The sequence below is a fragment of the Geotrypetes seraphini genome, chromosome 5 (genome assembly GCF_902459505.1).
Source record: "Geotrypetes seraphini chromosome 5, aGeoSer1.1, whole genome shotgun sequence".
In the NCBI taxonomy this organism is placed as follows: Eukaryota; Metazoa; Chordata; class Amphibia; order Gymnophiona; family Dermophiidae; genus Geotrypetes; species Geotrypetes seraphini.
Window position 1 is genome coordinate 92,763,603 of NC_047088.1, and position 72,089 is coordinate 92,835,691.

At 45.6% G+C, this 72,089-nt stretch overlaps 1 protein-coding gene across 1 annotated transcript; it reads right to left on the minus strand.

Annotated features, from left to right (window-relative positions):
- Window positions 1–221: 221 nt before the first annotated feature.
- LOC117361343 (cysteine-rich venom protein 6-like) lies at window positions 222–34,178 on the minus strand. Its single transcript, XM_033946530.1, has 4 exons — window positions 34,156–34,178; window positions 28,775–28,825; window positions 10,945–10,977; window positions 222–765 (listed from the first exon to the last, which is right to left on the minus strand). The coding sequence occupies exons 2-4, from the start codon at window positions 28,809–28,811 to the stop codon at window positions 578–580; spliced, it is 258 nt and encodes an 85-aa protein (XP_033802421.1). The 5' UTR covers window positions 28,812–28,825; window positions 34,156–34,178; the 3' UTR covers window positions 222–577.
- Between the last annotated feature and the right edge of the window lie 37,911 nt (window positions 34,179–72,089).

Below are 72,089 nucleotides of genomic sequence, written 5' to 3' on the forward strand. Positions count from 1 at the left end.
AGAACTCTATGAGCATCGGAGCAGCGTAGAGCATTTAATACACAGGCTGGAGCTAAAAAACACTTGTGTAGTTTTGTAAAAGGAGGGGTAAGTTATTTGCATGTGATAGTCTGAGGGCTGTACGTGATTGAATTTTTTTCTTTATTTGCTGGCTGTGTTTTGTTGCAAGTTGTACTTTTATTGATGTTCTTTCAATCAAAATAAAAGGAAAAATACACTACTAGGTTTAAAATGTTTATTTGTAATGCCTTAGGCCCATAAAATTGCATAAAATCATCTTTCTGCTTTGAGCGGGGAAATGCAGGGAAGAAAATTAAAACAGCAGGGACAGGGATGAAAATGCAGGGATGGTGAGGAGACGGAGATGAATCTTTGTCCCCATGTCACTCTGATGGGAACCATAAAGCAGCCAGGTAGACAGGCAGCAGCTACACAGAATAGTAATAGGACAGCAGCCCAAGAAAGCCACTGCCAGCAACAGTACAAGCAACAAAAACAATTAGCTGTTGGGAGGCAAATATGCAGCTGGACACATTTGCCCAACAGGGCAAGGCTAGCAAAGAGGTCATGGCTATTGCTATGGACAATTTATGTTAGTACACTCGCTCTGAAGTACACACTGGTCAGATGCATTACATCTCCGCACATAATCCTTGTCGCAGACACAGCCCTGATTACACATCATGTTGCAGATTACCGTTTCATTCTTACAAGTCATGGGGCAGCTCTTGGCACATGTATCATAATGCATGTTCGGTGGGCAATCTGAGGGAGAGAAGAGCAAGTGAAAATGAAAGGGAATGCCAGAAATTAAAAACTGCTTTAAACAGGATTGATAATGAACCTGGAGAAAGTTAGAGCTTTAGCAGGACACCAGTGGAAGTTTCTTTACCTGATCTGAGGAAAGGTAGGTTAATTCTGGAAAGCTACTGAAGGAGGTGATTGTAGAAGGTTTGCATGTTTAAAAGGCACTATTGGCACACATATTTAAGTATCGTATTTTTCAGACTATAAGACGCACTTTTTCCACCCCCAAAAAGGGGGTGCGCCTTATGGACCGAATACACTGCGCCCCCCGCCCCGGTACCTTTTTTAGTGTTGGACCAGTACGGTCTCTGGGATGGCCATCTGTGTCTTTAGAAGAGTGACGCAGCCCGCAGCCACCCAAAACCTGAAGCCGCCCGCAGTCACCCGAAGCCTGAAGCCGCCCGCAGCCCAAAGCACCTGAAGCTGCCCGCAGCCACATGAAGCCTGAAATCGCCCGCAGATGCCCGAAGTGCATTTCCTGCCTGGTCCTGTGCCGCTCTGTGATTGGTTGCAGTCAGGGACCAGGCAAGAAGCGAACAGGTCATGCTGCTGCGTCGCTCTTCTAAAGACACAGGTGGCTGTCCTGGGGACCACGCTGGACCAACACTAAAAAAAAGGTACAAGGGGGCTTCTGGCATTTCGGGCGGTCGCGGGTGGTTTCAGGCTTTGGGTGGTTGCGAGCGGCTGTGGGTGGCTTAGGACTTCTGGTAGCTTCTGGCAGCTGTGGGCAGCTTTGGGCGGCGTGCTGCGGGCTTCCCAGATGCACCAGGCCACCAAACGCACCAGACCACCAGAGGCACCTACATTTAGAGGTGTAAAAACCAAGAAGAAAATTTTTTTTCTTGGTTCTTCCTCCTCTACAGGCGGGTGTGTCTTATGGTCCAGTGCATCTAATGGTCCGAAAAATACAGTAATAATGTTAGAAAATGTGCTACTTATACATGTGTACAACATGAACACACAGATTTTAAGGGTTGTATATTTTCAATTTTTTAAGAGAAAATACTTAAACCAACAACAACAACAACAATCACTATTGGTGTTTATAGCTGCCCTGGGGCATCCATAGCTATCAATTGCTCATTTGGACCTGGGATATGGAAGAGTTGTTATGTTCGTCTGTCCATTGTTCAAAACCACCTCAAAATAGTGGCAAAGGGGGAAAACATGCATAATCCCTGGCCTCTTATGGTACCTTATGGCTGGTTAAGTGCACAGGAGACAGGCCAGAAGAACATTATAAGGTAAAAAGAGGTTGAATAGGACAAATAGAAATTCCCCCTTTACTAGTATATTCAGGATTCGAGCTATAGGATGTATAGAGGTAGTCAGCTACTTAGAGAAATTCTTTGCCAACTCCCACAAAACTACTAACCAGAGAGAGACAAGCTGCTTCTCCCTATTCCAAACTACTCCCTTCCCCTTCTCACTCCAATTGCTATCTGTCTCTCTCTACACCAGGGGTGTCAAACTCATTTTCATAAGGGGCATAAATCAAAAACATAGGCTAAGTCGCGGCCTGAATTTTTAATTAAGATACTTAGGGGTCCATTTATTAAGGTACGCTAACCGATTTAGCACGCGCTAAATGTGCACCTTAATAAAAGAACCCCTTAGTCTTAGTAGTAGAAGTATAGGGTTACAACCTGGTCATTATTCAAATCATGTTTCCCTTCCCTCCCTCTTTCTTTCATGCTGTCTTCCTTTTGTTACACTTAGTGATGTCACATCCTGCTCTTGCTCCTGTTCCTCCTCCAGCTCACCATACCTAGACATAGTAAATGCAACAACTGTAAAGCTCCCCCAGGAAAGAGACTTGGGAGTACTTGATGACAAGTCAATGAAACCGTCCGCGGCAGTGAAAAGGGCAAACAGAATGCTAGGAATGATTAAGAAGGGGATCACAAACAGATCTGAGAAGGTTATCATGCTGCTGTACCGGGCCATGGTACGCCCCCACCTGGAGTACTGCGCCAAACACTAGTAGCCGTACATGAAAAAGAACATAGTACTACTTGAAAGGGTCCAGAAAGCTGAAAAGAAAACTGGTTAAGGGTCTGGTGGAGTTGGCATACAATGGGAGGCTGAGAAACTGGGCATCTTCTCCCTTGAAATGAGAAGACTGAGAGGGGACATGATCGAAACATTCAAGATATTGAAGGGAATTGACTTAGTAGAGAAAGAGAGATTGTTTACCCTATCCAAAGTGAAGACAATGAGAGGGCACTTGCTAAAGTTAGAAGGGAAAAGATTCCGTACAAACGTAAGGAAGTTCTTCTTCACCCAGAGAGTGGTAGATATCTGGAACGCTCTTCTGGAGGCTGTTATAGGGGATAGCACCCTTCAGGGATTCAAGAAATAAGGAATAAGTTCCTACTGCAGGGGTCAGGAACCTATGGCTCGCGAGCCAGTTGTGGCTCTTTTGATGGCTGCATCTGGCTCCCTGCCAACGTGACACTCTGACTTCCAGGGGCGGAGCCAAGGAGAGGGGCCGCACACACTATGAACTCCTCTGCTTCAATGGAGAAAAATCTTCTCCAAGAAGTGCACTGCAGCAGAGGACACCCGAGCAGACCTACCCAGACCATCGGGGACATTCTGCCGGTCACCCGGGAGCAGGAGCTGCCGACACAGAGCCGGATCGGATCTGAGCCAGGACGGGGACATTGGCGGTCATCTTTCGACGCTCTGCACAATGTGGCACCTCCCCCAGCTGCAGATTCTAGCCTGGACTGCAGCAAGCTATACCAGTGAAAGGGACAAGTTGTGAGTGTGCCTACTTCATTTGTTATTGCTCCAGAACCTCCCCTAATCTCCCCAGTGTCCCTCTGTGACTATATGAATGCATGGGAAAGATCCTTGGCTGGGGCTTGATTGATGCATGCTGGGAAAGAAGAACACGTCTTCTATCCGCCGAGCACAGGTCATGCCCTCCTCTGCATCGCATCCGCATCCAGCATCCTTGGGACCTACTCTACCTTGCTCCGCGGCCGAACGGGCCTGTAGCCACATCGTCCTTCACAGGCACCCCAAAATCGAGGCTCCAGCTTTCCATCCCACCAGCTACACCCGCAATTGGCTACCCTGCCTTCATTACCTCTGCCCTGCCCCACAGACCACTACCTGGGGTGGTATACTCCGTACCTCAGACAGCTAGCTAATTGCAGAAACCCTTTTATTGAAGAAGATGGCTAAAAAAAAAAAAAAGATGAGGAGTATCATACTTTTCAGCAGAGGAATTCGCTTTTGTGAAGAGAGCAGGTTCTGCAGTGTGTCTAGTATGCAATGATAAAATTGCATCGATGAAACGGTCAAATATAAAATGACACTTCGACACATGCCATACTACATTTGTATCAAAATATCCAGCGGGGGACAGCAGGAAGAAAGCATGTCAAGAGCTACTGTGCAGAGTGCAAGCTAGTCAGCAGCACCTCTGTGTTTCGACCCAACAAGGTGACTGGAATTCGGCTAGCTTTGCTGGTGCTTTAGCAATTGTGAGAAACAGAAAGCCATTCACAGATGGGGAGTATGCCAAAACATTCATGCTTGATGTTGCCAATGAACTTTATGATGACTTTTCGGATAAAAACAAGATAATCAAACGAATAAAAGACATGCCTCTGTCGGCAAGAACTGTTCACGATCGTACCATCATGATGGCAAATCAAATTGAGGCAACACAAGTGAAGGATATAAATGCAGCACCATTCTTTTCTCTCGCTTTGGATGAGTCAACAGACGTAAGCCATTTATCCCAGTTCAGCGTGATTGCAAGGTATGCTGTCGATGACACACTACGTGAGGAAAGTCTTGCTGTTTTGCCTATGAAAGGGACAACAAGAGGGGAGGATTTATTCAAGTCTTTCACTGAGCTCGCTAAAGAACAAAATCTACCGATGGATAAACTTATTTCGGTGTGTACTAATGGTGCTCCGTGCAAGGTGGGGAAAAACAGAGGTTTCGTAGCGCTTCTTTGTGAACATGAAAAGAGACCCATCCTAAGTTCTCACTGCATCCTACTTTGTGCTCAGATGTGTGGCGAGAAGCTTGGTGAGGTGATGTCGCTGGTCATTCGGGTGGTCAACTTTCTTTTTGCCCAAGCTTTAAATGATCGCCAGTTTAAAACACTGCTAGATGAAGTTGGAAATAATTATCCTGGTCTGCTTCTGCATAGCAATATGCGTTGGTTATCAAGAGGGAAGGTACTCAGCCGTTTCGCAGCTAGTCTGAGTGAAATCTGGACTTTTCTTGAAATGAAAAATGTCGAGAATACTGAGTTAGCTAACACTGAGTGGCTCCTGAAGTTCTACTATCTCGGGGACATGACTGAACATCTGAACCAGCTCAATGTGAAAATGCAAGGGGTTGGAAATACAGTCTTATCCCTTCAACAAGCAGTGTTTGCATTTGAAAACAAGCTAGAACTCTTCATCTCCGACATTGAAACAGGTCGTTTACTACACTTTGAAAAACTGGGAGAGTTTAAAGATGCATGCACAGCAAGTGACCCTGCTCAACATCTTGATCTTCAGCAGCTAGCGGGCTTCACATCTAATCTCAGTCATTCAAAGCGTGCTTTGGAGAATTTCGTGAGTGCGCTTGTCTTTAAGTTCATCACCCATCCACACGAGTGTGCAGTGGACAGCGCCGACCCGAGTTACATCCCCGGTGTCTCCGTCAGAGATTTTGAGCTCCAAGCTGCTGACCCGAAGACCTCAGACATGTGGGTGAATAAGTTCAGGTCACTGAATGAACCTAAGAACATAAGAAGTTGCCTCCGCTGGGTCAGAGCAGAGATCCATCCCGCCCAGCGGTCTGCTCCCGCGGCGGCCCTTCAGGTCTATCACCTGTGCAGTGGTCTCTGACTATTCCTATAACCTACCTCAACTCCTATCTGTACCCCTCAATCCCCTTATCCTCTAGGAACCTAACCAAACCTTCTTTGATACCCTGTAACATGCTCTGGCCTATCACGGCCTCCGGAAGCGCGTTCCATGTGTCCACCACCCTCTGGGTAAAAAAAAACTTCCTAGCGTTTGTTCTAAGCCAGCCCCCTTTTAATTTCTCCGAGTGCCCCCTTGTACTTGTGGTTCCCCACAGTGTGAAGAATCTGTCCCTGTCTACCTTTTCTATGCCCTTCAGGATTTTGAAGGTTTCTATCATGTCTCCTTTAAGTCTCTGCTTTTCCAGGGAGAATAGCCCCAGCTTTTTCAACCTGTCAGCATATGAGAAGTTTTCCATACCCTTTATCAGTTTAGTTGCTCTTCTCTGGACTCCCTCAAGTACTGCCATGTCCTTCTTGAGATACGGCGACCAGTACTGGACACAGTACTCCAGATGCGGGTGCACCATTGCACGATACAGTGGCATGATGACTTCCTTCGTCCTGGCCATGATACCCTTCTTTATGATGCCCAACATTTTGTTTGCTTTCCTTGAGGCTGTCGCGCATTTATGCCGACGCCTTCAATATTGTGTCTACCATCACCCCCAGGTCTCTTTCAAGGTTACTTACCCCTAGCAGTGATCCCCCCATTTTGTAGCTGAACATCGGGTTCTTTTTCCCTACATGCATGACCTTGCATTTTTCTATGTTAAAACTCATTTGCCACTTTTTTGCCCACTCTTCCAGTATCGTTAAGTCCTTTTGCAGATCCTCGTAGTCTACCGCGGTTCTAACCCTGCTGCAGAGTTTGGTGTCATCCGCAAATTTTATAACCTCACATTTTGTTCCCGCCTCCAGGTCGTTAATAAATATATTGAACAGGAGCGGTCCCAGCACCGACCCCTGCGGAACTCCGCTCGTGACCCATAGCCAGTCTGAGTAATGGCCCTTTACTCCAACTCTCTGTTTCCTGCCTGCCAGTCAGTTTTTGATCCATTGGTGGACATCCCCTTGCACCCCGTGGTTCCACAGCTTCTTAAGCAGCTGTTCGTGGGGTACCTTGTCGAAGGCTTTTTTGGAAGTCAAGGTAAATGATGTCTATGGATTCCCCTTTATCCATCTGGCTGTTTATTCCCTCAAAGAAGTACAGTAAGTTTGTGAGGCACAACCTTCCCTTGCAGAAACCGTGCTGACTCTCCTTCAGCTGTCCATTGTTTTCTATGTGTTCACAGATGCTGTCCTTAACCAGTGCTTCCATCATCTTTCCCGGAACCGAGGTCAAGCTCACCGGCCTGTAGTTTCCTGGGTCACCCCTTGAACCCTTCTTAAAGATGGGCGTGACATTTGCTATTTTCCAGTCCTCTGGTATCTCCCCAGTTTTTAAGGATAGGTTACATATTTGGTGAAGTGGTTCCGCTATTTCGTTCCTTAGCTCTTTGAGTACCCTTGGGTGGATGCCGTCCGGACCCAGTGATTTGTCGCTCTTTAGTCTGTCTATCTGTCGGAGGACATCCTCTTGTCTTACCTCTAGTTGGACCAGCTTTTCATCCTGATCCCCATTTATGATCTCCTCGGGTTCTGGAATATTGGATGTGTCCTCTCTCGTGAACATAGATGAGAAGAACTTATTTAACCTGTCAGCTATCTCTTTTTTCTCCTTTACCACTCCCTTCTTGTCTCCATCATCCTATGGTCCCACTTCTTCCCTGGCCGGTTGCTTCCCCTTTACGTACCTGAAGAATGATTTAAAGTTTGTTGCTTCCCCCGCCAGTCTCTCCTCATATTCTCTTTTTGCTTTCCTAACCACTCGGTGACATTCTCTTTGTTGTCTTTTGTGCTCCTTCTGATTGTCCTTTGTTTGGTTCTTCTTCCATTTTCTAAACGATGCTTTCTTGTCACTTATTGCCTTTTTCACTGCATTTGCTATGCACACTGGGATTTTTGTTCGATTCTTTTTGCACCCTTTCCTAAACCTGGGGACGTACAGGTTCTGTGCCTCATGCACCGTGCCTTTGAGTAGAGACCAGACTTTTTCTACGGTCTCCATCTTTCCTGAGTTGCCACTGAGTTTCTTTCCCACCATTTTCCTCATGGCATCATAATTTCCTATTCTGAAATTGAGTGCTGTCATTGTGGTTCTTATCACCTTTGATGATCCACTTTCTAGCTTGCACTGGATCATGTTGTGATCGCTGTTTCCTAGTGGCGATAGTACCGCCACCTCCTTTGCGGGTCCCCCTAGCCCATTGAGGATTAGGTCAAGAGTGGCATCTCCCCGTGTTGCTTCTGTAACCAGCTGTTCCATGAAACAGTCCCTCATAGCCTCCAGGAATTTGGCCTCCCTCATGCAGTTTGAGTGTCCAAAACTCCAATCTATCCCAGGGTAGTTGAAGTCCCCCATCACCACCACACTTCCGCTTTTGCAAACCTTTCTCAATTCAGCCTCCAGGTCCTGGTCGATTGTTTCCGGTTGTCCAGGTGGGCGATAGTACAGTCCCAATTTGATGTCTGCTCCAGTTCCCCCTTGTAGCTTAACCCATAGTAATTCCAAGCTGTCCGCCCTTACTGTTGTTTCCATCCTGGTTGAAGGAATGGAGTCCTTTATATATATCACTATTCCTCCACCCTTCTTATGTGTCCTGTCTCTCCTATAGAGTTTGTACCCTGGTATGACCAAATCCCATTTGTTGTCATCAGTCCACCATGTTTCTGTGACTCCAATTATGTCCAGGTCCTTTTTACTGGCTATGACTTCCAGCTCTCCCATTTTGGCTCTTAGGCTCCTAGCATTAGTGTATAGGCAATTTAAGTCCCTGTTGTTTGCCTTCTTCGCTGGTTCTCCTCGTGATTTGGTGCTCCTGCCGACCCCCTCATGGGTTGCCAGCCCCCGAGCCTTGTTTCGTTCATCCTCATCCTGCGGTATGTCTATGTTGTCCTCAGCCTGCTTCCCCATGTTTGAATGCCCCTCTGGCTCCTGTTGTTCTCTCTTAGTTCTGCTTGCTAGGTTCATTTGTGCTTTGGGCCCCTGCATTGCGTCCTTGGGTCCTATTTTCAAAAGTTCCCACTCAGTCCTGAGCCCTCTTTTACAATTCTCTGGCTCAGTATCCTTGTTTGATACTTTGGTCCGATGTGTCGAAGTCAGATCGATTATTGGCTTTCCCCTCTCCTCAGTTTAAAGCCAAGTCTATGCCGCTCTGGACGTTGCGTGCCAGCATCCTCGTCCCAGCCGTGCTCAGGTGCAGTCCGTCCCTCCTGTAGAGCTTGTTCTTCCCCAAAAAAGTTGTCCAGTTCCGTACAAAGTGGAAACCCTCCTCTTCGCACCATCTCCTCAGCCAACCGTTTATTGCTTGCAGCTTGGTTGCCACCTTGCATCTGCCCTCGGTACTGGCAGGATCTCTGAGAAGGCTATTTTCCTTGTCCTCAGCTTCAGTTTCCTCCCCAGGATCTTGAACTGCTCAGTTAGTGTAGTCCTGTTGTAGTTCCTCCTGCTGACGTCGTTGGTACTAACGTGGATTATTACTGCTGTCTCCTCCGTCTCAGCTCCTTCCAGGATTCTCTCAATTCTGTCGATGACGTCCTTCGTTCTTGCCCCCAGGAGACATGTCACTAGTTGGTCCTCTCTCCCTCCTGCTATGTGACTGTCCACTTCTCTCAGGATTGAGTCTCCCACTATGATTGCAGATTTCCCCTTCCTCAGTTGTCTCTCTGGTCTCAGGTCTGTATCAGAGGCGCGGTCCTCTAATTCTTCCTCCGGGTTCTGTTGGGTCTCCACCTCCTCTGCCTGTCCAGATTCTCCACAAGGTCCTACTCCCATGGCATCTGGTGGATTCTGACCTCAAACTGTTGTTTCCCTTCTGATTTGCTGGTGGTCCTGTGCCTCCACCATCCTGGAGGCCTCCTCGATGAATTTCTCGAGCTCTCTAACTTGCTCCGTGATGTGACTCTCTCTGGTGGTATCCTCAGTTGTCCAGCACAGTTCCTCTATGGTGCGAATTCCCTCTAGCTCCTGGACCCTGACCTGCAGTCTCCCGACCTCCTTGCTCAGGCTATCCAGTTCCTGGCATTGACCGCATATGTACGCCTGCCTTCTGGAGGGGAGGTAGTCATACATATGACACTCGGTGCAGTATACTGGGTAGCTCCGCTGGGTTCCTGCAGCCTCCATTTCTTTTTCCTTGCTCCTATGGTCCCTTGGTGTGTAGGAGTGGTGCCCGGCGTGCAGCTAGCTGTGGCTCAGTTTTCTTCCAGAAATTCAAAATAAAAACATCTCAAAACTACACTATCAATTATTCTTTCCCACACACTCATCAATTTATTTATTCTGACTTTCAAATTTCACTCCTCTCCTCTTAAAATGTTCTCTCACACACACAGCATTCACCAGGAGCTCCTTTTCTCTTCAATTCTTCAGTTGAAACCCAATGACAGTAACTCCAGTAGTTCCAGGTGGACTTCTACGGAATAGCACTCAAAGAAAAAAAGATAATTCAATTTAAGCATGAATTTTTATAATGAGTGTAACTGTTGAACATACTGGGTAGTCCATTCTGGTCTTTATCTGCCATCATTTACTATGTTATTTACTGGAAAAGATCAGTTTTCTCTACCTCCATCTGCAGATAGGAGGGGGATAACACCCACTTGTTCAGGCAGGGCCTGAGTATATGAAAGGAAATTATCAGGTAAGATATAATTTCACCATGTTTAACTGCCTTTTGCAACTGAGATTATATTCTTATGTGATTGGAAAATCACTAAAAGATAAGTTTCAAAAAATACTTGATTGAATTATTCTGTTTCATTACCCAAAATTCTCTTGATGTTCTAAAGCTCTTCTGATTTTTCCATTGGTGAAAGGTTGTAAATTGAAAAGATATTACAATCGGATGGTTTCATATCAGACTGCAATTTTGGGACAAGGAGTTAAAACCTTTGCTATCGATGTCCATCTCATATTTACATTTTAGGAGACAACTGAAGACTTACTTATTCTCAAAGTTCCTGGGTACCTAGTTTCTAACTTTCATCTACAGTGTATTCCTAGCTAATCTTTTTGTAAACCGCAAATAACTTAAAGGTAATGCGGACTAGAAATGGATTTTTATGTTTTATGTTTAAAAGATATGTCTCTGCATACAAAATGGAAAACTGCTAGAAATGCTCTCATTTGGAAGTTCATTCTGGCAATTATTGCACAATAACTGCAAAATTTTACTGCAAGTTAGTAAAGAGGCCTCAGAGCTCCTTACCTGGTTGTGGCAATCCTGATTCCAACAGCAATGCTGAAAAGATAAAGTTATCAGAATATCATATTAAAGTTGAATGTATGGACATTGATCGTACAACAGAAGTGAGAACTCATTAAATTTAATTTTAACTTGTTTAGCCTTTCTTCATCAGAATGTTGTTTCCTGAACCATTTCCCATTGTGCTATATCCTTTTTCAGATAGGATGACCAGAACTGCACACATTAATTAAAATAGTCACACTGGAAATCTATATAGAGGTGTTATGATAGTCTTCATTTTCCAACTAACTCCTAACGTTTTGTGTTGTATTGATTGCTATGGGATAAAGAGTAGAATTGTACTAATCAGAATGATGTCCACACAGAAAAATGTCCTTTAGCTCATCTGATGATCCAAATGACTTTATTCATCCAGTAACTCAATGACGTTGACATGAGAGACTACACATTTGTCTATCATTTCAGCTGACATTACTTTGAAGACTCTAAAGACTCTTGAGGCAGGCCTGTTTGACCGAAACATGTACATGTCGAGTCATTGAGTTACTGGATGAATAAAGTTATTTTGACCATCAGATGAGCTAAAGGACTTTTTTCTGTGTGGATATCATTCTGATTAATACAATTCCACTCTATATCCTATACATTTGAGTTTGTGGTTTTGTTTTCCCTGTTTTATTCCTTGTCTTGATTGCTACTACACATTGAGTTGAGGATTTCAATGTACTGTCATTATTGACTCAGAGATCCTTTTCCTGGGTGGTGACTCCTAATACTGAACCTAACGATCATATAAATAGAATTGGTTTTCCCTAGTTACATCATTTTGCACTTGTCCACATTAAATTTAATTTATCATGTTGACGACCACTTCTCCAGTCTGGCTAAGTCCTTGTGCGGTTCCGCACAATCTTCTGGTGTTGTAACCACCTTAAATATTTTAGTGAAATATGTACATTTAATCTATTTAATTAATAGTAATAATAATAACAACAGTTTATATACCGCAATACCGTGAAGTTCTATGTGGTTTACAAAAGATTAAACAAAGGTACAAATTGATTGAACTTAAGAGAGGTGAAGAAAGTGATTAATAAGTCAAGAAACCGTTATTGAGGAGAAAGAGATGTACGGGTCAGTTGTCTAGATCAGTGGTTCCCAACCCTGTCCTGGAGGAACACCAGGCCAATTGGGTTTTCAGGCTAACCCTAATGAATATGCATGAAGCAAATTTGCATGCCTATCACTTCCATCATATGCAAATCTCTCTCATGCATATTCATTAGGGCTAGCCTGAAAACCCGATTGGCCTGGTGTTCCTCCAGGACAGGGTTGGGAATCATTGGTCTAGATACTTCAGGAATAGGTATGTTTTTAGGCATTTCCTGAATTCCTCATAAGTAGTGGGCGAAAGCAATTGTTCTAGATCTTTGCCCCATAATGCTGCTTGATGTGAGAGGTGTTCATGGTGTTTTTTCAGTTTACAACCTCTAACTGGGGGGAAAAGAAGTTCGAATGTGAGCTTACCCTCTCCTTTACTAACGTGTAGCGCGGGTTTTAGCGCCGGCAGTAGCAGTAACTGCTCTGATGCTCATAAGAATATGAGCGTTGGAGCAGTTAATGCTGCTGCCGGCACTAAAATCTGCACTACGCATTAGTAAAGGAGAGAGTTAATCTTGTATACCCTCTTACAAGGGAGTTTATAACAGTTTTATAAAATGTAGAAATCAAAGCATTGAACATAACAATGTTCTGTAAAGTCATCACTTGAAAGCAATAGCCACACCTTATATTTCTTTCAAAGAGTGTAATGAAAGGTGCTACATGGGGGAAACAAGCCAGATGCTAAAAACAAGGATTAATTTACAAAGCCAACTAGGATATCATCTCTGTGGGCAACACTTCAACAAACCAGAACATTGCATCATTGATTTTATGGTGAGAATACTAAAAGGAAATTTTAAAACAATGCATGAATGATAAAATATTTTGACATCTACCAAATAGGACCCAATAAAGAGCTTGGCTTCCTATCACATTACAGATCATAAAGTTTTATGACTTTGTCTCCTTCTTTTCACTTACCCATGTTTTTCTGTCTCTCACCCACACCTCCCTCCTACTGTGGGACTATCACTGAAATGCTTTGATGTTTCACTTATATATATTGGCAGTTATCAACATTTGCTTATTTCTGATCTGAAGAAGGGTTAACTTCGAAAGCTTAGCAAAAATTGACTAAGGGCTAGATTCACTAACCTGCCCGATCGTGTCCAATACGTGTGTGATCCGTGGTAGGCTGACTGATCCACAACAGGTCCTTATTCAAATGGGGGCAATTGGAGGAACACTCCCCACCGACCGCATGGATCGCTGAAGAGCGATACCGAAACATTCCCAGACCATTTTCTTTGCCTGTAGAAGATCTGCGCATGCATTTGCTGTCCATGTTTGCTTTTTATTTTTTTACTTTTTTACTCACCAGCCTGTGGTTTTAACCCATAGGTTTAAAGCGGGTTAAATCATGGGCTCACACTGCAGGGAAGGGCGGCAGAGCAGAAGATTCGGGGCTGGAAAGCAGGAGAGTTGGGACGGCAGAGCAGGAGCATCAGGGCAGAGAGCAGGAAAGGACGTGAACGGCTGATCCCCAGCAGTCGCTTCTTTGTTGATTGGCCAGTCCAGTCGGTGTTCCTGATTTTGGTTATTGAATCGAGGCCAAGGTACTTTGCATGCTGTTTCCCCTCATTTGCATGTGCGGATCGGATTAGATCGGAGGATGATCGGCCACGAGGTTAGTGAATCGAATCGGAGGAAAATAGGGTCAGCACACAATCGGTGGGCTTAGTGAATATAGCCCTGTTAGTCCAATAAAAAAAGGTATTATCTTTATTGTTTTTATTTTGTTTTATTTCTATTTAATTCTATATAAAGCATCATCATCTACCTCATCATTCAGTGTTATATACTCTAACTCTCCTATTTTATATTTTGGGCTTCTAGCATTTGTATTGTGACAGGGAAAATCCTGGCTTACAACAGGTCTCTCTGGAAACAGTCCCTGTCACCAAGAAAATAGCCAGACCTTGCAAGCCCATAGCAAGTCTCAGAGGTCTCTAGGAAAGGAAAATCAGCCTGTAAATCTTACCAAAGGCAATGGGGATGAAAGTGACTTGCCCAACCTCTTGTTCTCAGTCCACTATTCTAACCACTAGGCTACTCTTCCAGTGCAGGTCAGCCAGGCAAGAACAGGATTTCCACTAGCCATCTCTATTCATCCTTTTATGAGGAGGCTGCTGGCTTACAGAATAAGCCCCAAGTAATGCTTTCTATCCCAGATAGGGTTAAGAATGAGGGTGGGGCAGAGAAAAGGGGTCAGCACAGAGTACATTAGGTTGCTCCTCAGAGAGGGTGCAGTCAGCAGGCGCCCCAACCTGGTAGGAAATTAGCCACACCTGGTGTGTTAATTAAGCAAGCAGAGACTCTGAGGAGCGAGAGCTGCACAAGACACCCTGACGAACGAATGGGACGCAAGGAGAGGACCTACTGCTGCCCCAAGGAAACCAGGATAGAATGCCTAAAGAAGCTAGGGGTAATTTAAATCCATGGCAGCCCCAAGCTATTAAAGACCCAGTGCAGGAAAGGGTCTATCCTAAGGAAGTCCAAGGGACCTACATGCTCTCCTGTTCAGAGGAGAAAGTTTATTAAAAATAAAGTTTATTTAAATTTGTTATCCCGCCTTAAACTAAACTAAACTAACTAAACTAAACCTTAGGTTTGTATACCGCATCCTCGCCACAATCATAGAGCTCGGCACGGTTTACAGGAGCAGGGATAGAAAAGGAACTCCAATGAAGGGTTATAGGCATTAGTATAAAGAATGTTTAGAAGGGCTTAGTATTACATTTTTGAGAATAGCCTAGTTTTCAGATGTTTACGGAAAAGTTGGAGAAAGCTCAGATTCCGAAGTGGGGAGGTAAGGTTATTCCAGAGCTCAGTGATTCTGAAGGGGAGGGATGGCCCTAGTTTTCCTGCATGGGATATGCCTTTTAATGAGGGGAAGGATAATTTTAATTTTTGGATGGTCTGGTGGTATTAGGATTTGAGGAATTCCAAGAAAGTGGAATAAAGGGAAGAAGGATGCCGTGTAGGATCTTGAAAGTTAGGCAGGCGCATTTAAAGTGGACCCTGGAGATTATTGAAAGCCAGTGAAGCTTGGACAGGAGGGGTGAGACATGGTCAAATTTACTTTTTGCGAAGATATGCTGAATCCGCTGAAGTGTTTTCTTTGTTAGGATTAAGTAGATAGAGTTGTAGTCCAGTCTGGAAAGGATGATGGATTGTACAAGGACGGCAAAGTGTTTTTGAAGAAAGCAGGATCTCACTTTCCTCAGCATGTGAAGGCTTATCACAATTCAAAGCGGTGTTATATAAGGTTAAAATAGAAGGATAAACAACCTGCAACTAAAGAAAATTCAAAGAAACATACAACATAAAATAACAAGACATACAGGACTAACTTGGACAGACTGGCACAAAAGGAAAAGAGACGAACTTCAATCGCTTGGATAGGAAAGAACAAATAAGGAGAATACAAAAGGGCATAGGAACAGAGGGATCACCCCGAAAACATGGACTAGCATTGGGTTAAAACATCCTTAAAAGGACAGTCATACGTCAAAAACATCTTTAAAAAGAAAGGTTTTTAGACTGGACGTAAACTTATCAATTGTAGTGATCTTTCTTAAGTAGTTCGGGGCTGAGTTCCAGAGCGAGGGGGCAGTAACGGAAAAGATATTATTCCTCATCATATTAATATGTCTTAAGGAAGGGATTGCAAGCAAATTTTGATTGGAAGATCGAAGAGTGCGCTGAGGAGAGTGAGGTATCAGAAGTCTATTAATAAATTCCGTTTGCCCTGGTTTTCTGGTTTTGAATGTCAGCAACATGATTTTGTAAGTGATGCGGTGTTCAATAGGCCTATGCTTCCAGACAGATTTGCTAGGGCATCAGGCAGCCAAGTGGTATAAATTAATATCTGACTTTTTGAATAAGAAATCTAAAACTAAACTAAACTAAACTAAACCTTAAGTTATATACCGCATCCTCTCCATAATTATAGAGCTCGGCACAGTTTACAAAAGCTTAATATAAAGAAGGAATAGCGTAATGGGGTTGGATGTTGAGTATAGGGGGGAAGAGAGCCTTACATTTTTGTGAATAGCCTAGTTTTTAGATGCTTTCGGAACAGTTGGAAGGAGCAGAAAGTTTATTCCAAAGCCCTGTGATTCTGAAGAAGAGAGATTTCCCTAATCTTCCGGCATAGAGGATACCTTTTAGCGAGGGGAAGGATAGTTTAAATTTTTGGGTGGTATCGGGACTCAAGGAGTTCCAAGATGTACAGTGTCAGAATCTATGAGTCAAACATGTTTTTTTTTGTTACATAGAACTTTCTTGGCCCCAATTCGCTTGCAGAAGTTAGATAGTTCTAAATCTAATAGATGCTGGCACTGTCATCTTGCAATTGGGTCAGTGGACCATCTGTTATTCTATTGCATGTTGATACTTACTTTTTGGAGGTCGATATGGAGACATATTAATACCATACTGGAGTCCTCGATTCCTTTGACATATGTTGTAGTCATATGTGGTACAATTTTGCATATTAAACCCTCATTGGATTGATATAAGTGCCGGCTTTTCCTTATAATGGTTGGGATAGTCATGCAAATGGTTACTCGTAATTGGAAAAATTGGGATCGCCTTAGTTTTACTTTTTGGTGGTCGAATCTATGCTTATGCTATAAGTATGAGAAGCTAAACATTGACATGATGGGGCATAATAAATTATTCAAATTAGTTTGGGATCCGTTGACATCTTTTGTTACTTCATTATAATTGTCTATTATCTTTTTTTTGTTATTATATATTTATTGAGTTTCATTAAAAATCAAGCATTTTTCACTTGTACAGAAAGGAAATTCAGCAAGAAATAATAAAATAAGAATTACATTATTAAAGAAATCAAATATAAGCTTAAATTTCTACTCAATTCCTCAAAAATGATCAAAAATGGGTAGTAAGCGAGTATTAAAGAAAATTACATTTACACAAGCAATAAACTAGTTGGGTGAGACTAGGGCACCCTTTCCTTTAACAAAGCATTCAGATCTCATCTTTCTCCAAGTTTGACATTGAGAGAAACGTTGTCAGTTTGGAAGGCTCAAGGAAAACTAATTTATGAGATCGGTAATGAATTACACATTTACATGGATGACGCAAGTAAAAGGTCGCCCCCAAGGCTGTAACACCAGGTTTCATTAATAAGAACTGACGTCTCCTTCTCTGTGTATCTTTAGCCAAATCTGGGAACATCTGTATTTTAAGGACTAAAAATTATTTTAGAGAAAAGTCTCAGCAACCAGTTTTTATCTGGTGCGAGAGCTACCGTTAGAAGTAAAGTTGCTGGAGTCACCAATTCTTTATCAGATAGTTCCAACAGATTTGATATATTAATTGAATCATGTCTCAATTCCTGTTGTCGATCTTGTGCCACATTTGGAAGGTAATAAACCTGTGTAAATGGAGGTACTCACTCCTCAGGAACCTACAATACTTCCAACATGTAACGTTTCAACTTTTCCCTAGGAGCTACCATTGAAGCCCTAGGGAAATTAATCAGGCTAAGATTATTATTTCAAGAAAAGTTCTCCAATGACTCCACCTTCCTTCACAAATTAATATTGTCCTTAATTAATGTCTCAGTGATTTGCTTGGAGGTTTTTAATTCTTAGTGGACAGTCTGTACAGAAGTTTTAGAATCCTCTACTTCAGTCTTTAAATTTTTAATCTGAATTTCTTGAATATTAAGTTTCCCTTCCAGTTGTTGTAACTGTGGGTTTATAGATCTTGCCAAATTGGCTACAAGGTCCCATAAAGAGTCTAATGTTACTTCCTGGGGCTTCTCAATTTGGGAATAATGTGAATTTAATTCAATTAGCTCACCCACTGGCAGCATGGCTCATCGAACGACCTGCTGGGCTTGTTCGTCCCCTACCGCTTCTTCCTCAATCTCCCTGTTCAGATTCCTTTGCATCGGCAAAGAGTCCGACAGCACAGTCCCCTTCTTGTTCTCCCTAGCCTCCGGGGGAGGTGCTCTGACATCGGGGCTCAAAGATGTTTCTAATCCCATGGAGATCGCTGCAGTCTGGTCTCCACTGTACGTCTCCTGCGGGAAGTTCCCCGATGACAACGGCATGCCCTGCATTCTCCTCATTAGCTCTTCAATATTGCCGAAGATGGCCGTCCCGGAACGCTGCGAGCTCTAGCAGTGCTTCGTCCCCTCCTCTTCGGCATTACACGAAACAGGTAATAAGGCAGCAAAGAAAGTTAAATTGAAGGAGCTTCCAAGGGGGATGTAGCTCAGACAACTTAGTATGTCACCATCTTGAATCTCCTGTCTATTATCTTTTTATTTTTTAACAAATTCACACATGACCATAGAAGGGTGGGAGGGTGGGAGGGGAGGGATATTTTGTATCTTCTGTTTTGAATGAAGGTATTGGAAGGGAGGGGTGGGATTTATTCTTTTTGCATTGTTAATGATTGATTATAAGTTCTTAATCTGATTGTTATTGTATACCAAATGTTCTGTACTTTTTATTAACCTTAAAAACTTATAAAGATTAAAAAAAAAAAAAATAGGTAGCCAGTGTGCTTTAATCAGAAGGGAGGTGACGTGATTGAAAATGATTTTGATGGCTGCATTTTGGACTATTTGAAGATGCCTAATTTCTTCCTTTGTAATTCCCTTATAATGTGCATCACCATAATCTAAACACGAGATAACTAAAGAGTGAATTTGGATGTTTAGAGAAGTTTCTGCCAGAGAGGAACCTATGGAGTCTGTTTCCTCTCCTGATATCTCAGGCAAATTATGTACGCCACACTCGCACCTGCCTCTCCCCCACCCTCTGAGTATATCTTCATTAGTGCGAGCAACTACTGATTATTGCTCGTGCCAGCCTGGCTCCCCTCTGAATCACTTCTGGGTCACGGGGCCAGGAAGTGACAACAGAGGGAAATTCAACACTGGCACTGCAGAAGCCACTCATGCTGCAAAGATTTAGAGGTACGGGTGGGAGGGAGAGCATGAGTGTAGGGGGTAGGAAGGAACGGGGGAGCACATGGAAGGAGCAGGGAAGCAGAGAGGAGGGAGCAGGGGGCACAGGGAAGGCACCACCTCTCTGTACTCACTCAAGGAATGTAGGGAGAGGGGATACATGATTGAGACGTTTAAGTATATTACCAACCGTATCGAGATGGAAGAAGAGATTCTCTTTCTCAAAGGACCCTTAACCACAAGAGGGCATCCGCTCAAACTCAGGGGCGGGAAATTTCATGGCGACAACAGGAAATATTTCTTCACCGAGAGAGTGGTTGATTCTTGCAACAAGCTCCCGGTGCAGGTGATCGAGGCAAACAGCATGCAAGTATTTAAGAGCAAATGGGATGCCCATGTGGGATCCCTTAGCGGGTTAAGCCAAGGGAACCTGTCACCAGGAGAGGGATCCCTAGGATAGTAGACTTGGGGGTGGGTCAGTAGAGTGGGCAGACCTGATGGGCTATGGCCCTTATCTGCCGTCATCTTCTATGTTTCTATGTTTCTACCCTTACTACACCACTGGTTGGTTGAATGAGGAAGACATGCCATGGGAAAGATATTGTGAGTAATGTACTAAATGTAAGATTTCAGTTATGAGTAATACTGCACTAGATGGCCTAAGTGATTAAGGTATACATTCAGAGGAGAGCTTGGCTGTATGAAGGTGGCCAGTGCACATAACTAAATGTTGCTATGGACACAGCACAGTTACTTACCGTAACAGGTGTTATCCAGGGACAGCAGGCAGATATTCTCACATGTGGGTGACGTCATCTACGGAGCTCCAGCGCGGACAGCTTTTCAAGCAAACTTGATTGAAGTTTCAAGTTTGCTACACTGCACCACGCATGTGCATGCCTTCTTGCCCACTAGAGGGCGCATCCCACCTCGTGGTCCTCAGTTCCATAACTAGCAAAGAAGCCATCCCCAGGGAGGTGGGCGGGTTGTGAGAATATCTGCCTGCTGTCCCTGGATAACACCTGTTACGGTAAGTAACTGTGCTTTATCCCAGGACAAGCAGGCAGCATATTCTCACATGTGGGTGACCTCCAAGCCAACCAAAAAAGGGCAGGTGGGAGGATGGCAATTTAGGAAAACAGATTACGTAATACCGACTGGCCAAACCGGCTGTCGTTCCTGGACAAAGTGTCCAGACAGTAGTGGGAGGTGAACGTATGAACCGAAGACCAAGTGGCAGCTTTACATATGTCCTCCATAGGAGTAGATCGGAGGAAAGCAACCGAAGCTGCCATCGCCTGGACCTTATGCCCCGTGACTCGACCCGGGAGCGTAAGACCAGCCTGAGCGTAGCAAAAAGAAATACAAGCAGCCAACCAGTTGGATAAGGTACGCTTGGAAACAGAATGCCCTAAACGATTAGGATAAAGGACAAAAACAATTGAGGAACCTTCCTATGAGACCTGGTACGTTGGAGATAAAAAGCCAACGCTCTCTTACAGTCAAGCGTGTGAAGCGCCGTTTCACCAGGATGGGAGTGGGGCTTAGGAAAGAACACAGGAAGGACAATGGACTGATTGAGGTGGAAATCAGACACAACTTTAGGCAAAAATTTTGGATGGGTGCGGAGAACCACCTTGTCATGATGAAACACAGTAAAAGGCGGGTCCGCAACCAAAGCTTGCAGCTCACTAATCCGTCGAGCAGATGTGAGGGCAATCAGAAACACCACTTTCCAGGTAAGAAATTTTAGGAGAGACTTGTCGATAGGCTCAAAGGGAGGTTTCATCAGTTGAGCTAAGACAACATTCAAATCCCACACGACAGGAGGAGGCTTCAGAGGGGGACAAACATTGATTAGACCCTTCCTGAAACGCGTCACCAGAGGATGAAGCGAAAGAGAACGTCCGTCCAAGTGCCGATGGAAAGCCGAAATGGCACTGAGATGTACCCGGACTGATGTGGTCTTCAGGCCTGAATTAAACAAATGTAACAAATAGTCCAGAACCGAAGACACCGGGACCGATCCCGGATCCAGATGACGCGAGGAACACCAGGAGGAAAACCTGGTCCATTTCTGGGAATAACAAAGCCTGGTCGAGACCTTGCGAGAGGCTTCCAAAATTTCCCTCACCGATTGAGAAACCGGGATCGAAGTCAAGGGGCAAGGAACCAAGCGGTCAGGTGTAACGACCGAAGATTGGGATGCAACAGCGAACCTCGACTCTGAGATAGCAGAGAGGGAAACACAGGCAGAAGCAGAGGCTCCCTGACACTGAGTTGAAGCAGCAGGGAGAACCAGTGTTGACGAGGCCACCGAGGCGCAATGAGAATCATAGTGGCTCTGGATGATTTGAGGCGAACCAACGTTCTCAGGATCAGGGGAAACGGAGGAAACGCATAAAGGAACCTCCCTCCCCAGTCGAGAAGAAAGGCGTCCGCTTCTAGACGATCCTGGGAATATATCCGAGAACAATAAAGGGGTAGTTTGCGAGTGTCCGGGGAGGCAAACAGATCCACCTGTGGAGTCCCCCAGCGATGGAAGACCTCGCGCAGGACTCTGGAGTTGAGAGACCACTCGTGCGGCTGGAGAAGTCGACTGAGTTTGTCTGCCAAGCAGTTTCGTTCTCCCTGGATATAGACAGCCTGCAGGAAGATGCTCTGGGAGATCGCCCATTCCCACAGGCGGAGAGCTTCCTGGCAGAGGGACCAAGAGCCCCTCCCACCTTGCTTGTTCACATAATACATGGCCACCTGGTTGTCCGTTCGCACCAGGACTACCTGATCTCGGAGTAGGTGGCAAAACGCTCGAGCCGCCAGAAAAATGGCACGAAGCTCCAACACATTGATGTGACAGCGGCGATCCTCCGCCGACCACAGGCCCTGGGTCTGCAGACCGTCGAGATGGGCCCCCCACGCGTACTCCGAGGAGTCCGTGGTCAGAACTTTGCGAGGAGGAGGGACGAGAAAGAGCAAACCCCCGGAAAGATTCGAAGAGTCGGTCCACCAACGGAGCGAACGTCTCAAAGAAGGAGTCACTGTTATGCGACGAGAGACAGGATCGCACTCCTGGCGCCACTGAGAGGCCAGAGTCCACTGAGGAATTCTCAGGTGCAGTCTGGCGAATGGAGTGACGTGGACTGTAGATGCCATGTGGCCCAGAAGCATCATCATGCGCTGGGCCGACACCACAGGTAAGGGAAGGATCAGACGGGCCAACCGAACCAAAGCCTCCAAACAAGGAGGCGGAAGGAATGAACGGAGGCGAACAGTGTCCAGCACTGCGCCTATGAACTGAAGTGACTGGGCCGGGCACAACTGTGACTTGGGAAAATTTATTTCGAACCCCAGTCGCTGAAGGAAGATGATAGACTGTCGGGTCGCTGAGATAACCCCTTCCCTGGTCGGGGCTTTGATCAGCCAATCGTCCAGGTATGGGAAGACCTGAAGCCCCCGAGACCTCAGGGCTGCAGCGACCACTACCATACACTTCGTGAAGACTCGAGGAGACGAAGCCAGGCCGAAGGGGAGGACTCGGTACTGTAGGTGCAGCTCGCCCACCTGGAACCGTAAGAATTTTCGGAAGGAGGGATGCACCGGAACATGGGTATAAGCTTCCTTCAGGTCCAGGGAGCACATCCAGTCCCCTTCGTCCAAGAGAGGATACAAAACCGGAAGTGACAACATCCGGAACTTCTCCCGGACCAGGAACTTGTTGAGCTTCCTGAGGTCTAGAATGGGGCGCAAGTCCCCGGTCTTTTTTGGGACCAAAAAGTATCGGGAGTAAAACCCCCGCCCCTGCTGGTCGAGGGGTACAGGTTCCACCGCCCGAAGCCTCAACAAGGCCCTGGCCTCCTCCAGGAGGACGGGGAGCTGGGCCCGATCGTATGGGCGAGCCCCGGGTGGCTGTTCTGGTGGCATAGCGCAGAAATTGAGAGAGTAGCCCTCGGAGACGGTCCGGAGCACCCAGGCGTCAGATGTTATCTCGGTCCAAGCCACATAAAAGGACCGGAGTCGACCCCCTATGGGTAGGGGTTCCGGCATGAACGCGGAGGGGAACCCGCCCCATCCGCACAGACTGTCAAAAGGACGGCGCAGGCTTGGCCGCACTCTGCGGCTGAGGCTTAGATTGTCCGCCCCTTCCCTGATGAGGTGGACGCCGAGGTGGAGGCCTAGAAAAGGCCGGCAGCGTCTTTTGAGGGTAACGCCTCGGGGGTGGCCGGAAAGGTTTTTGCGGCGTGGCCCGAGGTTTCGGCCGGACCAAGGAGGCCAAAGAGCGTTCCTGCTCAGACAACCGCTTGGTCGCCGTCTCTAGAGATTCATCAAAAAGTTCGGACCCCACGCAAGGGAGATCCGCCAGGCGCTCCTGCAGGTTAGGGTCCATGTCGAGGGTGCGCAGCCACGCCAGCCGGCGCATCGCTACCGCAAAGGCCGACACCCTCGAGACAAGTTCAAATGCGTCGTACACCGCATGGAAGAGGTACAGTCACAATTGAGAAAGGTTGGACATGAACTTGTCAAACCCCTCCCTACGAGAGGCCGGCAATTCCTCCCTGTACTGAGGGAGGTCCTTCACCATGCCCCTTAAATATGATGAGAACGTAAAGGCATAGTTAAGAACCCTGGTTGCCATGAGGGAATTCGCATAGAGGCGACGACCAAATTTGTTGAGGGTCCGACCCTCCCTACCGGGCGGAACCGCCGCCGACACCCTGGAGGGTTGTGTCTTCTTCAGGGCCGACTCGACCAGCAAGGACTGGTGAGATAGTTGGGCCTTATCGAACACCTTAGGTGGGATTGTTCTATACTTGTTCTCCATCTTGGAGGGCACCGCAGTGACTGTAAGAGGAGAAGTCAGGTTTTTGAGGAAGGTCTGAAGAAGGACCCTATTTAAAGGAAGCCTCGGTGTTTCCGTCGGGGGAGCGGGGAGGTCCTGCTCCTCGAGGAACTCCTTAGTATATTGGGATCCCGCCATGAGGTCCAGACCCAAAGCACGTGCCATGTCCTGAACGAAAGTGGTGAAGGAGGACGGTCTGGCGTGTGGTGAGGGGGTCCTCGACCTCTCCGCCGAACAGAAGGGGGAAGCCTCATGAGAGTAGTGCGGCTCCCTACCGGACCCCGAGCCCCATGAGGCCAGATCTAATGGTCTCGAGGGGGTCGGGGAACGTCTCCGCCTCGAAGAACCCCTGAGAGACGTCCCCAGGGTCCGAGGGACCGAGGTACGCCCCCTTTTCCTCGGCGAAGAGTCACGAGAACCTCCTCTCGCAGGGGAACAGAGAAGCCTCGGGTTATCGAGATGAAGCTCCGAAACCCGCAAGGCCTCGCCCCCGAGCGGCAAAGAGCGACCACGTCGCCCAGGAGAGCCTCGCGAACGCTTAGGCTTCCTCGGGCGACACCTCGCCCGAGGCCGGCCCGAGGGCGAGGAACCCCGGGAGGACCTCGAGGAGGAGGAGGAGGAGGAAATCCGTCTCACTCTGCGTATCTTGTCCCGGGGCCTTACGCTACTCTCAGGCAGGGCCCCCGAGGTCGAGGGCAAGGTCGAGGCCAAGGTCGGTGGTGCTCCGGTAGCCGAGACCGAGGGAGTCAAGACCGAGGTCGCCCCCGAGGTCAAAGCAGTCGAGGTCGCAGCCCGCTGCAGTTGTTCGAGGGCGCCAGATAGCTCCGAGGAAATCAATGCTCGGAGCAGGTCCTGGAACGCCGGAATCCCGACCATGGTCGGCAGGTCCGAGGCCGGGGGATGCTCCCTGGAGGGCGACCTCGGTCTCGAGTATTCCCTCGGGGCATTAGTGGCCGGAGTCCTGGGCGGGGCCGAGGATGGCTTCTTTGATGATCCCGGAGTCGGGGATGGAAAAGAGGACTTACCCGAGGCAGGTTTGGTCGCAGGCGTCAGCTTCGAGGTCGAGGTCGAGGGACGCGGCGAAGCCGAGGGCGCCGAGGCCGAGGTCAAGGCCGGGGCCGAAGCCGAGGCCGAGGTCGAGGCCTTCCCAGGCGCGGAGTCCACTGCGAAAAGCTCCGCCATCCTCGCGCGGTGTCGACGGAGCGCTCTGGCCTGAAAAGTGGAACACCGATCGCAGGAATTAGTCGGATGCTCGGGTCCAAGGCAGAGTAAGCACCACCGGTGGGGGTCAGTGATGGATAACAACCGCTCACACCGGGTGCATTTCTTAAAGCCCGTCAAGGGACGGGACATGAAAATGAAAGGGACTGGGAACGAACGACGTCCCGCGGCCGCGGCTCCCGGGAGCCCCCGGAGCCGAACGGAAAAAATAAAACTTTTTTTTTTTTTTGACGAAAAACGACGGTCAAAGAAAGAAAAACAACAATTAAAGCACAGCGACCGAGCCAAATAACTCAGACGCGGTGTCAGAAGGCAACAAAAATAGGAGCTCAATTTCCACAGGGCTTCTGGCTCCGCGGAAAAAACTGAACTGAGGACCACGAGGTTGGATGCGCCCTCTAGTGGGCAAGAAGGCATGCACATGCGTGGTGCAGTGTAGCAAACTTGAAACTTCAATCAAGTTTGCTTGAAAAGCTGTCCGCGCTGGGGCTCCGTAGATGACGTCACCCACATGTGAGAATATGCTGCCTGCTTGTCCTGGGATAATGGAATATTTTTGGACCTGTTGTTTTTTTCAGTAGAAGGAATAAGTTGTTTAAAGGTTTTGTGTTGGACATAATCTTCGATTTGTGGGTGCCTAAAAGGAATACCTGTTGCACCTCCAACCAGGCAAATAAATGGTGTTGAACAATTCTGACTGGGCTCAGAGCCAAGTTATTTACAACCACCTGCCATATCCAATAGGCCACTCCAAGTTGCGCTCATCCTAGTGCCTGTGGCGGAAACCGTGGCTCTCTAGAAAGTTGGCTGACTCCTGCCCTACCACAGTATATAGACACTTCTAATTGTGTTTTTTTCCTTGTACCTACTGGCAACTAAGATGATAATAGGGATAATAGAGTCCTTTACTCTGCCTTCCTCTTAAACACTCCTGGCTTTCTTTCACTATTATTGAAATCTCTCGGTTGGGACTCCCTAAATATCCTGTTTCAATATTATCTTTCAAGGAAACTTCACATTGAATCATCTGCTCCTGGGTGTCTGTGGGCTTTTCCCCTCAATCTCAGTTTAAAGGCTGCTCTATCTCCTTTTTAAACATTAGTGCCAGCAGCCTGGTTTCATCCCTGTTATCATGAGGGGGAGGTTCTGGTAGAGAGGACCCCCTTCCACTGTATTCCTGGCTTCAAGTTTTTCAAGTTATTAAATTTGATATATTACCTAATACAGATTCCTAAGTTGTTCTCAAATTATGAAAACAAGTTAAAAATTAAATTACAAATACAAAACGCATAACAATAACATTATACTAAATCCAGTAAACTTTTATTTATTTATTTAGAATTTGATATACTGCCATTAACTGACGAAGCAAGGCACAGCGGTTTACAAAAATAACATCAATTCTGCAGTAGATCTGTAAGGGAGTCAGGGCTACTGAAGTTAGAGGGATATTAAAATCTGCTAAGAGCAGAAAGGGGAAAAGGAAAAAGAAAGCTCTGCAATAACAAGGTTCAAATTCTGGCCACCATGTTGGGCAGACTGGATGGACCCGTGTGACTCTTTATCTGCTAACATTTACTATATTAGTATGTAAAAATTCCTCTAAAGAAATTATTGGGGAGGAAGAAGGGCAGAAGGAAGAAAGAGAAGGAACCAGACGCTTCTGGGCAAGACGCTTCATTGTACTGGAGAGAGTGAATTTTAGAAGCCAAAGGAAAGTTGAGAAGTGAAGTGCAAAGAGAGAAAAAACCTCTGCAAAGGTATAGGAACAAGATGCCGTGGGAATCTGGCAGCCAGCGGGAGGAGTCGTTGAGGCAGAATTGAGCAGGCCAAAAGGATAGCAAGGGTGTATATCTTCTTATATTTATACCTCTGACTCATTTGTCCTGAATTTACAAGCCTTATTCACTTTTGATACATACAGACCCAAGTACTTAAATATTTATTTAGTATAAATATCTAAGTACCTATTTAACAAAGCTGGGATAAGTATGTCTCAAGCCCAAGTGTTTGCAAATGGCAAGGGGGCATCATTTGGGTGGGACAAGGATATGTCAGGCTCATAGAAATTTATTCCTCATTTCAGAAGGGGAATAAACATCTATTTCCTAAAGAATTGACATTGGGAGTTACATCTGATGCCAGGCCCCAGTGGAATAACTATAGGTGGGATCAGGCCCACTCTGTCTGGCCAATCAAAAATGTTCAGCTGCAGACACTTCACTCTCCTCTTTCCCACTCCCGGATACATTTGAACTCCTGCCCCCCCTCCCCCAGTGCACATACAATCTACCTAAGGATTTTCAAGAGCAGTAGCAACAATGCACATTTACTGCCTTCATTAGCTCTTCAGTCTTCGCTCTACTGTGTGTCGTCCTTACTGACATCACTTCCTCTTTCCTTTCTGGTGGAATACAGCAGAGAGAGCCTGTGAGACCATGCAAACAATGGATGTGTGTCACTGCTGCCGCAGGAGATATTGTGATAGACCAGTAGAAGTTGCTGGGCCATAACCATCGGGGTATAAATCCAGGGCAGAGGAGAGGGATAGAGACACAGTATAAAGGGTGGTGAATTTTGGAAGGCTTACCTGTTTTATCTGTGGGCCCATCCAATATTACAAGTCTGAATACACCACTGCTAAGCATGTTTAGGGTTTTATAAACAGCTGCTAGTGAACAACACCCTACTAGAGGGATTGGGGATGGGATGTCTCCCTCTTAATCTCCCAGTGGATTTTATTTCACCTTCCCAGCCCCCAAAATGCCAAACTTGCAAGATAAACTGGATACTGTGATAGAGTTTGGATTATATCCGATTATGTTTTTAAGGTTGTAAAATTAACTGATTTGTTCATACACATAACTGGTTATGTTACCATTGTACAACTCAACTGTTTACAAGTTGGCTTCCAAACTGTTGGTTATTATAAACATTTATTTTTCTAAAATGGATGTTTGTGCTGTACACACCCAGCACATAAATGTTCATTTCTCCTGTATTTTAGAACAGGCTCTACGTTGACAATTTCTATGGTAAAATAATGCTAAAACTTGAGACACAGTGTCAATTCGTATAACTACGACCTGGCTAAAACGTGGTTTCATACCTTTAAATCTCACCAAAGGCAAGGGGGATGAAAGCTACCTGCCCAATCTCCCTTGTTCTCAGTCCAGTACTCTAATCACTAGGCCACTCCATTCAAAACATATACTTTCATAGATATCATGCTACCTTACAATCTGCTCTAGAGAAGGGTCAAGCAGAAAGTTATGAACAAAGATTCCAGAGAACAGAGAGAAGGGAAAGGGAAAACATGAAAGAGACTCTATAGAGAAGCTGGAGAGAAAAAAAAAGAGTATATAGGGATTTGTTTTAGGGGGTTCACAAATGTGTGCCCAGGGCAAGCTGCCTTCTCTTTGCTTTTGTTTGTATATCATTTTATTTAGGAGCAGGTAATCAATCATATGTGATGTAGCCTTTTCCCATTCTAGGCTTCCTTGCAGTCAACAATTTCTGCACTTTTAAAACTAACAAATGTTTAAAGATACACTTCATCAGGACTGCTAAGTCCCTTCCTCAGGTAATGTTACTGTAAATATACATTTTTAAATAACCTCCTTATTTCTGCTCTAGTTTAAGTGACTACTCACCCAAGACAAGGAAAAGGAAGGCAGCAGAGATTTTCATCGTGAGCTTCCCTTCTGAAAACAAATTCAGAATTCTAGGGTTAAACAACATAAAGGCATTCCATTTAGAGAACGCTGGAAAACAGAGACAGGCAGGAGAAAGGGTACAGAAAATGAAAGTGAAGAGGGAAATGGGAGAGACATGGAATCTGAGGGAAGCGAGGAGAGAGGAAGGAAGTCAAGAGAGAAAGTTGGAAAAGATTAAAACTTTCTGGTGGATTTTGAACATGGTTTCCAGCAGAGCACAGCTTTTGGCATATTAGGGTATCACAGGGCACATTTTCAAAACAGAAAAACATCACAAGGTGGCATGGCACAAGGACATTTTACTCTCCAAAATGTCCAAGTAGCAATTTGCAACCTCTGATTTCAGATGTTTTTCTCCAATGTGTCCAGATTTCATGGGATGTGATTTGGGCCAGACATGAGTGGCACCAAAATATAGATGTTTTTCTGCAATAATGGAATTTCCTTTTCTCTGCTATTTCTCCTTCCAGCAGCTGCTATCCATTTGTCTATTCTCCTCTCTCCTGTCTATTTCCTCAGTACACCTGCCTCTGACATATTGATCATTCCTTTTTTAGCTCTTTTCTGCCTCTTTTTCACTTTTCAGCTACCTATCTAATTTCCATCTTTTCTTTCATTCCCTTTCTCATTCCTTCCTTAGCCCTCTTTTCCCTTTCATCTTCAACGTGCCCCCATTACCATATTTCTACCCTCTGTAATATCTGTCCTCTCATCTGTTTCCTCACCACCTTCTCCTTCTCCTCAGGATTCTACCATTCTTGGCATCTTCTTTCATCTACCCTTATAACCCAGCATTTGCTCCCTCTTCCTTCCTTTCATACACTTGTAGCCTAACATCTCCCTCTCTCTTCCCTCCTGCACCCTTCCCCATGGTCCAGCATTTCTCTCACTCTCTTCCCTCACTTCTATTGCCAGGCATTTCTCTCCATCACTCCATTCTGCTCCTGGATCCAAAATCTCCTTCCTTCTTCCCCTCCACCTCCTATGTATCTCTTCCTCCCTCCCATCCATCCCTGTCAACCTTGATATCAACTGTGCCATAGGAATACACCTAATTTGTGCTAAGTAGCCAGTGTATAGTTTCTAACTTGTTAAAAACCACCTTCCTTTAGCATAGCTCTTCATCTGTTTGCAGTTTATCACAATGTTGCATGCATTGCTGAGGGAGTGGAGATGTTCAGCAGCACAACACCCCTAATGCGTGGCACTTTAATTAAAATGTATTACATTCTGGAAAAAGTCCAGCTGTCTACTGTACTGATGTTGTTTTATGCCCTAAATATACTCTTATTTTCTTCAAAGATTGTAGTTCACCCCTCTTCCCTTTTGTATCGCTAATTACTTGTATACATACATTGTATGTTTATTTGTATAAATTGTTTTATTTTTGTCTCCTAATTTTAAATTGTCATACGCATTGACGTATTTGATATTGCGTGTACAACAAACTTTTAATGAACTTGAAACTTGATCACTGCTCTGCTGATGGGAAATAGTAAGTCTTTTTTTATTTTGTCTGGGGTTAAATCTGACTTGCAAGAGCACCTGTGACCCAGGGTAACTATTAGAGATACAATATTTTCTCAAAGTGTCGTGGTGCTAACTTGAAGGAGTTCTGGAATATTATAGGCATCAGTACAGGAACTTTCACATTTTTACTTACAGGCCAGTTTTCATTTTGGTGCAAGAAAATTGCAAAAGTCTGCAAGTTAGTTTGTATGTATCAATTTAAAAGAGGCATCTATAGTTCAGTATTTCAAAGTGCAATCTCTATGATACATGAAAAAGCGTCCCTGAAAAAAATCATGCAAGCAGATGTACAGGAAGACTTTTACCTGATCCTTAAATAGCTGCAGAAATCAAAGACAACAGTGTCCTCTCTTCAGCCTCTGAAGGTAACTTCTTCACAAGCTAAGTCGCATCTGAGAGCTTCCAAAAGTTCTGAGGATTTATAGCTAGGAGCTCAGAAGGTGTTGCTGATGTGCAGCCAATATAATTAAAGTTCTATTTCCTTTATGGCAACAGTGATCTTGAAGGAATTATTCTGACTCAGAGCCAGATTCTCAAAAATTTGCTGTGCCAGTAGGATTCAACCTCCGATGCTCAAAAGGGTTCTTGGGGGCTGGCACCGATCTTGGTAACAGTCACTGAGAACCTCATGCAAATGCATTACAAGGAGCTCATTAGTATTTAGATGAGCTCTCCTTGTGATGCACAAAAGGGAATGCCCCCCTTTTACGGGGCAAAATTTTCCTGCAGGTATGGAACTGCCAGTAGCTGTTGTGCTAAGTCCCACACCTATGCACAGGGCACACACATACCCAACAAATGTACAACAGCTGCTCCCATATATTAGCTTTTAAAAAAAGGCCCAAACAGCTTCAACCCTTACCCTTGATCAGGTGAGCTGTCACTGGAACCGCGATCAGCTGAGCCAGCAGGGGAGAAGAGCCACAACCCAAATGGGTCAAAAACAAGAAATATGCTGTGCAGTAGTATCATTGTAATGAGAGAAAAGGGATGATATGATTATTTGGATGATATTTTTTGAGTGTGGGTAGGATAATTAAGAGTAACATGGGGTAAATAGATGTGGGGATTCAAGTGTGAAGTGCTTTATCAAGTAAAACCAGAGTGGTAAATATTCAGCTGGCAGTTGTCAGCATTTTTTTGGATCTGCCATGCCTGGATTTCCAATGCTGGGTTACATCTGGGCACTGGCATTGAATATCTGGTTATGTGCAGCTGACTATCCCTTATGTGGTTAGGTGTGATATTCAGTGATGGGTAATCCAAGATATTCTTTATTAAAAGACTGATGAACTCAAAGAAATTCAGCAATCAGATAGAGATTTTGAGCATAGAAGTGAAAGAAAATGCATCTTACCAAAATGTGGAGATACCAATGCCATTTTATTATAGGAAGAACAGAAAGTTATTTTTGAACTTCAGAGTATCTCCCCAAATGGTCTCAATATTGAAATTGATTACACTGTGTTTCTATAGATTAAGGCATTCCTATTCAGAGCACCTTAAAAACTCATCTCTAAATACGTTTACACCACATTTTGGTAAGTCGCATTTTCTTTCACTCCCTTGCTCAAAATCTCTATCTGATTGCTTGATTTCTTTGAGTCCATCAGTCCACACCGTGTTGTCTATTAATAAAGAATATCTTGGATTACCCATCACTGAATATGTAACATCTTTTGTCTCACATGACTCCCCTATTTCTATTCTATTCTGTTTGCATTGCTGTCCTCATCTGTGAGACCTGACTCGGCTCTTTAGGTGCGATATTCAGCATATTACTGCCTAAGGCCTAGATTCACTAACAATAGCAACTCAATCGCTGTTGACCGATTCTCTGGCCAATTTTCCAACTTTTTTTCCCCATTTTTTAAAAAATGTTAGATATTTTGCGTGTATTACACACACAAAATATCTGGCCAATAAATAAAAAATGGAAAAAAAACAGGCAGACCACTTGGTAACACAGTTACCGACAGGCTGCAGCAGTCAGGTTTTAGGATTGCAAAACCTGATTCAAAATAGCCAAGCAATTGTTAGTGAATCAATCGCTTGGCTATTTTGCATGGGGTTTTACTAATTTGCATGGGTTGGATTGGATCGGATAGGAGATTGATCAAGCAGCAGTTTAGTGAATCAGGTCGGGGTCGAGGAACGAAGCTGGCCCAAAGATAACACAGGGTCATAAAACAGCCAGGCAGGAACAGGCCAGAAGGAAAGGCACAGCATGGAGCATACACAGCATGCGTACTCTTCTCTCTCGGTATTCACGGGGAATAGGGCAGAGCCGGACAGCGAATTGAAAAAAAACGTGAATAACTTCTCTTCCGTCTCTGACCCACCCCGCCTCCCTCCCACTTTCCCCCCAGCATCCTGGCCTTACCTGGTGGTCTAGCAGGTTTTCGGGGCAGGAGCGATCTTCCTAGCTCCTGCCCCATGCAGATCGTTAATAGGAAATGACTGCCATAAGTAACCGTAGTCACTTGAGACTACGATGGGAGCGCAGGGCAGCCATTTCCTATTGGCAATCTACATGGGGCAGGAGCGTAGGAAGATCGCTCCTGCCCCGAAAACCCACTAGACCACCAGGTAAGGCCGGAAATGCTGGGGGGAAAGTGGGAGGGAGGCGGGGGTGGGTCAGAGACGGAAGAGAAGTTATTCGCGTTTTTTTTTCAATTCGCTGTCCGGCTCTGCCCTATTCCCTGCGAATACCGAGAGAGAAGAGTACGCATGCTGTGTATGCTCCAAGCTGTGCCTTACCTTCTGGCCTGCTCCTGCCTGGCTGTTTTATGACCCTGTGTTATCTTTGGGCCAGCTCCCCTCTTTTTTACTGCCACAGTGCACAAAGCCGCGATAGCGACTCTTCGCGCGTCCCATGCATCATCTGGTAGCCTTCCCTCTGACGTTGAGATGTCAAAGAGAATGCTTCCAGTTCAGGTGCAGGACGTGCGTAGGAGCCGCTGTCCGCGGCTTTGTGCACTGCGGCAGTAAGGAAGAGGGGAGCTGGCCTGAAGATAACACCACATCGATTGCACCGTGGTCTGGCGGTTGAAGAACACTGTCTCGGGCCTTATGCACATGCTGTCCCTGTGGGATAGCAGGAAATTTTTGCGGACCGGCGGTTGAAGAACACTGGTCTAAATCACACAGTACAAGCCATTTCAGCAGGTTCTATACTGCCTTCAGGGCTATTATATTGCGAATAAAGGCAGAATCTGTGAAAGCAAAGGTTCTCTACAGCCAACAAGAAGCAGCTATAGAAACACAGAAATGAAGACTAGAGGGACAGCAGAAAAAAGCAGCGCCACCAGATAAAGCTGGGACGCTGGAAGGAAGGCTGGAGGGAGGCAGGAGCATCCTAAACTATGAGTTCCCCCCCCCCAAAAAAAATCACGAATATGTGAAACCACAAGTGTCGAAACTGCGAATAGGGTGGGGGAAGTGTATAATGAAAAAAACTCCTGCTTTTGAGGCCTCACTGCTTAAATAGCATCCTAGGCTAGCTTTCCACTGCCCTATTTTCTAACCTGCTTATTTTTTATATGGTGGATAAATCATATATCACAATCATTAATTTAATTTTTAATCACATTGTTACATAATGTTCATCCAGAAAACGAAGCATTAACTGAGTTAGGCACAATTGCCTGATTCAGTGTGTCTGATAGAGCCTTTATTAAAATTGCCTCCTTTTTCCTGTAACGGTTATATGGAAGGTAGAAGTATAGCTGGTCATGTATTATTTGAATAGACAGAAAGAAAGACCATTGTGAAATATGAATACATACCTAAGAGTCCTAAGTCAAAGAACGTGGATCAAAGGCTGAGAACTAAAAATGGACACATATTAAAGTAAGCCTATGTATATGGCAGGACAAGAGTCTAAGACAACTAAAAACCAGATTTAATATAAAATGTGTACTTAGTACAATAGTCCAATTTATATGTATGAGGCTAATTTGATCATTAAAATTTTTTTTACATCTAAGGACAAACCCCGCCCAGGCCCCACCCTCTTTTGCCTTAGCCCCTCCCAGGCCCCACCCTCACCATGTCCTATCTCGACTACTCTTCACCCATGCCCCGCTTCCTCCTATAGGAATGAATGGTGGTGGCTCTACCCGTGCCCCACCCCATGCCACATCACCGGAAATGCACTTTCTGATGGCGTCACCGGAAATGGGGCATGTTTGACCCCGGAAATACTCTTTCTGATGATGTCAGCGGAAATGGGAGTGCCTGCCCTACCGGAAGTGCATATTCTGATGACGTAGATGGAAACAGGGTAAATGAAGTGCCGGAAATGCGCTTTTCTGACCACATCAGCGGAAACAGGGTAAATGAAGCAATGGAAAGGCACTTTTCTCATGAGATGGAAATGCATTTTCTGATAATGTTAGCGGAAACAGATTTAGTTGAACCCCAGAAATGATGTGGCCAGATTATGATGGGAGCTCACGGCAGCCATTTCCTACTGGCGATCTACACGGGGCAGGAGCGTAGGAAGATCGCTCCTGCCCCAAACGTCCGCTAGACCACCAGATAAGGCCGGGATGCCGGGAGAAAGGCTGGAGGAAGGTGGGAATGTCCTAAATTATCCCCAAAAAATCACGAATATGTGAAACCGCAAGTGTCGAAACCACGAATAGGGAGGAGGAAGTGTATAATGAAACCCCCCCTGCTCTTTGAGGCCTCACTGCTTGAATAGTATCCTAGGCTAGCTCTCCACTAACCTATTTTCTAACCTGCTGATTTTTTTACATGGTGAATAAATCATATATCACAATCATTAATTTAATTTTTTAGCACATTGTTGCATAATGTTTATCCATAAAACGAAGAATTAATTGAGTTAGGCAAAATTGTCTGAGTCAGTGTGTCTGATAGAGCCTTTGTTAAAATTGACTCCTTTTCCCTGTAACGGTTTAAGGGAAAGTAGAAGTATAGCTGATCATATACTATTTGTCTTTAATTAGAGAAAGAGAAATCTAGTTAAAAAAAAAAAAAAGTAGAGATAGAGAGATTTCATTCAATGACGTAAAATTGACGTTTAAAATGGTGTGGGTGAATTTAAAAGAATACCCTTCCAGTGAAAAGCATAATAAATGCCTACAACATGCCTAAGGGGGGGAGGGGGAAGGGGGAAATTTGAACAGACAGAAAGAAAGACCATTGTGAAATATGAATACATACCCTAAGAGTCCTAAGTCAAAGAACATGGATCAAAGGCTGAGAACTAAAAATGGACACATATGAAAGTAAGCCTATGTATATGGCAGGACAAGAGTCTAAGACAACTAAAAACCAGATTTAATATAAAACATGTACTTATTACAATAGTCCAATTTATTTGTATGAGGCTAATTTGAACATTAAAAAATTTTTTACATTTAAGGACAAACAAAATTAAAAACAAAATCTAAAAAACAATGTAAGCTAAAAGAACAATAAAAATCCGCCCATGGGGACCAAGATAAGATGAATATCCCATATCGAATGCACTCATGCCAATAATGCAAGTGATGTAATCAATAAAAATTAACCAGTGTATAAAAGCAAGGCTAAAAAAAGCTAAAAAAAAAAAAAAAAAAAGGGGGGGTCTACCCGGTATATGCATACAGTACTGAAGATAGAAGTGGTGAACATGTAAAAGCAGTAGTGAAAAAACAAAAAGAGACTGTCCAGTATATACATGCAGTGCTAAGATGGAAATGGTGAAAATATAAAAGAGTATAGTGCTTACCAGTCCTACTCGAGAGCTCTGCGAGATAGAGTAATGCTCTAATGCTGTAGAAAAACACGCGTTTGTGCAGGAAGCTGTTTAACCAGGATAGAAAGAGATATGGAGTATGTGGAGCCGTTGGATTGGTCAAAGAAAAACCATCATGGAGACTAGGAGGATCAGAGAAGTGATGTCAGAATGGGGGGGAGCCTGGAGAATAAAGAGGATGAGCTCAGGGTATGATATCAGAAAGGGGAGTGGCTGAGGGTATGATGTCAAAAAAGGGAACAGAAAAAAGGGATCAGAAAAAACTCATACACAACTGATGTAAAAGAGGGATGAAGACAGAACTTAGGTGTCAATGCAAAAAGTAAAAAGAAATGATGTAATGTGAGAAAAGGTAGATAAAAACAGTTACATAAAAAAAAAAAACGTGCTATGTGATGTGAATAGGGGGGTGGGGAAAAAAACACTAAGTATGAACTTAAAGGGAAAGGGTAGTATGCCGGACTAACATAAACTAATACAACCCAACGACGACTAGTGTACAAGAGAAATAATACTATATGTATGCCCAAATAGTAATGCCAAAAAAGTATTCTGTGTGTATGAGTAGTATAATGGGTACACTTCATGTCAAAATGATTGACAGCTGTCAAATGATCGACCAATCAGCGTTCACATCTGGGTTAAGCTACGCCCACTTACTGCCCACATCATGCACACTCTCTGCCCAAACCCGCCTACCCTCTACCCACTTTTGCCCGAACCCTGCCCCAGCCCCACCTACTTTTGCCTTAGCCACACCCATGCCCCTCCCACACCACACCCTATCCAGCCCAGGCCCCACCTACTCTCTGTCCATGTCCCGCCCCTCCCATAGGAATGAATGGTGGTGGCTCTATCCATGCCCCGCCCCATGCCACATCACCGGAAATGCACTTTCTGATGGCGTCATCGGAAATGGGATAAAAAGTGCCACTGAGTGTATGAGTAGTATAATGGGTACACTTCATGTCAAAATGATTGACAGCTGTCAAATGATCGACCAATCAGCGTTCACATCTGGGTTAAGCCACGCCCACTTACTGCCCACATCATGCACACTCTCTGCCCAAACCCGCCTACCCTCTACCCACTTTTGCCCGAACCCTGCCCCAGCCCCACCTACTTTTGCCTTAGCCACACCCACGCCCCTCCCACACCACACTCTATCCAGCCCAGGCCCCATCTACTCTCTGTCCATGCCCCGCTTCCTCCTATAGGAATGAATGGTGGTGGCTCTACCCGTGCCCCACCCCATGCCACATCACCGGAAATGCACTTTCTGATGGCGTCACCGGAAATGGGGCATGTTTGACCCCGGAAATACTCTTTCTGATGATGTCAGCGGAAATGGGAGTGCCTGCCCTACCGGAAGTGCATATTCTGATGACGTAGATGGAAACAGGGTAAATGAAGTGCCGGAAATGCGCTTTTCTGACCACATCAGCGGAAACAGGGTAAATGAAGCAATGGAAAGGCACTTTTCTCATGAGATGGAAATGCATTTTCTGATAATGTTAGCGGAAACAGATTTAGTTGAACCCCAGAAATGATGTGGCCAGATTATGATGGGAGCTCACGGCAGCCATTTCCTACTGGCGATCTACACGGGGCAGGAGCGTAGGAAGATCGCTCCTGCCCCAAACGTCCGCTAGACCACCAGATAAGGCCGGGATGCCGGGAGAAAGGCTGGAGGAAGGTGGGAATGTCCTAAATTATCCCCAAAAAATCACGAATATGTGAAACCGCAAGTGTCGAAACCACGAATAGGGAGGAGGAAGTGTATAATGAAACCCCCCCTGCTCTTTGAGGCCTCACTGCTTGAATAGTATCCTAGGCTAGCTCTCCACTAACCTATTTTCTAACCTGCTGATTTTTTTACATGGTGAATAAATCATATATCACAATCATTAATTTAATTTTTTAGCACATTGTTGCATAATGTTTATCCATAAAACGAAGAATTAATTGAGTTAGGCAAAATTGTCTGAGTCAGTGTGTCTGATAGAGCCTTTGTTAAAATTGACTCCTTTTCCCTGTAACGGTTTAAGGGAAAGTAGAAGTATAGCTGATCATATACTATTTGTCTTTAATTAGAGAAAGAGAAATCTAGTTAAAAAAAAAAAAAAGTAGAGATAGAGAGATTTCATTCAATGACGTAAAATTGACGTTTAAAATGGTGTGGGTGAATTTAAAAGAATACCCTTCCAGTGAAAAGCATAATAAATGCCTACAACATGCCTAAGGGGGGGAGGGGGAAGGGGGAAATTTGAACAGACAGAAAGAAAGACCATTGTGAAATATGAATACATACCCTAAGAGTCCTAAGTCAAAGAACATGGATCAAAGGCTGAGAACTAAAAATGGACACATATGAAAGTAAGCCTATGTATATGGCAGGACAAGAGTCTAAGACAACTAAAAACCAGATTTAATATAAAACATGTACTTATTACAATAGTCCAATTTATTTGTATGAGGCTAATTTGAACATTAAAAAAATTTTTACATTTAAGGACAAACAAAATTAAAAACAAAATCTAAAAAACAATGTAAGCTAAAAGAACAATAAAAATCCGCCCATGGGGACCAAGATAAGATGAATATCCCATATCGAATGCACTCATGCCAATAATGCAAGTGATGTAATCAATAAAAATTAACCAGTGTATAAAAGCAAGGCTAAAAAAAGCTAAAAAAAAAAATAAAAAGGGGGGGTCTACCCGGTATATGCATACAGTACTGAAGATAGAAGTGGTGAACATGTAAAAGCAGTAGTGAAAAAACAAAAAGAGACTACCCAGTATATGCATGCAGTGCTAAGATGGAAATGGTGAAAATATAAAAGAGTATAGTGCTTACCAGTCCTACTCGAGAGCTCTGCGAGATAGAGTAATGCTCTAATGCTGTAGAAAAACACGCGTTTGTGCAGGAAGCTGTTTAACCAGGATAGAAAGAGATATGGAGTATGTGGAGCCGTTGGATTGGTCAAAGAAAAACCATCATGGAGACTAGGAGGATCAGAGAAGTGATGTCAGAATGGGGGGGAGCCTGGAGAATAAAGAGGATGAGCTCAGGGTATGATATCAGAAAGGGGAGTGGCTGAGGGTATGATGTCAAAAAAGGGAACAGAAAAAAGGGATCAGAAAAAACTCATACACAACTGATGTAAAAGAGGGATGAAGACAGAACTTAGGTGTCAATGCAAAAAGTAAAAAGAAATGATGTAATGTGAGAAAAAGTAGATAAAAACAGTTACATAAAAAAAAAACGTGCTATGTGATGTGAATAGGGGGGGTGGGGAAAAAAACACTAAGTATGAACTTAAAGGGAAAGGGTAGTATGCCGGACTAACATAAACTAATACAACCCAACGACGACTAGTGTACAAGAGAAATAATACTATATGTATGCCCAAATAGTAATGCCAAAAAAGTATTCTGTGTGTATGAGTAGTATAATGGGTACACTTCATGTCAAAATGATTGACAGCTGTCAAATGATCGACCAATCAGCGTTCACATCTGAGTTAAGCCACACCCACTTACTGCCCACATCATGCACACTCTCTGCCCAAACCCGCCTACCCTCTACCCACTTTTGCCCGAACCCTGCCCCAGCCACACCTACTTTTGCCTTAGCCACACCCACGCCCCTCCCACACCACACCCTATCCAGCCCAGGCCCCACCTACTCTCTGTCCATGTCCCGCCCCTCCCATAGGAATGAATGGTGGTGGCTCTGTCCATGCCCCGCCCAATGCCACATCACCGGAAATGCACTTTCTGATGGCGTCATCGGAAATGGGATAAAAAGTGCCACTGAGTGACCAAATCGTAACTACAAACTAAACATTAAGGGATGGTGAGATAGAGAGATTTCATTCAATGATGTAAAAGTGACATTTAAAATGGTGTGGGTGAATTTAAAAGAATACCTTCCAGTGAAAAGCATAATAAATGCCTACAGCATGCCTAAAGGGGGGGGATTTGAATAGACAGAATAGACAGAAAGAAAGACCATTGTGACATATGAATGTGAAATATGAATACATACCCTAAGAGTCCTAAGTTAAAGAACGTGGATCAAAGGCTGAGAACTAAAACTGGACACATATGAAAGTAAGCCTATGTATATGCCAGGACAAGAGTCTAAAACAACTAAAAACCAGATTTAATATAAAACGTGTACTTATTACAATTGTCCAATTTATATGTATGAGGCTAATTTGATCATTAAAAATTATTTTACATCTAAGGACAACCCCTGCCCACTCTCCGACCACTTTTGCCCAAACCCCACCCAGGCCCCACCCTCTTTTGCCTTAGCCTCGCCCGGGCCCCGCCCTCACCATACCCCATCCTACCCACTCTCCACCAATGCCCCGCCTCCTCCCATAGGAATGAATGATGGTGGCTCTACCCGTGCCCCACCCCATGCCACATCACCAGAAATGCACTTTCTGAAGGCGTCACCGGAAATGGGGCATGTTTGACCCCGGAAATACGCTTTCTGATGACGTCAGTGGAAATGGGAGTGCCTGCCCTACCGGAAGTCCATATTCTGATGACGTAGAGGGAAACAAGGTAAATGAAGCGCCGGAAATGCGCTTATCTGACCACGTTAGCGGAAACAGAGTAAATGAAGTGATGGAAATGCGCTTTTCTGATGAGACAGAAATGCATTTTCTGATAATGTTAGCGGAAACAGATTTAGTTGAACCCCGGAAATAATGTGGCCAGACTATGATGGGAGCTCACGGCAGCCATTTCCTATTGGCGATCTACACGGGGCAGGAGCGTAGGAAGATCGCTCCTGCCCCGAAAGCCCACTAGACCACCAGGTAAGGCCGGGATGCCAGGAGGAAGGCTGGAGGAAGGCGGGAACGTCCTAAACTTTCCCCAAAAAATCACGAATATGTGAAACCGCAAGTGGCGAAACCATGAATAGGGAGGGGAAGTGTATAATGAAAACCTCCCCTGCTCTTTGAGGCCTCACTGCTTGAATGGTATCCTAGACTAGCTTTCCACTGCCCTATTTTCTAACCTGCTGATTTTTTTACATGGTGGATAAATCATATATCACAATCATTAATTAAATTTTTTAGCACATTGTTGCATGTTTATCCATAAAACGAAGAATTAATTGAGTTAGGCAAAATTGTCTGATTCAGTGTGTCTGATAGAGCCTTTGTTAAAATTACCTCCTTTTCCCTGTAACGGTTATAGGGAAAGTAGAAGTATAGCTGATCATATACTATTTGTCTTTAATTAGAGAAAGAGAAATCTAGTAAAAAAAGAAAAAGTAGAGATAGAGAGATTTCATTCAATGATGTAAAAGTGACGTTTAAAATGGTGTGGGTGAATTTAAAAGAATACCCTTCCAGTGAAAAGCATAATAAATGCCTACAACATGCCTAAGGGGGGGGGGAAGGGGGAAATTTGAACAGACAGAAAAAAGACCATTGTAAAATATGAATATATCCCCTAAGAGTCCTAAGTCAAAGAACGTGGATCAAAGGCTTTGAACTAAAAATGGACACATATGAAAGTAAGCCTATGTATATGGCAGGACAAGAGTCTAAGACAACTAAAAACCAGATTTAATATAAAACGTATACTTATTACAATAGTCCAATTTATATGTATGAGGCTAATTTGATCATTAAAACTTTTTTTACATTTAAGGACAAACAAAATTAAAAACAAAATCTAAAAACAATGTAAGCCAAAAGAACAATAAAAATCCGTCCATGGGGACCAAGATAAGATGGATATCCCATATTGAGTGCACTCATGCCAATAATGCAAGTGATGTCATCAATAAAAATTAACCATTGTATAAAAACAAGGCTAAAAAAAGCTAAAAAAAAAAAAAGGGGGGGGGGGGTCTACCCGGTATATGCATACAGTACTGAAGATAGAAGTGGTGAACATGTAAAAGCAGTAGTGAAAAAACAAAAAGAGACTACCCAGTATATGCATGCAGTGCTAAGATGGAAATGGTGAAAATATAAAAGAGTATAGTGCTTACCAGTCCTACTCGAGAGCTCTGCGAGATAGAGTAATGCTCTAATGCTGTAGAAAAACACGCGTTTGTGCAGGAAGCTGTTTAACCAGGATAGAAAGAGATATGGAGTATGTGGAGCCGTTGGATTGGTCAAAGAAAAACCATCATGGAGACTAGGAGGATCAGAGAAGTGATGTCAGAATGGGGGGGAGCCTGGAGAATAAAGAGGATGAGCTCAGGGTATGATATCAGAAAGGGGAGTGGCTGAGGTTATGATGTCAAAAAAGGGAACGGAAAAAAAGGGATCAGAAAAAACTCATACACAACTGATGTAAAAGAGGGATGAAGACAGAACTTAGGTGTCAATGCAAAAAGTAAAAAGAAATGATGTAATGTGAGAAAAAGTAGATAAAAACAGTTACATAAAAAAAAAAACGTGCTATATGATGTGAATAGGGGGGTGGGAAAAAAAAACACTAAGTATGAACTTAAAGGGAAAGGGTAGTATGCCGGACTAACATAAACTAATACAACCCAACGAAGACTAGTGTACAAGAGAAATAATACTATATGTATGCCCAAATAGTAATGCCAAAAAAGTATTCTGTGTGTATGAGTAGTATAATGGGTACACCTCATGTCAAAATGATTGACAGCTGTCAAATGATCGACCAATCAGCATTCACATCTGGGTTAAGCCATGCCCACTTACTGCCCACATCATGCACACTCTCTGCCCAAACCCGCCTACCCTCTACCCACTTTTGCCCAAACCCTGCCCCAGCCCCACCTACTTTTGCCTTAGCCACACCCACACCGCTCCCACACCACACCCTATCCAGCCCAGGCCCCACCTACTCTCTGTCCATATCCCGCCCCTCCCATAGGAATGAATGGTGGTGGCTCTGTCCATGCCCCGCCCCATGCCACATCACCGGAAATGCACTTTCTGATGGCGTCATCGGAAATGGGATAAAAAGTGCCACTGAGTGTATGAGTAGTATAATGGGTACACTTCATGTCAAAATGATTGACAGCTGTCAAATGATCGACCAATCAGCATTCACATCTGGGTTAAGCCACGCCCACTTACTGCCCACATCATGCACACTCTCTGCCCAAACCCGCCTACCCTCTACCCACTTTTGCCCAAACCCTGCCCCAGCCCCACCTACTTTTGCCTTAGCCACACCCACACCGCTCCCACACCACACCCTATCCAGCCCAGGCCCCACCTACTCTCTGTCCATGTCCCGCCCCTCCCATAGGAATGAATGGTGGTGGCTCTGTCCATGCCCCGCCCCATGCCACATCACCGGAAATGCACTTTCTGATGGCGTCACCGGAAATGGGATAAAAAGTGCCACTGAGTGACCAAATCGTAACTACAAACTAAACATTAAGGGATGGTGAGATAGAGAGATTTCATTCAATGATGTAAAAGTGACATTTAAAATGGTGTGGGTGAATTTAAAAGAATACCTTCCAGTGAAAAGCATAATAAATGCCTACAGCATGCCTAAAGGGGGGGGGGATTTGAATAGACAGAATAGACAGAAAGAAAGACCATTGTGACATATGAATGTGAAATATGAATACATACCCTAAGAGTCCTAAGTTAAAGAACGTGGATCAAAGGCTGAGAACTAAAACTGGACACATATGAAAGTAAGCATATGTATATGCCAGGACAAGAGTCTAAAACAACTAAAAACCAGATTTAATATAAAACGTGTACTTATTACAATAGTCCAATTTATATGTATGAGGCTAATTTGATCATTAAAACTTTTTTTACATTTAAGGACAAACGAAATTAAAAACAAAATCTAAAAACAATGTAAGCCAAAAGAACAATAAAAATCCGCCCATGGGGACCAAGATAAGATGGATATCCCATATCGAATGCACTCATGCCAATAATGCAAGTGATGTAATCAATAAAAATTAACCAGTGTATAAAAGCAAGGCTAAAAAAAGCTAAAAAAAAAAAAAAAAAGGGGGGGGTCTACCCGGTATATGCATACAGTACTGAAGATAGAAGTGGTGAACATGTAAAAGCAGTAGTGAAAAAACAAAAAGAGACTACCCAGTATATGCATGCAGTGCTAAGATGGAAATGGTGAAAATATAAAAGAGTATAGTGCTTACCAGTCCTACTCGAGAGCTCTGCGAGATAGAGTAATGCTCTAATGCTGTAGAAAAACACGCGTTTGTGCAGGAAGCTGTTTAACCAGGATAGAAAGAGATATGGAGTATGTGGAGCCGTTGGATTGGTCAAAGAAAAACCATCATGGAGACTAGGAGGATCAGAGAAGTGATGTCAGAATGGGGGGGAGCCTGGAGAATAAAGAGGATGAGCTCAGGGTATGATATCAGAAAGGGGAGTGGCTGAGGGTATGATGTCAAAAAAGGGAACAGAAAAAAGGGATCAGAAAAAACTCATACACAACTGATGTAAAAGAGGGATGAAGACAGAACTTAGGTGTCAATGCAAAAAGTAAAAAGAAATGATGTAATGTGAGAAAAAGTAGATAAAAACAGTTACATAAAAAAAAAAACGTGCTATGTGATGTGAATAGGGGGGGTGGGGAAAAAAACACTAAGTATGAACTTAAAGGGAAAGGGTAGTATGCCGGACTAACATAAACTAATACAACCCAACGACGACTAGTGTACAAGAGAAATAATACTATATGTATGCCCAAATAGTAATGCCAAAAAAGTATTCTGTGTGTATGAGTAGTATAATGGGTACACTTCATGTCAAAATGATTGACAGCTGTCAAATGATCGACCAATCAGCGTTCACATCTGAGTTAAGCCACACCCACTTACTGCCCACATCATGCACACTCTCTGCCCAAACCCGCCTACCCTCTACCCACTTTTGCCCGAACCCTGCCCCAGCCACACCTACTTTTGCCTTAGCCACACCCACGCCCCTCCCACACCACACCCTATCCAGCCCAGGCCCCACCTACTCTCTGTCCATGTCCCGCCCCTCCCATAGGAATGAATGGTGGTGGCTCTGTCCATGCCCCGCCCAATGCCACATCACCGGAAATGCACTTTCTGATGGCGTCATCGGAAATGGGATAAAAAGTGCCACTGAGTGACCAAATCGTAACTACAAACTAAACATTAAGGGATGGTGAGATAGAGAGATTTCATTCAATGATGTAAAAGTGACATTTAAAATGGTGTGGGTGAATTTAAAAGAATACCTTCCAGTGAAAAGCATAATAAATGCCTACAGCATGCCTAAAGGGGGGGGATTTGAATAGACAGAATAGACAGAAAGAAAGACCATTGTGACATATGAATGTGAAATATGAATACATACCCTAAGAGTCCTAAGTTAAAGAACGTGGATCAAAGGCTGAGAACTAAAACTGGACACATATGAAAGTAAGCCTATGTATATGCCAGGACAAGAGTCTAAAACAACTAAAAACCAGATTTAATATAAAACGTGTACTTATTACAATTGTCCAATTTATATGTATGAGGCTAATTTGATCATTAAAAATTATTTTACATCTAAGGACAACCCCTGCCCACTCTCCGACCACTTTTGCCCAAACCCCACCCAGGCCCCACCCTCTTTTGCCTTAGCCTCGCCCGGGCCCCGCCCTCACCATACCCCATCCTACCCACTCTCCACCAATGCCCCGCCTCCTCCCATAGGAATGAATGATGGTGGCTCTACCCGTGCCCCACCCCATGCCACATCACCAGAAATGCACTTTCTGAAGGCGTCACCGGAAATGGGGCATGTTTGACCCCGGAAATACGCTTTCTGATGACGTCAGTGGAAATGGGAGTGCCTGCCCTACCGGAAGTCCATATTCTGATGACGTAGAGGGAAACAAGGTAAATGAAGCGCCGGAAATGCGCTTATCTGACCACGTTAGCGGAAACAGAGTAAATGAAGTGATGGAAATGCGCTTTTCTGATGAGACAGAAATGCATTTTCTGATAATGTTAGCGGAAACAGATTTAGTTGAACCCCGGAAATAATGTGGCCAGACTATGATGGGAGCTCACGGCAGCCATTTCCTATTGGCGATCTACACGGGGCAGGAGCGTAGGAAGATCGCTCCTGCCCCGAAAGCCCACTAGACCACCAGGTAAGGCCGGGATGCCAGGAGGAAGGCTGGAGGAAGGCGGGAACGTCCTAAACTTTCCCCAAAAAATCACGAATATGTGAAACCGCAAGTGGCGAAACCATGAATAGGGAGGGGAAGTGTATAATGAAAACCTCCCCTGCTCTTTGAGGCCTCACTGCTTGAATGGTATCCTAGACTAGCTTTCCACTGCCCTATTTTCTAACCTGCTGATTTTTTTACATGGTGGATAAATCATATATCACAATCATTAATTAAATTTTTTAGCACATTGTTGCATGTTTATCCATAAAACGAAGAATTAATTGAGTTAGGCAAAATTGTCTGATTCAGTGTGTCTGATAGAGCCTTTGTTAAAATTACCTCCTTTTCCCTGTAACGGTTATAGGGAAAGTAGAAGTATAGCTGATCATATACTATTTGTCTTTAATTAGAGAAAGAGAAATCTAGTAAAAAAAGAAAAAGTAGAGATAGAGAGATTTCATTCAATGATGTAAAAGTGACGTTTAAAATGGTGTGGGTGAATTTAAAAGAATACCCTTCCAGTGAAAAGCATAATAAATGCCTACAACATGCCTAAGGGGGGGGGGGAAGGGGGAAATTTGAACAGACAGAAAAAAGACCATTGTAAAATATGAATATATCCCCTAAGAGTCCTAAGTCAAAGAACGTGGATCAAAGGCTTTGAACTAAAAATGGACACATATGAAAGTAAGCCTATGTATATGGCAGGACAAGAGTCTAAGACAACTAAAAACCAGATTTAATATAAAACGTATACTTATTACAATAGTCCAATTTATATGTATGAGGCTAATTTGATCATTAAAACTTTTTTTACATTTAAGGACAAACAAAATTAAAAACAAAATCTAAAAACAATGTAAGCCAAAAGAACAATAAAAATCCGTCCATGGGGACCAAGATAAGATGGATATCCCATACTGAGTGCACTCATGCCAATAATGCAAGTGATGTCATCAATAAAAATTAACCATTGTATAAAAACAAGGCTAAAAAAAGCTAAAAAAAAAAAAAAAGGGGGGGGGGGTCTACCCGGTATATGCATACAGTACTGAAGATAGAAGTGGTGAACATGTAAAAGCAGTAGTGAAAAAACAAAAAGAGACTACCCAGTATATGCATGCAGTGCTAAGATGGAAATGGTGAAAATATAAAAGAGTATAGTGCTTACCAGTCCTACTCGAGAGCTCTGCGAGATAGAGTAATGCTCTAATGCTGTAGAAAAACACGCGTTTGTGCAGGAAGCTGTTTAACCAGGATAGAAAGAGATATGGAGTATGTGGAGCCGTTGGATTGGTCAAAGAAAAACCATCATGGAGACTAGGAGGATCAGAGAAGTGATGTCAGAATGGGGGGGAGCCTGGAGAATAAAGAGGATGAGCTCAGGGTATGATATCAGAAAGGGGAGTGGCTGAGGTTATGATGTCAAAAAAGGGAACGGAAAAAAGGGATCAGAAAAAACTCATACACAACTGATGTAAAAGAGGGATGAAGACAGAACTTAGGTGTCAATGCAAAAAGTAAAAAGAAATGATGTAATGTGAGAAAAAGTAGATAAAAACAGTTACATAAAAAAAAAAACGTGCTATATGATGTGAATAGGGGGGTGGGAAAAAAAACACTAAGTATGAACTTAAAGGGAAAGGGTAGTATGCCGGACTAACATAAACTAATACAACCCAACGAAGACTAGTGTACAAGAGAAATAATACTATATGTATGCCCAAATAGTAATGCCAAAAAAGTATTCTGTGTGTATGAGTAGTATAATGGGTACACCTCATGTCAAAATGATTGACAGCTGTCAAATGATCGACCAATCAGCATTCACATCTGGGTTAAGCCACGCCCACTTACTGCCCACATCATGCACACTCTCTGCCCAAACCCGCCTACCCTCTACCCACTTTTGCCCAAACCCTGCCCCAGCCCCACCTACTTTTGCCTTAGCCACACCCACACCGCTCCCACACCACACCCTATCCAGCCCAGGCCCCACCTACTCTCTGTCCATATCCCGCCCCTCCCATAGGAATGAATGGTGGTGGCTCTGTCCATGCCCCGCCCCATGCCACATCACCGGAAATGCACTTTCTGATGGCGTCATCGGAAATGGGATAAAAAGTGCCACTGAGTGTATGAGTAGTATAATGGGTACACTTCATGTCAAAATGATTGACAGCTGTCAAATGATCGACCAATCAGCATTCACATCTGGGTTAAGCCACGCCCACTTACTGCCCACATCATGCACACTCTCTGCCCAAACCCGCCTACCCTCTACCCACTTTTGCCCAAACCCTGCCCCAGCCCCACCTACTTTTGCCTTAGCCACACCCACACCGCTCCCACACCACACCCTATCCAGCCCAGGCCCCACCTACTCTCTGTCCATGTCCCGCCCCTCCCATAGGAATGAATGGTGGTGGCTCTGTCCATGCCCCGCCCCATGCCACATCACCGGAAATGCACTTTCTGATGGCGTCACCGGAAATGGGATAAAAAGTGCCACTGAGTGACCAAATCGTAACTACAAACTAAACATTAAGGGATGGTGAGATAGAGAGATTTCATTCAATGATGTAAAAGTGACATTTAAAATGGTGTGGGTGAATTTAAAAGAATACCTTCCAGTGAAAAGCATAATAAATGCCTACAGCATGCCTAAAGGGGGGGGGGGATTTGAATAGACAGAATAGACAGAAAGAAAGACCATTGTGACATATGAATGTGAAATATGAATACATACCCTAAGAGTCCTAAGTTAAAGAACGTGGATCAAAGGCTGAGAACTAAAACTGGACACATATGAAAGTAAGCATATGTATATGCCAGGACAAGAGTCTAAAACAACTAAAAACCAGATTTAATATAAAACGTGTACTTATTACAATAGTCCAATTTATATGTATGAGGCTAATTTGATCATTAAAACTTTTTTTACATTTAAGGACAAACGAAATTAAAAACAAAATCTAAAAACAATGTAAGCCAAAAGAACAATAAAATTCCGCCCATGGGGACCAAGATAAGATGGATATCCCATATCGAGTGCACTCATGCCAATAATGCAAGTGATGTAATCAATAAAAATTAACCATTGTATAAAAACAAGGCTAAAAAAAGCTAAAAAAAAAAAAAAAAGTGGGGGTCTACCCGGTATATGCATACAGTACTGAAGATAGAAGTGGTGAACATGTAAAAGCAATAGTGAAAAAACAAAAAGGGACTACCCAGTATATGCATGCAGTGCTAAGATGGAAATGGTGAAAATATAAAAGAATATAGTGCTTACCAGTCCTGCTCGAGAGCTCTGCGAGATAGAGTAATGCTCTAATGCTGTAGAAAAAACACGCGTTTGTGCAGGAAGCTGTTAACCAAGATAGAAAGAGATATGGAGTATGTGGAGCCCTTGGATTGGTCAAAGTAAAAACATGGAGTTCGTGGAGCCCTTGGATAGGACAAAGAAAAACCATCATGGAGACTAGGAGGATCAGAGAAGTGATGTCAGAAAGGGGGGGAGTCTGTATAATAAAGAGGATGAGCTCAGGGTATGATATCATAAAGGGGAGTGGTTCAGGGTATGATGTCAAAAAAGGGAGTGGATAAAAGGAATCAGAAAAACTTATACACAACTGATGTAAAAGAGGGATGAAGACAGAATTTAGGTGTCAATGCAAAAAGTACAAAGAAGTGATGTAATTTGAGAAAAAGTAGATAAAAACAGTTACATTAAAAAAAATCCATGCTATGTGACGTGAATAGGGTGTGGGAAAAAACCACTAAGTCATTATTGCCATTTTCTATGCTTTGCTTTGATTCAATTCTCTGTTCAACTATTGCAACTTCTCCAGTATAATGCAACCAGATTGCTCACTGGTATAAGTGGAACTGATCATATTACCTCTGCTCTTAAACAACTACACTGGCAACTTATATCTTTCAGAATTCAATTCAATTTGTGAGGTTGATATCAAAGCAGGCTCCTGCCCTGATTAAATCGCTTGTCCAGGGCTATCCACTAATATTCAGCAGCACTTAAGTTTAGCACTGAGGGTTGAGTTGGCATTTATGCAGTTAACTGCTGATATTCAGGCCTTAATAACCTGAATTAACTGAACAAATCAGACCACATATTTGTTCAGCTTCACTTGGCCCTAGGTTCACTAAACCTTCCAATCCTGTAATGATGATTGCAAAACCAGTTTTACTGGTTTTGCGATCGTTCCTCGACCCCGACCTGATTCACTAAACTGCTGCCTAATCAATATCCTATCCGATCCAATCTAACCCATGCAAATTAGTAAAACCCCATACAAAATATCCAAGTGATTGATTCACTAACAATTGCTTGGCTATTTTGAATCAGGTATTGCTATCCTAAAACCCGAATGCTGCAGCCTGTCAGTAACTGTGTTACCGAGTGGTTTGCCTGGATTTTTTTATTTTTTATTTATTGGCCAGATATTTTGCATGTGTAATACACACAAAATATCTAACCCATTTTTTAAAAAATGAAAAAAAAGCCGGCAGAAGCCCTGACAGCAGTGACAGGAAGCTGCTTCTCCTGTCACTACTGTCAGGGCTCTGTGCCGACTCAATCACTCACGTTAGAAAATCTAACTGAGCGTTAGAAAATCGGCCAGAGAATCGGTCAACAGCGATTGAGTCGCTACTGTTAGTGAATCTAGGCCTTAGGCAGTACCGTATTTTCGCGGATATAACGCGCGCGTTATACGTGATTTTACGTACCGCGCATACCCCTCGCGCGTTATATGCCTGAGCGCGGTATACAAAAGTTTTTAAACATAGTTCCCACCCCGCCCGACGCCCGATTCACCCCCCCAGCAGGACCGCTCGCACCCCCACCCCGAACGACCGCTCGCACGCGCTCCCACCCGCACCCGCATCCACGATCGGAGCAAGAGGGAGCCCAAGCCCTCTTGCCCGGCCGACTCCCCGACGTCCGATACATCCCCCCCCCGGCAGGACCACTCGCACCCTCACCCCGAAGGACCGCCGACTCCCCAACAATATCGGGCCAGGAGGGAGCCCAAACCCTCCTGGCCACGGCGACCCCCTAACCCCACCCCGCACTACATTACGGGCAGGAGGGATCCCAGGCCCTCCTGCCCTCGACGCAAACCCCCCTCCCTCCAACGACCGCCCCCCCCCAAGAACCTCCGACCGACCCGCGACCCCCCTGGCCGACCCCCCCCACCCCCCTTCCCCGTACCTTTGGAAGTTGGCCGGACAGACGGGAGCCAAACCCGCCTGTCCGGCAGGCAGCCAACGAAGGAATGAGGCCGGATTGGCCCATCCCGTCCTAAAGCTCCGCCTACTGGTGGGGCCTAAGGCGCGTGGGCCAATCAGAATAGGCCCTGGAGCCTTAGGTCCCACCTGGGGGCGCGGCCTGAGGCACATGGGCCAAACCCGACCATGTGTCTCAGGCCGCGCCCCCAGGTGGGACCTAAGGCTCCAGGGCCTATTCTGATTGGCCCACGCGCCTTAGGCCCCACCAGTAGGCGGAGCTTTAGGACGGATGGGCCAATCCGGCCTCATTCCTTCGTTGGCTGCCTGCCGGACAGGCGGGTTTGGCTCCCGTCTGTCCGGCCAACTTCCAAAGGTACGGGGAAGGGGGGTGGGGGGGTCGGCCAGGGGGGTCGCGGGTCGGTCGGAGGTTCTTGGGGGGGGGGCGGTCGTTGGAGGGAGGGGGGTTTGCGTCGAGGGCAGGAGGGCCTGGGATCCCTCCTGCCCGTAATGTAGTGCGGGGTGGGGTTAGGGGGTCGCCGTGGCCAGGAGGGTTTGGGCTCCCTTCTGGCCCAACTACACAAAGTACGGGGAAGGCGGGTGGGGGTGTCGTGGGGGTCGGCCAGGGGGGTCGCGGGTCGGCTGGGGGACGGGCGGAGGTTCTTGGGGGGGGGGCGGTCGTTGGGGGGAGGGGGTTTGCGTCGAGGGCAGGAGGGCCTGGGATCCCTCCTGCCCGTAATGTAGTGCGGGGTGGGGTTAGGGGGTCGCCGTGGCCAGGAGGATTTGGGCTCCCTCCTGGCCCAATATTGTCGGGGAGTCGGCGGTCCTTCGGGGTGGGGGTGCGAGTGGTCCTGCCGAGGGGGGGGAGAAGAATCGGACGTCGAGGGGGGGCATCAGGCTTTCAGGATGGGGACAGGACTTCAAGGGGGGACAGGCAGACCTTCAAGGGGGGACAGGACTTCAAGGGGGACAGGCACGGAGAGGCGGGGCAGTGCACCGAAAGTCAGGGCGGGTGAACGGTGAGTCGGGGCAACCAGAGGAGAGTCGGGGCAGTGCACCGAAAGTCAGGGTGAGTCGGGGCAACCAGATGAGAGTCGGGGAGAGCGAAAGGAGAGTCGGGGTGGCCAGAGGAGAGTCGGGCAGCATGCGCGTTATATGCCTGAGCGCGGTATAGAAAAGTTTTTGTACATATCATCGTGATTTCTGCGCGCTATACCCCTGTGCGCGTTTTACAATGGTGCGCGTTATATCCGCGAAAATACGGTAATATGCTGAATATCGCACCTAAAGAGCCGAGTCAGGTCTCACAGATGAGGACAGCAATGCAAACAGAATAGAATAGAAATAGGGGAGTCGTGTGAGACAAAAGATGTTACATATTCAGTGATGGGTAACCCAAGATATTCTTTATTAATAGACAACACGGTGTGGACTGATGGACTCAAAGAAATCAAGCAATCAGATAGAGATTTTGAGCAAGGGAGTGAAAAAAAATGTGACTTACCAAAATGTGGTGTAAATGTATTTAGAGATGAGTTTTTAAGGTGCTCTGAATAGGAATGCCTTAATCTATAGAAACACAGTGTAATTAATTTCTATATTGAGACCATTTGGGGAAATACTCTAAAGTTCAAAAATGACTTTCTGTTCTTCCTGTAATAAAATGGCATCAGTATCTGCACATTTTGGTAAGACGCATTTTCTTTCACTTCCATGCTCAAAATCTTTATCTGATTGCTTAATTTCTTTGAATTCATCAGTCTTTTAATAAAGAATATCTTGGATTATCCATCACTGAATATCACACCAAATCACATAAGGGATAACCAGCTGCACATAACCAGATATTCAATGCCAGTGCCCAGATGTAACCCAGCATTGGAAATCCAGGCATGGCAGTGGCCAAAAAAATGCTGACAACTGCCGGCTGAATATTTACCACTCTGGTTTTACTTCATAAAGCACTTCACACTGGAATCCCCACTTATCTATTTACCCCATGTCACTCTTAATTATCCTACCCACACTCAAAAAATATCATCCAAATAATCATACCTCTTATTACCTATCATTCATAATTTTCCTCTCATTACCGCAATACTACTGCACAACATATTTCTTGTTTTTGACCCATTTGGAATGGAACTTATTTCCTTACCATCTGAGAGACGATTCAATCAAGCCCTCTTCAAAATGGCTTTGAAAACCTGTGCATCAGTTCATTCAGGATCTTGGCACTAAGTGGAATTCCATCAGTCTCCTGACAGAGAGTTCAGTAGAGCAATGGACAGTTTTTCATCAGATATCAATAGAGTCTGAGGTTAGTATTGAAAGTCCCTCAAACATCAGGAACTGATAAGCAACTCAGCTAGCACTGGAGCTACGATCAACTGATCCAGCTCAGTCGATTGTGGCTCTTCTCCCCCACCTGCTCAGCTGATCGCGGTTCCAGTGCCAGCTCAGCTGATCGAGGGCAGAGGAAGAAGCAGTTTGGGCCTTTTTTTTAACGCTAATATATGGGAGCAGCTGTTGTGCATGTGTTGTGTATGTATGTGCCCTGTGCATAGGTGTGAGACTTAGCACAACAGCTACTGGTAATTCCATACCTGCTGGAAAATTTTGCCCCGTAAAAGGGGGGGCATTCCCTTTTGTGCATCACAAGTAGAGCTCATCTAAATATTAATGAGCTCCTTGAAATGCATTTGCATGGGGTTCTTAGTGACTGCTACCAGGATTGGTGTCAGTCCCCAAGAACCCTTTTGTGCATCAGAGGTTGAGCTTACGTGCCATAAAGACAGGCTTTAAAGTATCTTACTGGCACAGAAAATTTTTGAAAATCTGGCTCTGAGTCAGAATAATTCCTTCAAGATCACTATTGCCATAAAGGAAATAAAACTCTAATTATATTGGCTGCTCATCAGCAGCACCTTCTGTGCTCCTAACTATAAATCCTCAGAACTTTTGGAAGCTCTCAGATGTAACTTAGCTTGTGAAGAAGATATCTTCAGAGGCGCTTTTTCCTGTACCATAGATTGCACTTTGAAATACTGAGCTATACATGCCTCTTTTAAATTGATACATGCAAACTAACTTGCAGGCTTTTGCAATTTTCTCCCACCAAAATGAAAACCGGCCTGTAAGTAAAAATGTGAAAGTTCCTATACTGATGCCTATAATATTCCAGAACTCCTTCAAGTTAGCACCACGACACTTTGAGAAAATATTGTATCTCTAATAGTTACCCTGGGTCACAGGTGCTCTTGCAAGTCAGATTTAACCCCAGACAAAATACAAAAAAGACTTACTATTTCCCATCAGCAGAGCAGTGATCAAGTTTCAAGTTCATTAAAAGTTTGTTATACACGCAATATCAAATACGTCAATGCGTATGACAATTTAAAATTAGGAGACAAAAATAAAACAATTTATACAAATAAACATACAATGTATGTATATAAGTAATTAGAGATACAAAAGGGAAGAGGGGTGAACTACAATCTTTGAAGAAAGTAAGAGTACATTTAGGGAAAAAAAACCAACATCAGTACAGTAGACAGCTGGACCTCCACTCCCTCTGCAATGCATGCAACATTGTGATAAACTGCAAACAGATGAAGAGCTATGCTAAAGGAAGGTGGTTTTTAACAAGTTAGAAACTATACACTGGCTACTTAGCACAAATTAGGTGTATGGCACAGTTGATATCAGGGTTGACAGGGATGGATGGGAGGGAGGGAGGGAAAGATACTTAGGAGGTAGAGGGGAAGAAGGAAGGAGATTTTGGATCCAGGAGCAGAATGGAGTGATGGAGAGAGATGCCTTGCAATGGAAGTGAGGGAAGAGAGTGGGAGAAATGCTGGACCATGGGGGAGAGTGCAGGAGGGAAGAGAGAGGGAGATGTTAGACTACAAGGGTAGGGAGGGAAGGAAGAGGGAGCAGATACTGGGTTATACGGGTAGATGAAAGAAGATGCCAAGAATGGTAGAACCCTGAGGAGGAGATGGTGGTGAGGAAACAGATGAGAAGAAGGGTAGAAATATGGTAATGGGGGTACATTGAAGATGAAAGAGAATAGAGGGCTAAGGAAGGAATAAGAAAGGAAATGAGAGAGATGGAAATTAGATAGGTAGCTGAAAAGTGAAAAAGAGGCAGAAAAGAGCTAAAAAAGGAATGATCAATATGTCAGAGGCAGGTGTACTGAGGAAATAGACAGGAGAGAGGAGAATAGACAAATGGATAGCAGCTGCTGGAAGGAGAAAAGGAAAGCAGAAAAGAGAAGGTGAAACCAACATGATGGAAAAATAAGAACATCCAGACAACTAAGGTAGAAGAAAAGCATTTCATTTTAAATGTTTTTAATGAAATATGGATAGTAATTAGCAAAAATATTGTTGAAATTTTAACAAATAAGCCTGCAGAATTTGCTAATTTTCCCTCCCCTTTTACAAAACCGCGATAGCAGTTTTAACGCAGGTCGGCATGCTTAATGCTTTGTGCTGCTCCTGACACTCATAGAGTTCCTATGAGCATCGGGATCGCTCTGGTTTGTGCCTTATTTATGATTGAAAAAGGCTTAGCCAAAATGTCTTCATTTTGTCCTTAAATGTTTTCATTTCTTTCCATTATTGCAGAAAAAACATCTATATTTTGGTGCCACTCATGTCTGGCCCAAACCACATCCCATGAAATCTGGACACACTGGAGAAAAACATCTGAAATCAGAGGTTGCAAATTGCTACTTGGACATTTTGGAGAGTAAAATGTCCATGTGCCATGCCACCTTATGATGTTTTTCTGTTTTGAAAATGTGCCCTATGATACCCTAATTTGTCAAAAGCTGAGCATTGCCAAGGGTGTGCTCTATTTTTCAAAAGCCACCAGAAAGTTTTAATCTTTTCCAACTTTCTCTCTTGATTTCCTTCCTCTCCCCTCGCTTCCCTCAGATTCCATGTCTCTCCCATTTCCCTCTTCACTTTCATTTTCTGTACCCTTTCCATTGGCATACCAAAGGGGGGGCGGGAGGGGGAAGAGGTCCGCCCCAGGTGCAGCCTTAGGGGGGGTGCACAGCCGGCCAGGTCCGGAAAATGGTCCTTCGCCAAGGCAATGTGAGTTGATCGCGGAGCCCCTCTGCGCTCCGGAGCCCCAGGGCATTTCTTCCCAAGCTAATAGAACCCTAAGCGCGCATGCGCACTCCTACCTACCATGGAGCTACGGATCATGGATCACGCAGGTAGGAGTGCGCATGCGCACTTAGGGCCTGATTCTCCAAAGTGCGTCCCGATTTTAGGCAGCTGTATGCGTCCTACAGCTGTCTAATCAGCCAATCGGGATGCACGTTTTTTAAAAAAATGCTCCCCAGGCAGGCCGCCTATATTGAAGGCGCCTCCGGGAGCCTAGGGAGATCCGCAAGACGCCTAAGCTCGCCTAAGGGCCTTAGGCGGGCCTTAGGCGAACCTAGGCGGCCCTACACGTCTCCCTAGTAGAGGAAGAAACGCTTAAAATGTAGGCCAGCAAGAGGGATCACGTGACGCCATGCTGCGGGACAGACGCTAGTCTGTGTCTCTCCCGCGGCCCTCCGCAGATTCCCCTCCCTCTTCGGGCACTCTCCGGATTTTGAGGCGCCGGACCGGACCCTCCGATACCTCCCCTCCTCCGGACACGGTGGGCGAGTTTCGGGCCGATTTCGCCGTGGCGTGTAGCAGAAATCGGCCCGCAAAGAAACGGACCGCGGCAAGAAGGGGGAGGTCAAGATGGCGGCGCTGCCGTGCCCTGGAACAGCTACGGAATCCTGTCTGCAGCTGACTGTAAGGAAGCATTTCCGGCCATGAACCGCGGGGAAATTAGGAGAGGGGAGGTTTGCAACTGCATCCAGCTTTACTACAAAAAAAAAATAACAGGAGCCACGTGGAGACGGGTGTTGCACTGGGGTTGGACTCGCTGGTAAGGATTTCCCAGTGTACTTCTGAGAGAGACCGTGCTTGGTCCCAGAGAGCTAGGATCACAGAATTTAATCGTCTTTCCATAGAGCAGTCTTGGATCCGTGACGTTGTGCAGCGGGACGGACGCTAGTCTGTGTCTCTCTCTCCCGCGGCCCTACGCAGCTTCCCCTCCCTTTTTGGGCATTCTCCGGCTATTGAGCCTTTGGACCGGACCCTCCGATATCTCCCCCCCTCCGGACTCTGTGAGTGAGTTTCGGGCCACTTTTGCGGTGGTATGTCGCTGAAGTCGGCCCGCAGAGAAAAGGACCGCGGCAAGCAAGGGGAAATCAAGATGGCGGCGCCGCCGAGTCCTGGAGCAGCTACGGGGGGGCCGGCTTGGATAGCTGAAATCACGGCCGGAGTTACGGCGGCGATGGAGCACGTGTTGGAACAAAAGCTCCTGCCGTTGGATCACAAGCTGGCTGTGGTCCAGGCTTCGCTGGATGCTATGGGCCAGGAGGCGGCGGCGTTCCGGCAGCGGGTGAGCGATGTGGAGGATAGATTGCAGCACGTGGAGGATGCCCAGACAACACATCAGCGCCTTATCTCTGCTCTCGAGGATCGCATTGAGGACCTGGAGAATAGATCACGCCGGTCCAATTTGCATTTCATCGGCTTTCCAGAAGCTGTGGCGGAGCGGGACTTGAGAGGCACGCTGGAAGCCTGGTTAGCTGCCTCCGTTACCTTTCCTGCGGATCTCGGCCCGCTTCGTATCGAGAGGGCGCATCGCCTGGGTCTCAGTTCAGCTCATCAGGCCCGGCCACGGGTGGTAATAGCAAAGATCTTGAACTATGCTCACAAACAGTCTATTCTTCAGGCGGCTCGGGGCGAGCGCGCTCTCACCTATCAAAACGGCAGGGTGCTCTGTTTTCAGGACTATTCTACAAAAGTGGCTCAGCAACGGCGGGCGTTTGCTTCGGTGTGTTCTACATTGGCGGCCCGCCATGTTCGCTTCGCCCTCCTCTACCCTGCGAGGTTGCGGGTTCATCACAATGGCACTACTCAGTTTTGTTCTACCGTAGCGGAGGCGCAAAACATGCTGGATGCGTGGAATGTGGACCTGCCTTCTACTAGTGCCGCTGGTGTGATCTCCTCTATTGCTGGTCCGGCTTGATGGATGCCGGTCTTCGGGGACACGCTTTCTTCTGGCTTGGGTGCAGCTCTGGTCTCCTCCTTGGACTTCTGTTAGGTCCTTGGATGGCCCGGTGCGGCTCTGACTTTGAGGGAGGCACTGCTCGGATCTTGTGCTTCCAGATGTTGCGGAGTCCCTGGACTTTTGCTGGATTTCTGTCTTCGGAGCTCCTCCTTCTTCTGGCTCGCCTACACCTTGGGACTCCTTCTTGGATTTTGCTGGGACCTTGGTTGGACTTCTGTCCTTGACGGGGGTGCTGCTCAGCCTCTGTGCTTTTGCTATAAGCTGTCTCAGTGCCCTTGGTTTTGTGGGGTGATTATTGAGGGTGTCCAGGGCCTCTCTCTACTCCTGGGCGGCCTAGGCTGTTTTGGATGGACGGTGGCCTTGATTCACCCTCTGGAGCGGGTGTTGTTGAGCTTGTTGCCTGGGGTGTGGTGCGTGCTTGGGGACGAGCGGTTGGAGGTGTGTATGATGCGATGGGTGAGGAGGGGGGGAGGGGAGTTCGAGTGGGGGTTGTGTGGTTCCTGTTGAGTATGTGATTTGGGGTTTGTGGTAACCATCCTCAAGGGATATATGGGGGTGGATGGGGTCTGGGATTGGGTTCCTTTGGGTCGGGGGCCCTTCCTGGGCCAGTGAGGCCTTATATGAGGATGTCTTGAGATTGGGAGATGGGTTCTCATTCTGCAAGGTCGCTCTTTGGGGTTTGTCTAGTTATTTTGCTATTTTGGGGGGGTTTCTGTGGAGGGGGCGTCTGTAGTGATTGGGTTCCTGTGGGGACCGGAAGGGTTGGGGTGGATGGGATGGGAGGAGTCTAGTGGGGTAGGACTGGTCTGGTTGGGTTTGGGGGTTGGGTTGGGGTGGGTGGTGGGTGGGGGTGGGTTGGTTTTGTGGGAGAGGGGAGGGTGGGGTGGGGAGGGTTGTTGTTCTTGTTTCGGGGTGACTGCTGGCACTGGCTTCCGCATGGCAGTGGCCTTAGGAAGGGGGCTTGCTGGGACGCCTCTTCCTTGGCTTTTGAATTTTTTGATTCCTTGTTGGGTATTTTTGTTTCATTTTTATGTCCCTTAAGTTATTATCTTGGAACGTGGGGGGCATTCATTCCCCAATAAAGCGACAGAAGGTGCTTCGACAGCTGCGGAGGAGCCGGGCGGACGTGGCCTTTTTGCAGGAGACGCATTTGACTGCGGCGGAGCATGCCAAACTGCGAACCTGGTGGGTGGGGGATGTCCTGGATTCCCCTGCGTTGGGTAAGAAGGCTGGAGTGGCTATTTTGGTGGGTAAACATCTTCATTTGGTAGTACGGACTGTCATTAGGGACCCGGAGGGTAGGTATGTGATAGCCTCGGTTAATTTGAACTCTAAACCTTATATTCTCTGCAACCTTTATGCTCCCAATAGCCCGGGCGTGGGTTTTTTTCATCATTTAGCAGACCTTTTGTCGGTCTATGGAGATGTTCCCCTGTTGGTGGGGGGTGATTTCAATGAGGTGGCGGATCCTCTTTGGGATAGATCGTCTGGGGTGGGGAGGGAATCTCGGAAATCTGCTACTGGAATTGCGATTCTTTGTGCTTCCCTTGACTTGGTGGACGCCTGGAGGGTCTTGCATCCCTTGGAGAAGGATTTTACTCACGTTTCTCGGGCCCATGCTTCCTTATCTCGTATAGACTATATTCTCTGTTCCCGCTCTTTGTTTGCAGAGATCGTAGAGTCTACGCTGGGGCCTATAGAGGTATCGGACCATGCTTGGGTGGCGTTGGTATGGCAGTTATCTCGGACTCCGGGGACCCCTCGTGGTTGGCGCTTTCCTTGCCACCTTTATCGTGATAGTAAATTTCATGAACATCTGGTAGCCCGGTGGCGCTCTTTTCAGGACACAAATGCAGCTCATTTTGGTACTCCTTCGTTGGCTTGGGAGACGGCAAAGGCGGTCCTTCGGGGTGAGATTATTTCATATGCTAGTTTTCAGCGTAAAGTGCGCAAGCGAGAGCTGCTTCGGCTGGAGAGACTGGTCTCTTCTCTCCGTCGACGCTACGGCACTACCCGGGCACTCCCGGATAGGGCTAGATTGCTGGAGGCTCAGTGTTCGCTTAATTCTCTGTTACACCAACACGCTCGTCGGTCTATGGAGCATTATAGGTATCATCTTTATCGTTTTGCGAATAAGAGTAGTAAATTTCTTGCAAAGCTGGCTCGACAGCAGCGGGGTAGTTCGCGTATTGCTGCTCTGCAGACGCGGAACTCGGAGATAGTGCATACTGATGGAGACATCAACAGGGAGTTGCGGGATTTCTTTGAGCACCTGTATGCTGCTCCCTCTGACCCTCTGCTAGATGGGGGGGTATATTTGGCTGGTCGGGATCTCCCGTCTATTTCCGCTTCCTCTCGGGTGCAGTTGGAGGCGGAGTTTACTGCAGGGGAGATTGAGCGGGAGATCCAGGCTAGCGCTTTGGGTAAGTCTCCTGGCCCGGATGGGCTACGTAGTGAGTTTTATAAGATCTTGCGAGCTGAGGTGGCGCCTTTGTTGGCCTCGGTGTTTAACGAGGCGGTCGGATTGGGGGAGCTTCCTCGCCACTTGAATGTAGCTCAGATTATTGTTCTGTTGAAACCTGGGAAGAATTCGAATAGACCCGAGTCGTACAGGCCGATCTCTTTGTTGAATTTTGAGGCTAAGCTTTTTGCTAAAGTTTTGGCCACCCGTCTTGCCTTGGTACTCCCGAGTCTTATTTCTGATCAGCAAGTGGGCTTTGTGAAGGGCCGCGCGATTGCTAAAAATGTACGCCGTATTTTGGCGGCGTTGGAGCAGACTGCACAGGATCAGGTGCCTTCTTTGATAATCAGCTTTGACGCCGAGAAGGCCTTTGACCAGGTGGATTGGGGCTTTATGTTTGAGGTCCTGCGAGTGTACGGTCTAGGCCCATGGTTCATTCAGGCGGTGCGGACTCTTTATGCAAACCCTGTGGCCCGGGTGTGGGCCAATGATACCCTTTCTGATCCCTTTCCAATTTGTAGGGGTACTCGCCAGGGATGCCCCCTTTCACCTTTGTTATTTGTCCTGACCCTGGATCCTCTTATTCGGGATGTGCAGGGTAACCCGGACATCATGGGAATGGTCGTGGGGGATCATCACTTTAAACTGGCGGCTTTTGCCGATGACCTTTTGGTCTATTTGACGGATCCTCGGGCCTCCCTCCCCGCTCTTTTGGAGTGTTTTCGTGAGTATGGGGATTTTTCTGGTTTCCGTTTAAATAAGCAGAAGTCGGAGGCTATGGCGTCTCCGGACTCTTTGCGGGTGGAGTGGGGGCCGGAGTTTCCTTTGCGCTGGGCGGGACCCTCTTTTAGGTACCTTGGTATTTTGTTGTCTATGGATGTCTCCGCGCTCTACCGTTTGAATGTTGATCGTTTGTTGCAGGAAACTAAGGGGCTTTTACGGCGCTGGTTGAATCTTCCTCTGTCCTTGATGGGCCGTGTTCATCTTTTTCGCATGATTATCTTCCCGAAATGGTTATTTGTCTTGCAAACGCTTCCTTTCTTTCTTTTGAAAAAAGATATCCTGGGTCTTCAGAGACTGGTGATTTCATTTTGCTGGGGGGGTAAGAAAGGTAAAATGCATCGTTCTTTTCTTCAGGGGTCCTGGGCACAGGGAGGATTGGGTCTTCCCTCGATTCGTCTGTATAATTTGGCCTGCTTGCTTCGGCATGTCCGGGATTGGCTTTTTCTTAGCTCTCAGCATACCGATCGGGAGCTGGAGGTTGACTATTTTTTTCCGTGGGCTCTGCCTTATCTTATACAATGGGATGGGAAGGTGCGGTTGGGGCCTGGGGCCCGTAGTTGCTTGGTGGAGCCGCTTCGTCGGGCTTGGAGATGTGTTTCTCAGTTGTGGGGTCACTCGCCTTTTAGTTGTGTTCTGCTGCCCATAGTGGGCAATGCGGCATTCAGTCCGGGACAGGAAAATGTGGCTTTCAAACGGTGGGCGAGGAAGGGGCTCCGAACTTTGGAGCAGTTTCTACAGACGGATGGTAGCGCTGTTCCTTTTTTGACTCTCCAGGCGTCCTGGTCTTTGGGTGCGACGGATCAGTTTGCCTATAAGCAGCTCTCGCATTATGCAGCCTCCTTGCCCAGGGACTCATTGACCCAGTCTTTTGCTATCACTTTACGCGACTTTTTCTTCGATGCTCAGTGGGATTGGCTTTCTATCTCTCAATTTCATCGTAGATTGGTGGCTTTGCAGCCACGGCGGGATTATCAGCGGCTTTTGACGTCTTGGGCCCGGGACCTGGGATGTCGCCCGCGGGTGGCGTCCTTGGCTCCTCTGGTGCGCCGGATACCTCGGGTGGTGCAGAGCGCCGAGCTTCAGGAATGTCACTTTCGGGTTTTACATCGGGGATATGTCTCTCAGCAGCGGGCTTTTTATTTCGGATGTGCTCCTACGGCTATTTGTCTGAAATGTCACCAGGTTGCTAATTCTTTGGCTCATGGGGTGTGGGTGTGTGCATCTATTTCTGCCTTTTGGATGGAGGTCCGAGGTTATTTGGAATCTTTGGTGGGTTATCGGCTCCCCTCATCGGTGGAAGGGACTATTTTTTTGGCGGAGGGCTATTTGGGCGGACTTTCTGCAGGTGATAGCCTGCTCATTCGTAAGGGTTATATTGTGGGAATGAAATGTATTCTTGCTCATTGGCTTCAGGACTCCCCGCCCACCGTTTGGTATTGGCGCAATAAATTGCATCTTTTAATGGTCTGGGAGTCCATGTCCGCTCGGTTTTCTGGATCTCGGAGCAAGCTTTTTCTGTCCGTTTGGGCTTCTTATTTGGATACTTTGCCCCCTATGATAAAGAGCCAGGTGGTCAATCGCTTGCGGAAGCCAGTTGTCCCCGTATTGCCAGTGGGTTGAGGGCGGGGGTTTGGGAGTGGGGGGTGTTGGGTTGGAGCGGTTGGGGGGTTGTTTCTAGTTTGGTTTTGGAGGGCTCCAGGCTATCTGAGTACAGGCCTGGACTCTCACTATTATCTGGGATTTCTAGTTGGGTGTTACCATGATATTCCGTATTGAGGCATTGTACTGTGAAAATAATTGTGTTCTCTCGGTTCTGTGTATATCATTCATGTTGGTGAATAAAAAAGTTTATATAAAAAAAAAAAATGTAGGCCAGCAAAATGCTGGTCTACATTGTAAGTAGACGCGGCCGCTATACTTATTGCGGCAAGGGATCTCTCTGCCGCTATAAGTATAGCGGGCCGCGGCCGCCTGTCCAATCGCTGTCAGGAGGGTGCCCAAACTCTCCTTCCAAAAGATGCCCCCCCCGACACTACCGACCGCCCCCCCGACACTACCAACCGCCCCCCCCCCGACATTACCGATCTCCCTCCCACCCCGACACTACCGATCGTTGGCAGGAGGGTGCCCAAACCCTCCTGCCAGAAGATGCCCCCCCCCCCCGACAATATTGATCGCTGGCAGGAGGGTGCCCAATCCCTCCTGTCCGAAGACGCACCCTCCCCCTCCCCGACAATATCGATCGCTGGCAGGAGGGTGCCCAATCCATCTTGCCTGAAGACGCACCCTCCCCCCCGACACTAACAGCCCCCAAACCTCCACCCCACCAAACTAACCTTTTCTTTTGGCCAGACGGTCTTGCCCGTCCAGCCGGCAGGCCCGCCCTGTCGAAATGAGGTGGGCCCGGCCCATCCCGCCGAAGCCTAAGGCCTGATTGGCCCAGGCTCTAGAAGCCTGGACCAATCAGGCCTTAGGCATAGCGGGTCCGCCCATCCCCACTAAGTCTAAGGCCTTATTGGCCCAGGCTTCTAGAGCCTGGGCCAATCAGGCCTTAGATTAAGTGGGGATGGGCGGACCTGCTATGCCTAAGGCCTGATTGGTCCAGGCTTCTAGAGCCTGGGCCAATCAGGCCTTAGGCTTCGGCGGGATGGGCCGGGAAGGGTAGTGCCCGCCTCATTTCGACGAGGCGGGCCTGCCGGCTGGACGGGCAAGACCGTCTGGCCAAAAGAAAAGGTTAGTTTGGTGGGGTGGAGGTTTGGGGGCTGTTAGCGTCGGGGAGGGGGGAGGATGCGTCTTCAGGCAGGAGGGATTGGGCACCCTCCTGCCAGCGATCGATATTGTCGCGGGGGGTGCATCTTCTGGCAGGAGGGTTTGGGCACCCTCCTGCCAGCGATCGGTAGTGTCGGGGTGGGAGGGAGATCGGTAATGTCGGGGGAGGGCGGTTGGTAGTGTCGGGTGGGAGCGGTCGGTAGTCTCGGGGGGGGGGGACATCTTCTGGCAGGAGGGTTTGGGCACCCTCCTGCCTGCAATCGGACAGGGGGCCGCAGCCCGCTATACTTATAGCGGCAGAGAGATCCCTTGCCGCGATAAGTGTAGCGGGCCATGTCTAATCTAACCCGATTCTCTAACCAGCGTCTGTAACATGGACGCTGGTTACAGATTTGGGGTTTAGTGTAGGCCCGATTCTGAATAGGACACCTCTCCCGGGCATCCTATACAGAATCAGGGCCTTAGGGTTTTATTAGTAGTGATTACAAAGGAAGAAATTAGGCGCCTTCAAACAGTCCAAAATGCAGCCATTAAAATCATTTTCAAAATTTGATCATGTCAACCCCCTTCTGATTAAAGCACACTGGCTACCTATTTTTATTTTATTTTTTTTAATCTTTATTAAGTTTTCAAGGCTAATAAAAAGTGCAAAACATTTGGTATACAATAACAATCAGATTAAGCACTTATAATCAATCATTAACAATACAAAAAAGATTAAATCCCACCCCTCCCTACCAATACCTTCATTCAAGACATAGAAGATACAAAATATCCCTCCTTTCCCAACCTTCCCTGGACATGTGTGAATTTGTTAAAAAATAAAAAGATAATAGACAACTATAATGAAGTAACAAAAGATGTCAACGGATCCCAAACTAATTTGAATAATTTATTATACCCCATCATGTCAGCATTTAGCTTCTCATACTTATAGCATAAGAATAGATTCACCCAACAAAAAGTAAAACTAAGGCGATCCCAATTTTTCCAATTACGAGTAACCATTTGCATGGCTATCCCAGTCATTATAAGGAAAAGCTGGCACTTATATCGATCCAATAGGGGTTTAATATGCAAAATTATACCACATATGACTACAACATATGTGAGTGGAATCGAGGACTCCAGTATGGTATTAATATGTCTCCATATTGACCTCCAAAAAGTAAGTATCAACATGCAATAGAATAACAGGTGGTCCACTGACCCAATTGCAAGATGACAGTGCCAGCATCTATTAGATTTAGAACTATCTAACTTCTGCAAGCGAACTGGGATCTAGAAAGTTATGTGTAACAAAAAATCCCATGTTTGTCTCATAGATGCTGACACTGTACATCTCATCCTCCAGGACCAAATCCATGGCCCTTGAGTAGCAGAAATCTGATGCTTAATCTCAATGCTCCAAATGTCTTTTAGACTAGTTTTAGGTTTCTTATTCAAAAAGTCAGATATTAATTTATACCACTTGGCTGCCTGATGCCCTAGCAAATCTGTCTGGAATCATAGGCCTATTAAACACTGCATCACTTACAAAATCATGTTGCTGACATTCAAAACCAGAAAAGCAGGGCAGCTGGAATTTATTAATAGACTTCTGATACCTCACTCTCCTCAGCGCATTCTTCGATCTTCCAATCAAAATTTGCTTTCAATCCCTTCCTTAAGACATATTAATACGATGAGGAATAATATATTTTCAATTACTGCCCCCTTGCTCTGGAAGCCAGCCCCGAACATATTAAGAGAAATCACTACAATTGATAAGTTTAAGTCCAGTCTAAAAACCTTTCTTTTTAAAGATGCTTTTGACATATGACCATCCTTTTAAGGATGTTTTAACCCAATACTAGTTCAGCTTTTCTGGATGATCCCTCTGTTCCTGTAGGGGTGTTTCCTTATTTGCACCTGAAGGTTAGGCCTCTCTGACATCATCAAGCCTGAACCATTGTCTGCAAGAAATCTTTCCAGCATGAACCTTGCAAGAAGAGAGAAAAAGAACACATCTCTGCTGTTTCTGCCTGATGCATTCTGGGTATGTACTAGAATGGTATTCTAGTCAAGGACATCCATCTATGTCTTCATGCTTAGACTGTGTGATTCTTGGGGGAGTTATACTCCTATGCTGTGCTTATCTTTCGAACGGTGCCTGTGTCTCCCAGCCTGTATGAGACTCTACACAGAAAGGCTATTCATCTAAGTTCTGTTTCTGGATTGGTCCGAGGAAGTCATCTGACGTGATCCAAGTGAAAAGTTGCTAATTATAATTAGTCTGTGTCGGGATGCGAGGGAACTCACATCTTACCACAGGTATTCTTCACGCATCTCTTTCTTAATAATTAAGACCTGAGCAGTTACCTCGTGTGACTCTCAGCCTGAGAGAGAGTGAATCGGACCTTAAACAGATCTGAATTCCATCACTTCAAGGAAACTTTGCTACCAAAAAAATTACAGCTTTACCAGTGGCTGCAGAACTCTTGTTCCTGTAACAGAAGGATTTATACATCTGCTAAGCTGAGAAGAATAATTCTGTCTCCCGGGGCCAAGGCCTAACTGGATGGTGAAGATAAGGAACTTATTATCTTATCAGCTGGGGTTAGATAAGTGCATCCGATTGTGATATAGGATAAGGCTTGTAAAGCTACTCTCGGTGATATTCTGTAATCATTTGCTGCTAATCAGGGATTATTATTATTATTATAAGGAATTGTGTAGTGTGTGTAAGAAGCAATTTTACTTAGTTATCTAACAAGTGTATTGTGATAATTATGTACTGAGTTTCATATATGTAATCAGATATTTTGTGAACAATATTTAGATATTGCTGCTGGCTTGTGAATTATATTTTTCTATTTTCATAATAAAAGTATTTCTCATTAGCCTGGGTCTTGTGTCGTGTAAATAGGCAAGAAAGCTGAACCTGGATGAGATTATGGTCTTCCCTAGAAAAAACTAACAGGCACGTAACTGATTAGTAGACCTTAAATCTTTCTACAGATTGGGGCTGTCGTTTTGGTTTGTTTATTTTCCTTGTCATGTCTGCGATTGATGAACTGTTCTCAGTCGCTAGCCAGTTACATGATTCTTTTGCTTTGCTAGTGAGAGAAGATTGTGCTTTGCTTGGTGATTTATTACCCTTTAAAGAGAGATTAGTTTCTATTGAATCTACTACTCATTTTATCTTTGCCTTCCGTACCAAGCCCAGGTTTGCGTCCTTGTTTTGGGATGCTTTCTTTCATACTTGGCTCTCTTTTCTTGGCAATGTCACTGTGTTATTGGCGCAGCTTGCGTGTATCACTCCTGAGACTCTCTCTGTGCCTATTGCGTCTCTCCTGCCTTTCCCTGTGCTCAGAGCTGCCCAGTTGAACTTCAGCTCTGAGAGGGGGGGGGGGGGGAGATGAGGGAAAGTTTGCCGGAGTGTTCTGCTTCTACTGTGGATGAATTGTTAGTCAGTGACAAGCCCTGCTTTGAGGAATCTTTGCTTTACACATCTTGTGAAGGGGGGGAAAGCAGCCCATGGCTTCAGCTTTGCCCAGGCAGGTCAGAAGAGAACAGGATACTTCCTATCTCTCAGACACACCCAATAAGGTCTACCTCTACTTCCTGTGATGTCACTAGACTCACTGATTTTTCAGACACACCCAGTAAGGCCAGTTTCTGGTGAGTCTAAACAACCACCAGGTGGCAGCAGAGAACCAAACCCATCTCAACCAGTGTAAACATCAGCTTCACAGAATTCACATTGCAACACTGTGTCTGTGAATAATACGCAGGCACATGCAAGAGAGGATTTTTCTGTTAAACCGCCCTATCATGCATAGATTCTCTCAGAAGAAGACCTGGATGGTCCACCCAAATTTTCTGAAGAGGATCTAGCATGACTAGTACAACAACCACTTTCTCCACCCACTATTGTATCTTCTGTCCAAACAACATCTTCTGATGCTGCACAAGACATTGATCCGGTACTCTCCAGTGAATTATCTGAGGACACAGAGTGGCTTCCTTCATGGGATTCCATTAAGTCACACAAGTATTTCTTGGGTAGGCTCACGCCTATGGGTCAACGGTGCACTCTACCTTTGCTTCTCCAACAGGTCCTATCCTGTCCCGGTTTACTTGATACGGCTTTCGAAGTGACTTTGATCACTCAGGGACTATTCCACCGTTTGAAGACTACCCTGGGTACCCAGACTCCACTGAAGATTCTTCCCTGTGATTTGTCTTTGGTTGCCTATGGACATCAGAACATTGAGACAGTTGGTCAAACCTGGCTTATCTTGCAGTTAGGCAAAATGACTGTCAAACATCCAGTGATTATTACCACTAGTCCAGGAGAGGAGTTTTTGATTGGAAACGATCTTTTGAAGAGATTGAGGCCTATTTTGGATTACGTCCAAGAAGTGGTCTGGGCCCAGGTTACGCGTCCTCTTCCTTACAGAAAGGTGCAGACTACACGCCGGTCCCAGGTCGCCAGTACTGTGGAGCAAAACGATACTTCAATTCAAATCAATTTCCTGCGTTCAGCGGATCCACACATCTTGGAGCTACGGTACGCCAATGTTCCAGAGGGGGGTCCCACAGGCCGTGAGATTGTCAGCATTCCCAAGGAATAAATATCTGACATTGTTCTCCAGGCTTAACATTTGGAGATTTTTCTGAAGTCTACGTTCCCCATGCCGGAACCACCTCAAGAGACCATCCAAAAACCCACCTCATCTGTTTCCAGTTCTCTGACTTCTCATCCTCATCTGCTGGCTGTTCTTCACCAGGATGATACTGACTTGTCTGTTGATGTCCACCTGCACGGTTCTATCCCAGTTCAAGCTCAACTGCTACTCCGGAGTGACATCTCCATGATCAGTGAATCCTTTTTCCATCAACTTTAGCGAACCATAACCATTCCATTTGTTAGGCGCCACTCTACTTACCTGCCTATACCAGGTCAGGGTGTCAAGCCTCTTGTTGGGGTTTGTAGCCTTCCGCTGACTCTGGGTTCTAAGACTTTCACTCATCACTTTTCTGTGGTGAGCGGCCTACACACATCTTTGTGTTTGGGATCTGATTGTCTTGTTCGCCTATGTTGATTTGGTGAACTGTGTGCTTTGGAGCAGATTGCAAGGCACCCCGGTTGAAGACATGGACCTGATGGATGGTCTAAAGGCTGGACAACCTCTTGTGCAGGATTTTGCTCTGCCTCTTCATTTGGCCTATGGTCAACGCATGCTCGATAATATTGGCTTTTTCAACCCGAATCCCTCTTTTCTCGAGCATGGCCTTTCTCTAGGTGCTTTACCTTGTCTTGAAGTACCTAACTCTTCTTTCCATGTGTTGATTGTCAATGCTCAACCTACTGAAGTTCTACTTTCTGCTGGAGAACCTCTGGGTTTTCTGGTGTATGCATCTTTTCCTGATGTTGAGGTAACTTTGCCTATCATTGGCAGCTCGTCTTCCATTGTCGACCCCTGCCAGGGGGGGGGGGGACATTCCAGACCGTATTCTTACCTCACCTAAAGGACTCATTTCACTGGACTTCCTCAGGCCATATGATGCATCGACATCCCATGTCACAGTGGAGAATGATTGTTTGATTTTATCCAGGAAGTTAGCTCTGTCTGACCAATCCAAAGCGGTGAATGCCATTGAATCTTCATCTCTGCAAGAACAGATTGAAGACCAAGTGGCAATCTCCTCCAACCAACCTTTTTCTGAGTTTGATGCCATGGTAAAGGAACAAGTGGACCTAGCTGATGCGTGCTCTTCTGAGGAAGAAAAGGCTCAGTTAGCACAGTTGTTGTACAAGTATCGAGACCTGTTTGCAGTGGATTCTTATGACACTGGCCTGACCGACCTACATGTGACCAAGATTCCTACGGATCCCCACAGTAAGCCCGTCTTCGTGCGTCAGTATAAGATTCCTTTGGCCTTGTATGAGTCCGTGCAAGAGATACTTGATACCCTGGAAGCTAGGGGTATCATTAGGCCTTGTAACAGTACATACAACTCACCCTTGTGGCCAATCCTGAAGAAGCATAACAGTTGGAGAATTGCCTTGGACTACCGACAGCTAAACAAGCGGGTACCCTTGTCTAGGTGGCCTATGGCTCATCTTGACCAGAACTTGACTACCATCAAAGGAGCTAAGTATTTTACCAGTTTGGATTTAGCGTCTGGATTTTGGACAGCGTCTGGATTTTGGACAGTTCCTGTACATCCACTGGATCAATACAAACTAGCATTTACCTTTGGGAAGAAACAGTACACTTGGAATAAAACACCTTTTGGTTTTCTGAACTCTCCAGCAGAGTTCAACATATTTCTCTATAAAGCCGTTCCAGATGCCGAAGCTCGAGGAACTCTAGTCTATGTGGATGACATCCTGATCAAGAGTCCCACCTTTCAGAAACACCTGGAAGAGGTAGAACATGTGTTCCAACAATTGCAGAATGCAGGAGCTAAATTGACCCTTGCCAAAGGTCAATGGTGCCGAACATCTCTGAACTACCTAGGGCAGGGGTGCCCACACTTTTTGGGCTTGCGAGCTACTTTTAAAATGACCAAGTCAAAATGATCTACCAACAATAAAATTAAAAAAAAACACAAAACACACTGTACGCATAGAAAATGCTAATTATCATTCCTATTCCAGGGTTTTTCAAAGAGGTCAAAGCAGATGACTCTATGCACTATCACCTCAGTAACAACCATACAAAAATAGACAAATATACCCCCTCCCTTTTTACTAAACCATGGTAGCAGTTTTTAGGGCAGGGAGCTGCGCTGAGTGCCCAGCGCTGCTCATGACGCTCATAGGCTCCCTGTGCTAAAAACCTCTATTGCGGTTTAGTAAGAGGGGACCTTAGTGTCTCCCGCCTTAACCCGTAGTGAACACTTGCTTCAGGGCTCTCAACATGTGCGTGCCGGCTTCCCTTCTCCACCCCCTCCCCGGACATAACTTCCGGTTTCGGAGGGAAGAGAAGGGAAGCCGGCACGCACACGTTAGAGCACCGGAGCATAAGTTCGCTATGGGCTGAAATCTCCAAGCTGGGGTTTTTAGGTTTTTTGTTTTTTTCCTGCACCACTTAAGCTGTTTATTCAGCTTACAAATAATATGAGAAACACATGTTTAAATTTTTGAATTATATTTGACTCCAAAGCAGGGGGCAAGGCAGGGAGGACAAAAGCAAAAATTGGACCAGGGATCCACAACCTGCTCAGCTAGCCCTAAGGCGGTGGGCGATATTGATGCACCTGAGGGCTTGGATAAAGGGCTACTTAGATACTGTCTTCTCTCCAAAAATGATACAGATCGGATGGGTATAGGTATGAATATTTTCGGCCGATTCTCGCAGCATTTTAAAATTTGGGAGCCACTGCCATGCATTTCCTATC

What these genes read in the sequence shown, in the direction of transcription:
- LOC117361343 (XM_033946530.1), bottom strand. Translation starts at nt 28,811, where the DNA reads ATGAAAATCTCTGCTGCCTTCCTTTTCCTTGTCTTGG. An exon ending in CTTCCTTTTCCTTGTCTTGG is followed by an intron (nt 10,978 to 28,774) that starts GTGAGTAGTCAC and finishes TTATCTTTTCAG; the next exon opens with CATTGCTGTTGGAATCAGGA. An exon ending in ATCAGGATTGCCACAACCAG is followed by an intron (nt 766 to 10,944) that starts GTAAGGAGCTCT and finishes TCTCTCCCTCAG; the next exon opens with ATTGCCCACCGAACATGCAT.